The 67,679-nt window shown below is 50.5% G+C and overlaps 4 protein-coding genes across 6 annotated transcripts; 1 reads left to right on the plus strand and 3 right to left on the minus strand.

Annotated features, from left to right (window-relative positions):
• Window positions 1–5,160: 5,160 nt before the first annotated feature.
• Window positions 5,161–26,658, plus strand: LOC128809921 (NADH dehydrogenase [ubiquinone] 1 alpha subcomplex subunit 10, mitochondrial-like). The gene is made up of 4 exons (XM_053982349.1): window positions 5,161–5,265; window positions 9,330–9,415; window positions 15,289–15,397; window positions 25,958–26,658. The coding sequence occupies exons 1-4, from the start codon at window positions 5,161–5,163 to the stop codon at window positions 26,024–26,026; spliced, it is 369 nt and encodes a 122-aa protein (XP_053838324.1). The 3' UTR covers window positions 26,027–26,658.
• Window positions 26,659–31,645: 4,987 nt separating this feature from the next.
• Window positions 31,646–34,128, minus strand: LOC128809745 (uncharacterized). Its single transcript, XM_053981997.1, has 2 exons — window positions 32,532–34,128; window positions 31,646–32,261 (listed from the first exon to the last, which is right to left on the minus strand). The coding sequence occupies exons 1-2, from the start codon at window positions 32,651–32,653 to the stop codon at window positions 31,778–31,780; spliced, it is 606 nt and encodes a 201-aa protein (XP_053837972.1). The 5' UTR covers window positions 32,654–34,128; the 3' UTR covers window positions 31,646–31,777.
• Window positions 34,129–48,836: 14,708 nt separating this feature from the next.
• Window positions 48,837–52,713, minus strand: LOC128809738 (maestro heat-like repeat-containing protein family member 6). The gene is made up of 11 exons (XM_053981978.1): window positions 52,589–52,713; window positions 52,201–52,385; window positions 51,981–52,118; window positions 51,597–51,711; window positions 51,288–51,425; window positions 50,879–51,055; window positions 50,604–50,759; window positions 50,354–50,455; window positions 49,890–49,992; window positions 49,560–49,616; window positions 48,837–49,255 (listed from the first exon to the last, which is right to left on the minus strand). The coding sequence occupies exons 1-11, from the start codon at window positions 52,655–52,657 to the stop codon at window positions 49,119–49,121; spliced, it is 1,377 nt and encodes a 458-aa protein (XP_053837953.1). The 5' UTR covers window positions 52,658–52,713; the 3' UTR covers window positions 48,837–49,118.
• Window positions 52,714–58,666: 5,953 nt separating this feature from the next.
• Window positions 58,667–64,288, minus strand: LOC128809733 (maestro heat-like repeat-containing protein family member 6). Of its 3 annotated transcripts, none has more exons than XM_053981968.1 (15): window positions 63,846–64,288; window positions 63,505–63,563; window positions 63,052–63,390; window positions 62,719–62,867; window positions 62,314–62,461; window positions 61,935–62,119; window positions 61,715–61,852; window positions 61,331–61,445; window positions 61,022–61,159; window positions 60,613–60,789; window positions 60,337–60,492; window positions 60,073–60,174; window positions 59,660–59,762; window positions 59,313–59,369; window positions 58,667–59,018 (listed from the first exon to the last, which is right to left on the minus strand). In XM_053981968.1, exons 1-15 carry the CDS (start codon window positions 63,961–63,963, stop codon window positions 58,900–58,902), a joined length of 2,103 nt encoding a protein of 700 aa, XP_053837943.1. In that variant the 5' UTR covers window positions 63,964–64,288; the 3' UTR covers window positions 58,667–58,899. The 3 variants fall into 3 exon arrangements, with proteins under 3 accessions (XP_053837943.1, XP_053837944.1, XP_053837942.1); XM_053981969.1 differs by having other exon boundaries at window positions 60,337–60,447; window positions 63,505–63,569; XM_053981967.1 differs by having other exon boundaries at window positions 63,505–63,569.
• Between the last annotated feature and the right edge of the window lie 3,391 nt (window positions 64,289–67,679).

Here is a 67,679-nt window from a genome sequence, read left to right on the forward strand (position 1 = left end):
GATAGCCCCTCTTGCAGGGAGGCTGGCACAACCCAGCTCCAAACTAGTCCACGCAAGCTGGCTAAAAGACACTGGCACCAGGGCTTTTACAAAGCTTAAACACTTTTGAAATCACAGTCATGCACCAGGAAGGAGAAAAATTAAAATAGTTTTCCTTTGAAGAAAAAGGTGAAGAAAAATTTTTTGAGATTCCTCAAATATCCTTTAAAGTCTTCTGGCCACTCACCAACCAAATCCAGCTCCAAACAGACAGAAAGAAGAGAAAATGAGACTGGAGATGAGCACGGCAGTGGGTAAAACACTGAGGTATAACAGAACCACTGGGATAGCCTGGCCAAACACTGAAAATCCTCTGGCTGAGGCACACAGGGTGACACAGCCAGCAGCAAGTCACCCCAAGGCCCAAGGAGGACACCGCAGCACCTCTGGTCCTGCACAGCCCAGCTGCAGCACGCAGGGTGCTCCATGGCCAGCCTTGAGAGGGGGAATGCCAGTGAGGAAAATGCCTCATGGAAACAGTGAAGCTTGCTCTAGACATTCCAAACCTGCTTAATTTCCCTTCCCTTTGGCCCAGTGGTTATGAAGCACACTGTGCCAGGGGGTTCATGGTGAAGCTAGTGGCTCCTGTGCTGAGGGAAAGCCCCAAAGGCTGTGCTGCTGCTGGGGTTTGTTTTTCCTCAGCTGCTCTTTCAACGGGAACCCAGTAGGAAGTGTGTCCTTTCTGCAAGCTGGCAAGTACCAAGGGAGATTATTCCCGACAGTGGAACTTGCCTGAGCTGATCTATTGTCTCCTAATTCTTATGATTAGATTTTTTTAGTAAGTGAAAAGCCCCAAGCAGACTGCAAAGGGGCTGGAGAAGCCACTCAGCCCATCCTCGCTGTCCCCTCTGGCTGGCTGTACATCCCACTGCCACTAGCCCTGCTCCGCCTGGCCGCTCCCAGCAGGATCCCGCTCCAAGATCTGACCCACCACAGAGAAAAACAATCTCTTCCCATTCCCAAGGCTGGCCTTGCAGAACCAGGGAACGAGAGCCTTTGTGCTCCAAAGAGACACCTTCTCCTGCACCCGGAGCCACACAGATCCAGCCCAAACCCTCAGGCTGGTATGCCAGAGGGCTGGAATCACCACTCCGAGATGAACAGAAGACAGCTTTGTGGCAAAACAGCTATCCTTCATGTTTACGCAACAAGACTCCCACTTAAATCCCCAAGAGAGGCTCAGGGTCACCTCACCACAGGTTAAAGTATTGATGCTCCCTCCTTCATCCTGGGCTTGGACTCAGCTCATCCATGTCCTCCCCCACAGCCTCCCAGAAACAGATACCCACCTTTAGCTCCTATACACCTGGAAAAGCTGAGCTTAAACAGGCTGGTGGGACTTGGGAGCTGGGGAAGGCATGAAGGAGGCAGGAAACACCAGGGACACCGAGGGGGATGTTATGCAACAGCTACTGAGCAGCGTGGTAATTAATAATTAAGGAACTGAGATGTTTTGGTAATTATGAATTGCTGTATGTTTGATTTAGGCGGGCACCAAAACATAGCCCAGCCTGCAAATCACTGCTGAGCGGCTCAAACTCTCCGGCGAGCTTCCTCACCGGGATGCAGGACAAGCATCTTTGGGATTTCTGTTCTCCCACTAGCGTGCCAGAGCTGACACGGCCTTCGCTCCAATTAACCTTGATTAAAACCGAGTAACCCAAGCATGCTGCTCCCTTTTGCACCCGCAGCGCTCGCACCAGAGCGGCTCCAGGCACTTCCCCAGAACCAGCTGGGCTCTCGCTGCCCGGCCTTCGCTCGTCCTGCCCGGTCCCACGCACCTACCTCTTGGGCACCGGCTTCTTCCTCTTCCTGCCGGTCTACATCCCCAGCCACCGGCAGTGCCCACTGGAGCGGCAGCACCACGCCACCGGCGGGGCTCCGGGGCACCGGCACAGGCCACACCCCAGCCACCCCTTGAGTGGCAACCGTGCCTGGGGAGCCGTGCCTGGGGACACCAAATCCTGGGAAACACTGTGCCCGTGGACCGCTGTCCCTAGGTGACAGCCTAATCCTGGGAACACTGAGCCCCAGGGGCTGCCCTCACAAGGGGACACTAAGTCCTAGGAAACGCTGTGCCCGTGGGCCACCATCCACAGAGGAGACCAAATCCTAGGAAACACCACGCACCTGGGCCGCAATCCTCAGGGGACACCAAATCCTGGGAAACACAGTGTCCACAAGCCACTCTTCCCAGTGCCACCAAATCCCCAAGGAGCCACCAAATCCTGGGAAACAACATGACTAGACCACCATCCTATGTACAGATGACACTGTATCCTGGGAAACTTATCAGTGGGCCACCATCCTCCAGGACCATTGGATTGTGGGAATCACCATGTCTGTGGGCCATTGTCCAAGGGAAACATGGAATCCTGGCAAACACCATGTCCATGGGCAACCTTTGAGAGCCTGATGCCCGCTCAGGAAAAGCCAGCCTGTTCCTTCTCACTTTACCTTTCCCTGAGTTAATGCTGCCCAAAACTTTTACTCTTTCCCCAAAAACCAGCTCTAGCTGCTGTGGTGAGGCCCTGGCACAGGAATGGTTTGGGTTGGAGGGACCTTAAAGCTCATCCAGTACCACCCCCTGCCATGGGCAGGGACGCCTTCCACTATCCCAGGTTGCTCCAAGCCCTCTAGGACCTGGCCTCGGACACTTCCAGGGATCCAGGGGCAGCCACAGCTGCTCTGGGCACCCTGTGCCAGGGCCTCAATGGTTCCTCCCTGGTTCCTTCCCAATATCCCCTCTAACCCTGCCCTCTGGCAGTTGGAAGCCATTCCCTGTGTCCTGTCTCTCGCTGGGCTCCCCTGGCTTCCTCTCTGGGAAGCAAAAACGTGTACCCTGTAAACCTCGGATGAAACAGAGCTTGCCAGCTCTCCCAGCTCTTATAAAAGAGCTCTAGGAAAATTAAAATTGTCCTAAAAATCTGAAAGCAGAATTACGGTCCCTCATAATTCTGGAAGGGAAACTCTCAAAGGGTATCAGATGAATTAACTGTGTAAGTTCTGGTGCGTGCGGGAGGCTGATAGAAATCAGAGTAGATTCCCAGGTGTTTTGTAGCCTGCCTGTGTCCCCCTGGGGCTTGCTGCATCTCCCAAGGTGGATCAGTGTGGTGGCTCTGCCAGCTCCTGAAGCGGGTAACTCGATATTGAGCTTGTCACTCGTGCAGGCAGGGGTTGTTGGTGTCACGTGTGGTCAGCGGCCTCCCCGTGTGTCCCCACAGCCAGCACGTGGCTCTTGGAAGGGAATGGGAAGCCTTGGGAATGTCATCTCCCTGAGAGCAAAGTGCTGCAGTCACTGGTGGGGAGAAAGCTGCTGCTTGTTCTCTGGAGCAGATCAAGCCCCAGGTGCATCTCGTGGTGCTCAGTGAGGCTAAATCCTAAATCCTGCTGTGATTTCACCTCCTTGCCCTCTGTGCATACATGGTCAGTGCCCCTGTTGGGCAAACCCCCTCTGCTCGGCATCCTGGCAGCAGATGGGCTCCCAGCAGCCTGTCACACTGATCTGTGTCTCTGTCCCCTGGCTGTGGGGGAGCTGGGAGTGTGTGAATCCAGCTCTGTGCACCTCAGGGTGGCTCCGATCTGGGGTAAATGCAGAAGCCACAGCTGCCTGAGCTGTTTGTTTGCTGGCAGTGGCGCAGAGGGCTGTGTTCATGCTACCTGTTACCTCTTAGTCTGCCTAGTTTGATTCCCTGACTCCTGGTAATGCCCAAAATCTGGTCCAAACAGGCTAACAAGAGTTGCTATAGACTGCTGAGCAAACTCCTGCATGCTTTCCATGTTGGCGTTTGTTTGCTTGTTCCTTGAAAAGCAGTTTGTTACTGGGCAAAACTCCTGTTATCTTGTGCTGTTTCACTGGAGCAGCCTGATGCTGCCTGACATGGTTTATAGTGGATTTTTGCTTTAAAACTGATGCTTTCTTTCTAGTTGACTTGTTACGAATGTCTTTAATGTTTTTATTGGTAGTGAGATTTGTGAGCTGGGTGCTGTGGCAGGTACTGCCTGGTGATTGGGAACAGTGTTTGGGTTCTGTTTGATTTTTCTCTTTTCCTGGAGCAGAGCCTTAAGATTGGTAATGTTCTCTTTCATATCCAGCACTGCTTTCACTGAGCAGCTGCTTTCTCTTAATGAAGCCCTGATAATCTGCAGAGTCAAATCAAGAGATGGGATGAAATGATTTGATCGGTGTCCTTAATGCAGTTGCTGGTGTCAGGTTCTGCTGAAGGCTGACCTCTCCCTTGGGCTGATATTGAGGAGAATCTCTCATTCCAGGTGCCTGCCCCATACCTGCAAGTGTCCAAGGCCAGGTCCTACAGCACCTGGAGCAACCTGGAATAGTGGAAGGTGTCCCTGCCCATGGCAGGAGATGGAACAGGGTGAGCTTTAAGGTCCTGTCCCACCCAAACCATTCTGGGATTCTACCAATTTTTCTCCACGCTCCTAAACTTTGCTGTGTGATGTTTGGTGTAACATCCACATTGGGCATCTATTCCAGGACCTTCCAGCTTCTCCAGCTGGAAACAGCTGTTGCTGAATGGGGCTGAACACGTGTGGTGTGAAAGGTTCGTGTAGGAACTCCTGTTGTGGCTCTGCTCTGCAAGTGCCTTTTCTCTGAAGGCTGCTGGCTGATGAAAAAAAGCAATCTTCTAACCAGGAAACATTACCTTTTAAAAATGTTTTTGCACTTACAGATCATGCTGCCTACACTTGTATTCATTCAGCTAGCTCAGCCTGAGTAAATAGTGATAAATGAATGCATTCTTCTCTTGAAATGACTCACAGCTAGTCATGCACTTGGAAAAAAGGAAAATCTACCACAGTTTTGGGTTAAACTGAAAATTTCACTTATTTTCAAGTAGATTGGGCAGTTGTAATAGGGGCAAGTATCCACACAAAGTAAATGAAAATAAAATCACATGTGTGATTTTAAAAAAGAATTTCCAGCTGAAGTTACGTAGATATCCAGGCCATTTGCCCTTTAAAAGCAACTTTCCACCAGCAAAGAAGCAGCTGACAGGTGCAACAGGAATTCTAGGAGCAGTCTAAAAAATGGCAATGATTCTGGTTTGGTGTTTATGCCTTTTAACTTCATTTCTGTCCCTTTTGGAGCAGCAGGGGAGGATGGGTACAGCAGTTTTATCAGGGGAATTCAATTTCTGTGTTCTTTGCAGTGAGAGCAGTGAAGTTCTGCAGTACACAGCAACTGCAGCTGAGGATGTGGAGAAGGTAAGTTTTGCTTTTCTGGGAGTAAGTTTAATCGATTTCCCTTAGTTCAGTGAACTTTCCCCCTCAAGGAGAGTTATTAGCAGGGTAAGAGAAGCCTTTTGCTTCACCATTGTTAACTGTCCTGTCTAGCTGCTGTTCCCTGAGGGAAAGAGCACCAAGGTTTTTGAGACTCTGAACAGGTTTTGGGCCCATTTTGGTTCTAGGGATAGATGTCTGTTAATAACAGTAATATGATGTTAACTGGATAATAATAATAATCCTACGTGGAAGCTTGGCAAGGAATCATCCCCACTTGGGAGGAAGGAGAGGAGAATTACCCATGGGCTGTCTCCAAGGGCTTTTTGGGTCTTCATCCTGATGAGATGAAATTTTTACCCTACTTATACACAGCCCAAACCCCCTCTCCTCCTATGTTATGTGCAGTGTGATCTTGGCAGAGAGTTGAGTAATGTATACATATGTGTGGTAGCCTGTACCTCATTAAGCTTATTAGCATACTCAGAGCGTGTACTTTAATATTTAGCTGCCCCTAATCAGACTAAAATTACATTTTTGCCTGAGGTGTCCTTCAACGTTCTGGTTATATGACTGTGTGAAGCAGAAAAGATTGATAAGGACTTCCCTGGTCCTAAAATTAAGACTCCATTTTACCCCACAGGTGCACTGCTGTTTGTCTCTAGGCCTTTGGGTTGCCTTTATAAGAACAGGGTTGTGTGCCACATTCTGGGTCCTCTGCTGTTGTGGATGGATTTTTGGGTGCTCCTGCACTTGATAATAAAGGTTATCATTAATAACCAGTAGACCTGTGGGATGGTGTGGGTTTATACCCCTAAAAAATGGCTGGTGGCTTCAGTGTGACAGCAGATAATAAATACAAAAATACACAAAAAATAAGGCTAAAATGAACAAAAAAGCTGAGGTTGTGATGTGAATTTAGAGAATAATATTAATATATTATTAATATATTTTATTAAATAATACATTACTATATCAATATATGAATATATTAATAACATTAATATATTTTAATATAGTAAAATAAAATAATATATAAAATAATATATTAACATTTTATAGTAATGATATTCACAATAGATTATTAATATTAATAATCAATTAAATTATCAATTAATAATTCTTAATAATTAATAATTATTAATAATAATGATTACTAATAGTAATTATTAATTACACCTTAATAGATATTAATAACTAATAATTAGGTTATTATTGATAATTCTTAATATTAATATTAATAATATATTAATATGTCAATTTATTAATAATATTAATAACATTTATATATTAATATATTAATGTATGTTTTATTAATATATAAGATAAATTTTTATATTTAATTTATATATAAATATCTAATAAATATATTAATATTAATGAATTAATATTAATAAATTGATAGTTCATAGTATATTTTTAATGTTATTTATTAATATATTTTAATAAATATTGATGTATTTAAATTATATTAATTATATAATTAATATATTTTTCTGGATAACAATATTGAAGCAAGGATAGGAGTTGAGAGCTGTGGTGTTTCAAGATGGGTACTTGCTGAATTAAAGGAAAGTTGGGATGCGGGTTAAATGCCTACTTTTTTTCCCGTTTCCTTCTCTCTGGACACATCTCCAAGTGGTCAGAATAGAGCAGATTGTTTGCTCCCTAGATTTTTTTGTAGGAAACCCCATTATTAGAGATTTGATTTTAATCCTTTAAATCAGGGTTTAAAGTCAGTCTAAAGCTCTTAGTGTTCAAGGAGCGACTCTCCTGAACTCAGCAATCTTGTCATTGCTCTAAATAGGGTCATCAGATGCACCAGTGCAGTCCTTAATTTGCTTGGACAAATCTGGACTAGGGGAAGAATTATTATTTGGAAGTTAAAGTATAATGCCACAGAATGATTAAGGTTGGAAAAGACTCTGTAAGATTATCCAGCCCATGATGTTGTCATTGTCAGTGTTGGGTGTTGGTGATAGATACTGATACTTGAAAGAATTTGGTTGTTTTTTCCCCCTTTTCTGTTCAGATTCAGTTTCCCTCTGGGATGACACAGAAGAAATTTGGAAATAAGGATTGGCAGGAGAGCTTTGGCTTGTAAGGTGTGTATTTACACAGGTGTATCCTCTTGACAGACAGCAGTGTTCATTAGCCCACTCCAATCTGTTTGCTTAGGGATTTGGGAGCTGAATTTTTATGGCCTTACAGTTTAATAACTTTTGGGTTGTTCAGAGCACACATACACAGCTTAGAAACGATTTTTAAAGTGTCCTAAAAAGGTCAGTTGGGGTTTCCTGTTGTAATTCACTTTGCTTCTAGTGGCTGAAGGAGTAATGAGTGCTGAAATGAGCTTCATTAGGATGTTTCACACTTGTTTAGCTTGAGGGTAAAACTGGGAATACAAAGTTAGCTCTATGTTTAATTTCTTTTAAAGCCTTGGATATTTGCTCTAATTCCTGGGGGGTGCCAGGGCATTCCGTATAAATGAAGAAGTTGTTCTTCTGTCCTGGTTGTGAAACTGATGCCATTGTTAAGGAGCTGCTGGGAGAGAGACCTTCTCATGTGATGATAGCAGTGAGCAAAACTAATTTGAATGCAGATTCCTTTCCCCCTGTAGCACATTTTGAGCCCATTGTAGCAACTCTGTGATTAGTGCTGTTACCAGGTTCAGAGAGTTTCCAAAGCTTTGCTGTGGAGTGGAGAAGGAATTGCTTGTGTTCAGCTTGTCAGTTAAATAAGTCAAAGAAATAATGACTGTTTGAACTAACTTACACCTCTCTTCCTCTTATCTTGGAGTTATTTTGCAGCAGTTTGTGCCTCAAAAGTGTTTATTCAGTCATGTCCAAATCATTATTTCTTACCAATTCTGGTAGGAGTGGATCTTTATAGTCAAGGCTACTTTGTAATAGCACTTGGTTATAATTTTTTAAGTGGTAATATCTGGGATTTAGTGTTTGCAGGGAATAATTACAGTGTATTTAAAGAACACAAGGATTTTTCTTTTCTCATCCTGTCACTTCATCGCTGACATGGGCTCACCTGTCAATGGGGTGACAGTGTGCCATCAGGAATTTGGTCATGACCTCAGCTTTATCCTTTCCCTATGGAAAAGGTCTCTGGAAAGGGATGTTTGGAGCTGTAACAATCTGCTCCTTCCCAGGTTGCTCCTAGGTGCTGTCTCCATCTCATCAGGCACCTGAAGTGCATTTTCCTGACACCAGGGCAGGTTTCCCTCAGCTCTAGGCAGCCAGGTGTGATAAGCAAATACCTCCTGGAGCAGCAAAGATCTGTTTTCTGGTGGATCCAGGCTGTAAGTGAAGCTCAAACCAGGGATTGATAAGTTTGGGGATGGTGAAGGAATGGATTGCTGAGGTGGCATTGCTTATTTGAAGGGTTCTGAGCTGTGAGTTACCTTTCCTTTCATGCATGGGTGGGTTGTGGTGGATGGTGAAATCCTGAGCCCTTGGACTCATCGCTGCAGCTCCTGTAGGCCTGAGTTTTCCAGCCTGAAATGTGCCTTTGTTTCTGTGCTGTGAAGCACACAGCACTGAGGCAGATGCCACACCTGCTCCCCTGCCTGTCTCTGAGGATGTGTTACTGAGCCTCTCTGGGAATAAAACCGACCAAACTTTATTTTTGTAACACAAAGGAGTTAAATTTAGACTTATCTCCATTTCCTCCTCCTTCTCCCTCAGGGGTGAGGTTGTATCTTCTTGGCTTTTCAGCCCCAGTGGCAGGTTACAGAAGAATGTCTTGGATCTGGTAAGAATTTGGCAACAAGGCACCTCTCGGCCAGTTTATTCCCTGCCATCCAAAGCTGAAAGCACGGGATGTTAGGAGATCCCCCACGTGTGTGCCCAGTACTCCTGGCAGGGCCACAGCCTCCAGAAGTAGACCTGGGAGATGATCATGTTATCTCTAGATATTTGTCTTATTACTACAGCTTTAGCAGTGAAACCTCTCTCATTTGTTTAATGAACTGTTTTGATTCTTTCATTGAGTTTTGGATCAAACCACCCTTAGAGAGCTTTCTTTTCTGATTCCAGGTAATTGAAGACATCGAGTACCTGAAGTTTGACAAGGGGCCATGGGTGGAGCAAGATGATGTTTCTTTCCATCACTTGAGACTTTAGTAAGTGTGATATCATCCAGCCACTGAGCAATTCTTGGCATTAAATCCCAGGGAAAATGGTCAAAGCCATGAGCTTTTGAAGGTGGGGTTATATTTTGTGATATTGATGCTTGGCACTGGAACGTGGTGTAGCATTTTTGCTGCTGATTGTTGAGACAAGAGGCTCCAGACAAGTTTAAGAGTGGTTTTTGTCAAGGATCCTTGTCTGCCCAGTTGGAAGAGATCAGACTCAGACACTGGAAAATAACTTGTTGGAATAGAATTTAATTTGATTTTAATAATTCTTTGCAAATGCATCATGTTTAATTTGTCAGTTTCTTTATATAAAATACAAAGATGTATATAAAGAATATAGCTGCACTTGTAAGGCTGTTAATACCAGAAGTGAGACAGGCTCCCCATTTTGCTGCAACTTCATCTTCATATTGAATGTGCAGCTGGAAATTTCAGTATAGTTACATTTTTAAAACAAAACGTAAGACTTATATTATTTTCATTATTTCCTGGTCATCTCACAGGTTAATAGAAACACAGATTTTTAAATTGAGTATGTGCCCTGTTATGAACAGTTTCCACGCGTTCCCCAGAGACCCGGGCAGGGCCTTCCTAGTTCCCATGGCAACACTAAAAAAACTACTAACTCTAGCTAAGTACCGATATTGAAATGCTAATTAGCTAATTGCTCTGTTTGTTCTCTCTAAACTACCTGGAGGTAACTGGCCTCCCACCCCTCCACGCCACTCTGGGACTAACATGCAAATAAAAACCCCTTAGGATCATGGGAGTATTTTTAGGAGATAAAGAGGAATATAAATCAAAAACTGAACACAATAGAGGAATCTAGACAAATGCCCTAGCTGAGGAAGAGGGAAACACATCCCCTGATTGACTTTTAACCGTCGCCATCACCTAAGAAAGAACAGACTATATTAGGCTCTGAGAAGCAGGCCGACAGGGACAGAGAGCCCTGGTGCTACCACCACAAAAGGCGCGGGAACAGCTGTTGTTCTGGACTTCAGCAACAGACTCTGCACACCACACCTCCTCATCCTCGGGCCACCGGTGTGCCACAAGGAAAGAAGAAGGGACAGCTGCTGCTCTGGACTTCAGTGACAGACTCTGCACGCCTCCTTCCTTTTGGCTGCCTGGGAAAGCTACGACCGCGGGGGCGAGCTCTGCGTCGAGCCCCCTGCCCAGCTGATCTTTTTAATAAAGAGCTGAACATTAATAAAGGCATTAGCCCTGTTCATTTCATGCCCCTTAGTTTGTCTTTGTGACAGGCATCGGAGAAGCAAGTTAAACTTTTTTTGCAGAATTGTGAGATGTCTTGCATTTTACTTTTCTGTGCTGTTACTTTAAATACCTCATAAAGATAGAGATAATCTCCTAATTGTATGGTTTTTCTATCAAGGAGTGAAGATAAATTGCAGAAGAGCAGTGCTGGGTGGTGTCTGAGAGGATCAAGTCATGATTTGGGTGCATTTTCTGTGTCAAAGATGAGGTTTCTTTGTGTAGTGATTGGAGGATAAAATCTGGTGACTTAGGCCCTAAAAAATGATCACAGTCAGACTTCCTTTGAAAGAGGAAATAAGTTGCTTGTTTTCCTATAGCCCCACACTACTAATGCAGTATTAGGAAAGGATTATTAATTGTGATGAGTAGGAGGGAGTTGAAGGAAACCTTACAATTACAGAAGTGTGTGAAGATACTGTATGAAAATTCTATTTCACAGTTTTAGAAGGGAACAAATTGCTTTAAGGACTGAATTTTTCATTGAACCTTGGAGGGGGGTGAGTCTACTTCACAAGGCTCTTGTCACCGTAGGTAATAAGAAATTATTCTTTTGGCAAAAGCATGGGGTTGTTTGAAGATCCTAGAATGCAATAAGCTGCTTATTTAAACCACAGAATCATAAAATATCCTGTGTGGAAGCGACCCACATTGAGCATTGAGCCCAGCTCCTGGGGTTTGCTTTTTTTTTTTTTTTTTTTTTTTTGTGCTGGGTTGTCAGAGCATCGATAAAGGGGTGACAGCACATCCTGCGCCAGCCTTGAGCTCATGTTTTGCTCAGCAGAGTGAGGGAATCCTGGGCAATGTCTCGGGCAGCATGGGAAGAGACTCTTTGTAAAAGTGTGTGTTTGGACATGATTTTTCCCCATGGTAACTCCAGAAAGGCAGGGAGCCTGCTGCAGGTCGGCCGTGTTGGAATTGCATGCTGGATTCAATGCCCAGCCCAGGTGTGAGTCCATGAAGCCTAAAGCTGATGCTTTTCTCCCTTTTTCCAATGCCCGAGTAGCAAAGAGCCTGTGGTCCCCACAGTTGTGCAGGTGTCCCGTGCCTATGGGAATTTTTCCTTTGGAAAGTGGTTTTCCTGCTTTCCTGGCACAGGTCCCAGTGCCTGCCTCGTGTGCAGGCACCTGCTGCCCTCTCCTGGGTGTTCCTGGCAGGCTCCAGCAGCTATTTAGGATCGTTTAGGTTGGAAAAGCCCTCTGAGATCATGGAGTTCACCATTCTCCCAGCACTGCCGAGCCCACCACGAGCCCATGTCCCCAAGTGCCACACCCACATGGCTCTGGAATGCTTCCAAGGACAGTGATTCCAGCACTGCCTGTTCCAATGCCTGACCACCCTTCCAGTGAGGAAATTTCCCCTCACATCTAATCGAAGTTCTGCCCTGTTGGGTTTTCCATCTGCAGTTGCTTCCTTTGTTGACCTCCCAGCTCTTGGGGCTGTCAGCCCTGCTGTTTTCTTCCACCCTCAGCTTGTACCACTGTGTCTGGGGGACCGGGATGGGTGAGCAGGACCGAGGAGAACTTTTTATTGCACATGGATAGGATCTAATGCATGGAGACCCCAGCAGGGCCTCTGAGTGATTAATGCAGCTCATCAAACCGCTGAGCCCAGCCCATGGGCAGTCGCATAATGATCTCTTTTCTCTCCCTGCCTGCCCTTAAGTGCTCTCTCTTGCCCTGACAGCTTGGTTGTGGGGTCTTGGTAAAAGATTAAAAAGGGCTGCATTTGTGGCTTGGAAGCTGGAGGTGTCTTCCAGAGGATGTTCTTCACATCTTCCCTTCCTCTCCAACAGAAACCGTTCTGGCTTTTTAAATGTCTCGGGGAGCTCCTCTGCTGCCACTGCACTGTTTCAGGCATGTTTTTATCTGGGCCCTTCCCAGTGCCATTTGTCTGTCTACATGTATTGCAAAATAAATTGCATTTGTGAGGAGGAGCTGCAGGCTGTGTAGCCTTGCCTGTGTTATTTATCAGCTCGGGGAACTTGCTGTGCTTGTTGCATCAGACAACTGCACAACTAAATCTGATCTGTCCCTGCAGCTCCTTCAGAACCTGGCAGAGAGGGACAGAGACCCTGCAGCTCTGCTTCCCAGTGTAGCTTTGCCTAGCAAGGGGAAGAAGTGTCCCTGTTTAAATGTCTGATTGCAAACAGCAGGACTAGAAGGGCTGGCAAGAGATGGGTTGGACCTGGCTTTGAAACTTCTGTCATGGAGACTCCAAAAATCTCATGAACTATTAACTGTAAAACTTCTGGCACTAGAAGCTATTTTCTTTAGCACCTTGGTTCTCTCTTCATCATAAAATAATAGAATCCCAGAATGGTTTGGGTTGAAAGGGACCTTAAAAGCCCATTTCATCCCTCCCCTTGCCGTGGGCAGGGACACCTTCCACTATCCCAGGTTGCTCCAAGCCCTGTCCACCCCATCTTTTTGCTGCAGTTGAAACACTTCTTTTGTGATTTCTTCTTTGCAGTGGCTTTTCTAGGTTTGAAGAGCTGTTGTTGCACCTTCTCCCCTTTTCTTGCAGACCTGCTTTTTTTTGGAATTTTTTTTTTTTGTTCTTGATGCTGATGTTGAGTGTTTGTTCACCAAGGCAGTGGCTGTGCCTCACCTTGGCCATTCTGTACCTGTTCTGCCTGGCTAAATGAGGGAATTGGAGTCCCTTTGGCAGAAGGAAGAATATTAATTTCCTTTATCAACATAGGACTTACCTGGAATGGTTTTGTGGCGTTGGCTTTTAGGTCTCTCTTGTCACTTGAAGTTTTGTGACTATGCCAACATCAGGTGTTGAGAAATCCCAGCCCAGACTATGCAAACTCAGGTGGTTTTTGTTGGGTTGCTTCATTAATTTGTTTTTTTCTAACCTGTTTCCTTCCCTTACCCCACCTTGCACCTTTAGCAAGGTGCTGCATGCTCCTTCAGGAAAGTCTGGTAAATCGTCAGAAAAGAATAAACAGTGACAGTTTTCTGCTGGGGGAGAGAAAGAAAAGGAAAGAAAGATAAAAGGGGTCTATAAATGCTTCCTGCTGAGCAGGGAATTAGTCCTGGCAAGTGGCTGTGGTTTGTGGTTAGACATTGTTGTGGCAATGGGTGTGCTTCTGCTTAGTATTCCAAATTATTTCTGAAGGTGCAGAGAACACGGAGAAGCCATCAGTAGCTTTCATTATTTTCTTGTGCAAATAGCTTTTAGAAGCAGCAAGTTTGTCATTTGGCCCTTAACTAAAATGAATTGTGCCTGGGAATTGTCCTTTCCAAATGGCCACTTGGCCGAGATTCGGGAAGGAGTGGATTCACTGCAGCATGGGTGACCACAAAACCTTATTTCCATGTGTGATGTTATGCTTTATATCTGCCCGGACTCCCTTTTGTGCCTTCCAGCACGTGAAATGCACCTTTAATGTTGTTGAAGTTAAACATTGTTGTAGTTTATAGGAAGCATCTTTGCTGTTGATCCTCATCTTGGAAAAGAGCATTTATCCTCACCTTCTTCCATCTAAACTTCGACTGGATTATTGTATTTCCTTACAAATCTGTCTGTAGTGGGATAATTTAAAGAGTGAATATCAGGGTATGTTACTGGTTCACTTTTTGGAGCTCTTCACTGCTGGGAGGAAAGGTCCCAAAATTTATGATTTGGGGGTAAAAATAATTGCTTGAAGATGATGAACTTTGCTTTGCTCAGGGCATGTGCTTGATGTGCACGTCAGTATTTGCTGAGAAATGCAATTCACTGAAAACAACCCAATTTGCAGAGTTTCTGGTGCTGGATTTAGGGTTTGGTCAGTGCTGCCTGGAAAGGGATGTGTTTTTGCCAGCCACGTGCAGGTGGCACTGTCAGCCTGTGGAAACCACAGGCAGCAGGAGGCTTTCTAGCAGTTTTTCAGGCATTTTAAATTTGGGATATCTGAAGTGCTGGTGCTGTGCAGAGTGGTGGATCCTGAGATCCATCACCGGAGCTGCTGCAGCTTCCTCCAGGTATTCCAAGGCAGGGTGCTGGGGGCACTGCCTCCTTCCAGACCCTCTCACTGTCTCAGTACTGGTCCATTTAGGATGGGAATTTAGCAAGGTAGTGTGTGGCATTCAGTAAAACCACTGTTTTTTACACTGCTTTTATAGAAAGCAAAAAAGCCAGAGGGGATTCATGGAGAAGGGTCCCAGGAATGATGGAGCATCTCCAAGGAGGATGAACCTGGGAGGGGAAATGGAGAAGCAGGAAGTTGGAGCAGGAACAAAGTGGAGGCAAGGATGAGGGGCAATACATCATAGATTTGTAAAGAGAAGGATAAGTGTTTGGAAAATAGCTCAAATCTTTGGAAGCTTTATTTAACAGAAAAGTAGCTCTTTAATCATAGAATGATGATAATGAGTCCTAGAATGGTTTGGGTTGGCAGGGTCCTTAAAGCCCTGGCAGTTCACCCCCTGCCATGGGCAGGGACACCTTCCACTGGATCAGGTTGCTCTATCCCAGCTCCATCTAGCTTGGCTCAGAATATTTCCAGTGATGGGGCAGCCACAGCTTCTCTAGGTACAATACTTGGCTGTTGCTGGGGCAGGGTGTGAACCGAGTGCTCCTTTTCCCTTCAGCGTGCAGGACAAAGCTGGAGTGCTGGATTCCGTGTCCATCCCGCGCTTCGTCCCCGAGATCACCATTGGTGGCTCTGAGTACGACAAGATCTATTATGAGTACCGGGAGGTGAGTGCTGCTGGGGACAGCCAGGGGACACGGCCAGGGGGCTCCTCACTGCTGGGGACACGGCCAGGGGGCTCCTCACCATCGAGGACACATCTGAGGACACGGCCAGGGGGCTCCTCACTGCTGGGGACACGGCCAGGGGACACGGCCAGGGAGCCCCTCGCTGCTGGGGACATGGCCGGGGGGCTCCTCACTGCTGGGGACATGGCATGGGGACATGGCTGGAGGCTCCTCACTGCTGGGGACACCTTGCCCATTGCTACTGGGAACTTGTGCATTGTGCCCAAATCCCCACCTCCTTTGAAGTCTAGCTTCCCCCTAAGAGGAATAAGGAAGCAAATGTTTTTTTTTCATAATCTAATTTCTTTTATTTTTGTCTTTAGATGTGGACTAAAGGATAAATGGGTTTTATTTGTTTCTGTTTCTTGTGCCCTGATGGGTCTGTGACCTCTGAAATCTAAGAGGCCCTTAAGTCAGGCAAGAACACTGGAAACCCATGGCCACTCCTTATCGAATGCTGAGGGAGGGAGGGTTTTTTTAGAGGAGGAATCGAATGCTGCCTCGCTTCCCCAAAGTGCTGCTGCTTTAAATAGAGTGTTTCTGCACGTGGGCACACATCCAAAGCCTGTTGTGCCCAGTGCTCTCGTACACCTCACGCAGGCTCCCACACAGGGTTTTAATTAGCTCCTGCTTTGCTGCTTCTGGAGACAGCAGCTTCCAATCCCCCCAGAGCTCTGCCCTTGTGCTGCTCAGTTGTTCCCTGGCATGGTGTCCTAATCCCACACGGGGCTTGCCGAAGGCCCAGGTATTAGAAAAGCTCCTTGGAGAAGTTGTGGAGCTGATAATTAATAGTGAGTGGCCAAAGTTACAGGTGAGCCTCTGTTTTCCAGTTGGGCTGAAATCTTCTCTGCCACTGCATCTTATGATTTTCCAGGCAATCCTGAAGAAAAAGGGAGGAATATACAATATAAATGGTTAGAAGCCACGATTTGCATAATCCAAAGCCTATCATTTTTCTTTTCCTGGTAGTATAGAGTCTTTTACTGAGATTAAAATGTAAGCTACAAATTTATGGACTTGTTTGGAAACTGATCTACCAGTGTTTTCTTCTGGAATAGACAGAATATTCCAATAATTTGTTCCTCCTCGGCCGGCTGTGTAGTGGAGAGGCTCCTGGATTCACACTGTTCTGCCTCATTTGAGATGTGACCTTTCCAGCTTGTAAAAGGGGCTAAAGGTTAAAGCAGCAGAAAGCATCTGAGGTTGTCTAATGGATTTGAAAACTCCCTGGTCCAGCTGAGAAATTGCTCTCAGAATTTCCTCCTTCTTGCTGTCACATTCTTAAATACAAAACTTCAAGCTTGGGCTCAGGATTTTTGGAGCCCTTCCCTCCAAGAGCTGCCTGTGTTGTGCAGCACAGACTTGAGGAGGATCTGCTGCATGACTCGTCTCTAGCACACAGCATCCATCTGCACTGCCTGTGCCTTTCTTCCCCAAGATGAGAGGGCTTTTCTGGGGCTGAGATGTCCCTTTGCAGTAGAGCTGGGAATTACTGAGGCTGCCTGACACACAGCTAGATGTGACCTCAGTGCTGTGTGCTGAGAGCCTGGGGTGAGACTTCTGAAAGCCTTTTTTCCTCTGGCTGTACAGCAGCACGTGCCTCTTTGTGCTGGCAGGAAACGGAGAATGTCCTGGCTCATCCAGTGACTGGCTGCCAGGAGAAATTTGTGACTTGCCTTGCAGATGTAGCAAAGGGATGCTTAGGAGAGGGAATATGGTTACCTGGGAAGGAAAGCTGTGCTCTCGGATTGCTCTGCTCCATGCCAGTTAGTTGACAGCTGAAGCTGAACAAAAAAAACCATTGCCAAAATATAATCTCCCTTCTGCAGCCTTGTTTGTAGGCCTTGATTCAGGAAAGTGCTGTGGAAAGTGATAATGTCCTTTGGAATCAGGAGGAGTTGCTTGTTTCAGGAAGTATTCTGTTAAAATTAGGCTACATTCATAATAATTTTCTCTCTTTTAAATGCTTGCATACTTGTAATCCTTCAGTAGTGTGGGGGCTGTACAGGGATGGTGCACAATGCAGAAGATGCTGAGTTTTCCTCAGCATCTGGAAGGGGAAACACAAAGCCAGCTACTGGAAGGGGAAACACAAAGCCAGCCCCACCTGCTGTTTTATGTTCTGAGAATTGCATTCTTTGTGCTGAAACTTTGAAGATCTGGGTTTTTTTTTTTTACCTTACAACTTTGTTTAGGAAATGAAGAGCTGATTCTTTTTTCTCAGGCAAGGCTCCTGTGCAGAGGTGATCCAGCAAGAAGCCAGCCAGCACAGGCACAGAGAGCAGATGAGCTTTCAGACACCCAGATTTGGGCTGGGAGGTTGTTGGGTCTGTAAAGAGGGAATCACAGCCCCTGCCTTGCCCTTGCAGCTGTGCTGCCACTTTGGCATTTGAAGATAAAGGGTTTAGGTTCACTTGTAAGTAAAAGTTTAGAATTGACTTATAAGTAAAGGCTTAATTATGAGATAATTACAGAAGTTTAACTTTGCCTTGTGGGAAATGTGTGCTTTTAAAGTTGGTGTAATGATGTTTACCACATAAATACAATGATTTGCATAGGGGATTTTTTCCCTCTGTAACTACTCATAAATCCTTGAGCTCTCCAATAGGCAGCAAACTGCTGTGCTTTTCAGAGCTCCATGCACACAATTCATGCTGCCTAACAATGGTGGTTTTCAAGGAGTTACAAACTGCAGGTAGAAGCTGGGTTTTGTTCAAAATATTCATTAGAAGCAACCCAGAAGGAGGAGGAAGGAACACTCTTCAGAGTTCAAGATTTTAGTATGTTTGCTTTTCCACAAAATAATGAGATGGCCACATACAGTGCTGAATACTCGAAACTCACTTTTTTTTTTAATGTATGTCCTCTAAATTATGTAAGGGGTCTTGTCACGTGTGAGAAGGTGGCTTTCTGCAGCCTTCTTATACCATGAAGTCCTCTGGCAGGGTCCAGCAGGTCTGCTCAGGCATTCGGGAACTTCTAAGGATGCTCTTCTGGCAAGGGAAAAGCAACCTTTCAGTCAGGTTCTGTAGATCAGAGAGAAGCACATTCATTCTTCATGGAAGCAACATTATTTTAGGAACTGTCAGACTAGTAAAGGCTTGACTACCCTTTTTTTTTTTTTTCCCTTAACAACTGCTGTATCTCTCTGCCTTTCTTCCAAGTGCACACAATCCCCAGGGATAATGCTCCAAACTCCGTGTGCACCCTGTGAAGCTGGAGAGCTGGAGCACTTATGCAGATGTGTTTGCAGCGAAGATGAAAACAAATGGCTCTGTTTAATGGAATCAGTGTACTTAAATACTGTGCTGATGTACTTCATGCTCCTGCTGCATCTCCTGGAGTGGGGAAAAACGGTGTCTTTGACGTGCGTGTGCTTTTCTGTGTACATAAAAGTGCAGCTGTTTGCTGGAATTTGGAGAAGCAAAGAATCACAGAATGCTTTGAGTTGAAAGGGACCTTAAAACTCATCTCATTCCCAACCCCCTGCCATGGGCAGGGACACCTTCCAGTGTCCCAGGTTGCTCCAAGCCCTGTCCAACCTGGCCTTGGACACTTCCAGGGATCCAGGGCAGCCACAGCTGCTCTGGGCACCCTGTGCCAGGGCCTCAGCACCCTCATAGAGGAGGAGTTCTTCCCAGTATCCCATCTAACCCTGCCCTCTGGCAGTGTGAGGTGTTTCCTCCTTGTCCTGTGCCATGGAAAGGTGAGACAAGGCTCTCATTTTATTTCCCTCCCTGTTTTCCTTGGTGGAAGACTGCTTTTGGAATATAGGGATGCTGAGCATGAAGCAAGGAAAGCTTGAGCAGATCAAAGTCCTGGCTACTGCTGTGAGGTGCAATTCAGCTCCTTCCACAGCAACTGCACAGCTCGGCTGCCTTGCCTAACTTCATCTTTGTGCCCTGCTCCTCATCCTCCTCCCTCCTGCCCCAGGGCTTGGGAATGTGTGGCTGGCAGGGCCCTGCAGTCCTGGCTAGCAGCAAGCAGAGAAGAGGGAAGAGGATGGAGGGTGGGGAATCCCAGACTCTTTTCCCAGGCTTTTCATCACTCTTTTCCATAAGGATGCAGCCTTAGGAGGGAAGATCCTCCAATGTCTGCCATGCCTCCAGGTTGGAGGTGGTTGCAGGACAGTAGCTTTGAGTGGTGGAAGGTGAGCCTGCAGCATGGGTCAGCTCTGTCCCACCACCCAACACTGAGAGTGCTGGAAGAGCTTGTGTTTGCAATGGGAAATCACAGCCAGCCCCAAAGAGAGGGTGTTAAGGGAAGGCTCTGCAGGTCTGAGGGGCCCAAGAGCTGCTCTGGCCCCTCTTTGGCAGCTGTGGGGCTGAAGGTGGCTGCTGGCAAGCAGAAGGTTAGCAGGGCCCTTAGCTCTGCTGAGAGTGCAGGGACCCCTTCACATAAAAATCTCCTGAAAGAGCTACAAAAGGAATACTTGAGCTTTCAGAAAGCCAGAGTCTGGATCAACAACAGGATCAACTCTTGCCTTTGCAAGAGCAAGGAGCTTAGGATGCCTTTCCTTCTCCATGTTTGCGATTGTTGCCATAGCTGCTGCCTTTGACAGAACCTTCTGTTTTCTCTCTCCTGCCATTTTTTTCTTGGCTAGATGAAGCTTTCATTCTTTTTAGGATCAAGATCTCCTTTCCTAACTCTGTTTTAAAGGAGGTATTTGACAGCTGTAATGCCCAGCCCTATCTGCTCTTGAATCCAGGAAGGAATGAAAACAGACACACAATAAATTAGAAGAGGCTTCATTTAAGGGTTTTTTTTTTTTTCTGTTTTATCTCTGCAGAAGTATTTTTAGCCCTTTCTAAAGTAACAAGATGTTGCCTAGCTAGGTATCAGTAAGACCAAAAGAACCTGAGGAATAACAAAAACCTGGGAATGACAGAGCTGTTGCTCAAGGATACCTGGATTTGCTCCTCTTCCCACCTTCCCACTTCTCCTCTGCTCTCACTAATCCTGTCCATATGGGGAGAGTGTGAGAGCATCCCCTCTTAAGGAACAGGCAGCTTTTCCACCCTGCTCACCCTGAAAAGTATCATGGACAGTTGGCAGGGATATCTATCCCAGAAACAGTAGGGAAGGAGCCTGACAGACCTTGTAACTGTCTCAAATCTTGGGTTTGGTGGTTGTGTCTGTTTTATTTTAGGTGATGGTCCCTGCTGTCCCAGGCACGGGGTGCCTCTGTGAATCAAAAAGACAGTCAAATCTCACTGGCATTAAAGTAATCCATTTTCATCTTGATAGTCTGTCCCTGTGAAAGGAAACGCTTTTTTGTGTGGGAGCACATCCCCCTTTCCCAAACCCCTCTTAATCCCGTACCTGTGGAGGGATGTGATCCCCAGGGTAGATCTCTGTTAAATTAAAATTAATTGGAATCGAATTTAATAGAGGGGTAGCATCTCCATGGATCTTACACTGTGAAGTAGAGTCAGTTTGAGGTGTTTAACTGTGCTGTGTGGCTTGGATTAGTTCCTTGGCTTTTCCCTGCACTCTCTAGTGGATAACTGATCCTCTTATGGGCACTTCTCTTTCCAAAGGATTTTTGTCTGTTTTTTTAGTGAATGAATGAAGGGCAGGACAGCAGTCATTGAACAGTTCCAGCAAACTGGAATTATTTTAGCCTCAGTTCAGCAAAACTTCTGGGTGCTCTTGTTTTTTGGGCTGCGATGGATGTTAACAGCATTGAGGGCTTTATTTGAGTAAGGGATGGCAGGAGTAAGGCTGTAACAAACATCTGTCTGTGCCAGGCCTTTGGGAACCAAGCCACGCGCACCTCAGATGTGCGTGTGGAGGGCAAATTGTTCCCCTTCCTTGCTTTAAGTGCTCTGGAGCACAAGATCAGTGGTGCTGGAGAAGATCATTGAGTCCAACTTAAACCCAGCAGTGCCAAGGCCACCACCAGCCAATGTCCCTAGGTGTCACATCCACGTGGCTTTTAAATCCCTCTAGGGATGGGGACTCCTGGGCAGCCTTTGCCAAGGGTGACAGCCCTTTCCATGAAGAATTTTTTCCCTAATGCCCGATTTCAACATCCCCTGATGCGTTTTGAGGCTGTTTCCTCTTGTCGCTTGGGAGGAGAGACTTGATCCCACCTGGCTACATCCTCCTTTTCACAGAATCACAGAATAATGAGATTGGAAGAGACCTCTAAGATCATCAAGTCCAACCTATGCCTTAACACCTCAACTAGACTATAGCACCAAGTGCCATGTCCAGTCTTTTTGTAAACACATCCAGAGATGGTGATTCTACCATCTCCTTGGGAAGACAATTCCAGTACTTTATTATTTTTTCAGTGAAAAAATTTTTCCTAATATCTAACCTATACCTTCCCTGATGTAGTTGGAGACTGTGTTCTCTTGTTCTGTCAGTTGCTGCCCATGGAAGAGACCGACCCCCACCTGTCCACAGCCTCCCTTCAAGAAGTTGTAGAGAGCAATAAGGTCACCTCTAAGCCTCCTCTTCTCCATACTAAACAACCCCAGCTCCTTCAAATTTTCCTCATAGGGTTTGTGTTCCAAGCCCCTCACCAGCCTCGTTGCCCTCCTCTGGACGCGCTCAAGCATCTCAGTGTCCTTCCTAAACTGAGGGGCCCAGAACTGGACACAGTACTCGAGATGTGGTCTTACCAGCGCCGAGTACAGGGGAAGAATGACCTCCCTACTCGTGCACAATTCCTAATGCAGGCCAGGATGCCATTGGCCTTCTTGGCCACTAAGGCACACTGCTGGCTCATATCCAATCGGCTCTCGACCAGCACCCCCAGGTCCCTGAACACTGTCCAGCCACGCTGTCCCCAGCCTGTAATGCTGTAGGGGATTTTTGTGGCCAAAATGTAGAACTCGGCACTTAGACTTATTAAACTTCATGCTGTTGGACTCTGCCCATCCATCCAACCGATCTAAGTCTCTCTGCAGAGCCCTCCTTCCTTCCAATAGATCAACACAAGCTCCCAGCTTAGTGTCATCTGCAAATTTACTAATGAGGGACTCGATGCCCTCATCCATGTTGTCTATAAAAATATTAAATAGAACTGGTCCCAGTACAGACCCCTGAGGGACACCACTGGTGACTGGCTGCCAGCTGGATGCAACACCATTCACCATCACTCTCTCGGCTTGGCCATCCAGCCAGTTCCTAACCCAGCGAAGAGTGCTCCTGTCCAAGCCGTGGGCTGCCACGGCTGTGTAGCTGTAGAGAGGAACCAGAGGAGGAATCATATGGAGCGATCAGGAACCAAACCCTCCCAGAATCCAGCCAATATCTGCAGCTCCATGTTCCTAGATTCTCTCAGCTTTTAGCTGTGTGCCTACAACACTGACAACCCTTTGGAAGCAAGGACTTCTCCTGTAGGAAGTAGTCATCTGCTCCCAGCAGTGATGGAAGGGGCTATTATTGGGCTGTTCTAAACAGCCTTGGGGTATTGATGAATGAGCCTGAGCTCCCAGAGCAATGACTCTGCTTTTAAGTGCTCTTTGATCAGTGCTGCTCTGAGCAGGCTGTTTATAGAGCTCTTGGAGCTGTGGAGCCCAGCCATCAGCACAGAGCAGAGCAGGAATAGAAGGCAGTAATGGCAATTCTGTTTGTTCCCCAAAGGCTGGAAAACAAAGCAAGCTCCTCCTCAACAACCTTTCCAGGTGGTTAGAGCTCTCCAGAGCTGTAGCTGCATGTGCCTGGTGTGGAATGATCTGGATCAAGCAGCTGGCTGGAGCTGCTTGTTGCTCTTCCACAGCCTCTGCTACTTTATAGGGCTTTTCATCATGTTTATAGTTTTGACAGGCACTTCTGTGGCAGGTTCTTAATTTAACTGATGAGACAGTCTTGTTTTCATCTCTTTTCCTAATGCTCTTTTAAAGTTGAGCAGTTTGATGCCTTTGAGCTGGCTCTGCCTTTGGGTTCAGCTCATTTCAGGAGTTTTGTGCTCTGTGTGGTGGATTTTATCCCATCCTTCTGGAAATAATCCTCACTGCCAACTTTTGGGCTCTGTGGAGCGTAATGCAGCAGGGCAAGGCTTCATTCTCACTCAGTTTCCATGGAGTGGAAAAATTTGTTCCTTGGTGACCTGGCAGGAGTTGCAGGAATGTGGGGGAGCTCTTGGAGCTGCCTGGTGGAATCTCTGTGATCATAAAATTGTGGAATGGGTTGGGTTGGAAGGGACCTTAAATCTCACCTCAGCCCCGCTGCCATGGGCAGGGACACCTTCCATCACCACCCCGTGGTGCTCCAGCCTGGCCTGGGACACTTCCAGGGAACTTGTACTGCAAGAGAAGGTGAATATTCAGTCCCTCTCTGTTGTCTCAGCTGCTGGCAAGTCCCATAGAGCTTTCTCCTATCTCCTTTCCATCATCTCTTGCAGCTGGGCTGCCCAGCCTAGACAAACCCAGCAGCCCCAGGGCTGGTCCCCGATTTCCATCCTTGCCCTTGTGCTGGCCAAGAGCAGCCTGGGAAATTCAGCTGGGTGCACTTTGGAGCACCAGCCTAATGAGAACCAGCCCATCTTACCCCTTGCCCTGCATTCCCACATCTTCCCTCGTGCTCCTACCACACCTCTCTGCAGAATCCTACCCTGTTCCAGCCATGCAGCTCCTTTACTGCAGTCACAGCTGGAAAATGTGGGATTTGAAGAGCAAAGTTTGGCAAAGTGGCCGGTGTCACTTGTGCATCTTGTGCACAGAGCATCAATTCCCATCATCCTGCTTCCTAGGTAATATGGGAATTGTTTACTCTGCTTCCCTCTTCCCTTTTTTCCCTTTTTTTTTTTTCTTCTTTCTGATTATTTTGAAAGTTTAGCTGTAACAAATCCCCAAACTCTCCTGCCTTTGCCAAGGCCCACTGTGAATGATGGAGTTATGGATGAATACTTATAACACTTGCTTTGATGTCTTGCATGTCTTTAACCAAAGGCACACAGGGAATTTGTTTTGGACAATGAACTTGAATTCTGTCGGGGTTGATATTGTAGCTTTTTAAAGAGGGCAGATGTACCCAGAAAAAAAACTGTAAACTGCTGTATTTTCCCAGAGATCTCCTGTTGCTTTAATAATCTACTTCTCTAGGAATCTCTTCAAGTATCAAAGGGCCAATTATGTGCTGCCTGGAGAGGACCAGGGAGGGCTGTTTTTGTGTCACAGGCTGGTCACAGGTCCTCCCTGGCTCACTGCTGGGAATCCGTGGGGCAGAGATAATAATCATTTCTGTTCATCTCCCATCTCCTCTTTGCTCAGTGGGGGGAACCTCTCAACAGGACTGTGTGGTTTCTGCTGATGTTTAGACAAGACATTAATTGAAAAACCTCAGAAAAACTGATCACAACTGGTTTGTGACAAGGTAGGGTGGAAAGTGTCTTGTGGAGGAGGTCAGGTCTTCTGTCAGCTTGATTTTTAGGGAAAGAAGTGTCTTGGTTTTTAACATTCAAGTGAATAGAAACACAAGTCCCCTTCCTCAAAACAACAGGCTTCATCTTTTAATAAATAGTTCATTTTTGTGGCCTGACTACAGACTTTATCAAGACTGCATCTTGCTTCTCTCTGCAGGGGCAGCTCTCCCCAACTGGATCCTCTTACATGTTTTTTTGGAAAGGGAAAAAAAATCCTCAGGACAAGTCTGGGGTCTTGTGTGAAACCAGTGTTTGTTTGGAGACAGAGCAGATGATCTGTGCTTAATTATTTGGAGAGGCTGCCAGCAGATAGCTTATTTCTAAAGGAAGAGTTTTATTACAGCATCTTTGCTGGCTTCAGCCTTTCTCACCAAACTCATGGGCTTTTTTCCACTATTTGAGCTCAGAGGTGTTCTGTTCTTTCTTTTTGGTTCCTGGAGGTAGGAATAGATGTTCTGGAGATGGGTTCTGCTTTTAGAACCAGGATCTCACCATCTCTGGCATTCCAGGTCGTGGTCAGTACCTTCCAAAGGGCGCTACTTCAGCACTGAGACTCACAGGCTGCTCCTTAGGTCCCAGGGTCCTTGAAATTCAGGTAAAGGCTTCAAAAATCTTTGGGTTTTTCCATCAAAAAGTGGTTCCTGACTTTGCTGATGAAGGCAGGCAGATACTGTTTTTGCTTTAATGAAGAAAAGTTCAGCTCTTGAAGGCTAAAGCTGCAATTTCATTTGAACAGTTTAATTTAACGTGGTATTTAACTCAATATCTCACGCATGAAGTATTTCATATATTTAATAATGTGTGTGCCTATTTTGGAATGAGATTCAGTTCCTCTTCTCCATGATACAGTTAGGGGAGCCATCTCAGGCTGGGAGGAGCTGGATGAATCCAGGTGGAATGTGGTGCTGAGATCACTGGCCTCGTTTTCATATATATATATTTTGGCTTTTGCAGTCCCTCCTTCAGCTGCACAGCTCAGTCTTTTCTGAGAGACTGGTTTTTCTGTAAGTTTTATCATTACAATGTAGAAACAGTATTTCATGTTCTGTAGATCTCACGAGGCACTTCAGAACTTTGAGGGGAGTGACCAGAGTTCTGACCGAGCTTTCTGCTTTCTTTAGCTCCCTGGGCACAAGTACAAGCCAGGCTACAACGCTGATGTTGGGGACAAGTGGATCTGGCTGAAATGAAATCTGTTCCTGCTGGAGCCCTGGCCAGGATGGACCACAGGACCTGAGAGAAGAGGAGCCACGTTCAGTGCACCTGCTGCACATCACTTGTGTAGCACCAAGGAAACACTGCTGAAATCATTTCCCGTCCCCAGCAGAAGGGAGTAGACTCCCAGAAGGAAAACCACTTCATTCTGGTTTGTTTTTCCCTGAGGAACTCAGGGATGTTGGATAGTCAGTGTGGGATAGCCAAGTGAGCTGGGGCAGGCTGAACATCAGAGCTGAATTTTCTCTTCCTCGAGACTGTGGCACATTATTATCCAGGATTAGTGTTGTTCTGCTGATTCAAGAGGAATTAAACCTGTACCCTCCTGACTCTCACAAAGTTAATATCTTGTTCTGTCATGCGTGGTGTTCTATGAGGTTCATTAGAAGCAACAATGTGTTCTGAAAGGCACTGCCTGGACCTCAGCAAAGCATAAGAAGTTCGTTGAGAGATGGAAATTAGGTATCTCAATTAATACAGCAAAAATCTCTGCTTAAAATTCTAAAAAAACAGTCAAAATAATTGCCAGCAGTTGTACTTACAGCTTCTTGCTTTGATTCTACTATAGAGTGAGATATTTGTTGGCTATAAAAGACAAGTGAAATTATTATTTTTGCAAGTTCCTGAGAGTCCAAGTTGGAAGGGTTCTTTTAAAAGAAATCATTCAATTTAGTATTAGTCACAGAAATGAGGTACCTTGGCATTGGTTCAAGCACCACTGTCCAGATTTAGGCTGCAGTTAATTTTGCATTTCCAGCATGGGGCTCGCTGCTTCAGCCACTGAGGAAAAGGGCTGCCAGGCATTCCAGAATTTAGGGCAGTGCCTTGGAGTTAAGCAGCCAAGTCTCGCTTGTGCCCCTTCCTGTATCAAAACCAGTATGAAGAGTCCCTTAATGAGAGCCTTGGGGGCCTGGTGAGCTACTGGATGAAGGAGCAGTGGGAAGAACTGTGGCTCTTTTTGCTGATCCTGTGGGGCTTTGCTTCCGTGTTTCATGTCTCATCCATCTGTCCTCTGGGAAGGGATGCCTGAACCCTTCAGGACTCCCAGCCAGTGCAGTGAGATCCTGAGCAGTGTGAGCCTCCCTCCACCTGCCCAGAGCACCATGTCCCAGCTCTGAGGGGTGTGGAGATGAAAGGAGCACCCGCTGTGGTTTTAAGATTCCTCTGGAGAGTGCAGCTCTGTTTGTAAATGTGTCCTCCATCCTGGTGTCGCCAACTTCTCTGGGTGCTGGAATTCACTTGTCAGTGTGTGCAGCCCAATGCCAGATCTGGAGAGGTGTTTTGTGCTGTGGGTAGAGCTGGAGAAGCTGCTGTGGGGGGCTCACTGGGGTGTAGAGCAGTTTTAGGAGCCTTCCCCACCCACTCCAGCAGCACGGAAGGCTGAGCTTTGGATATAAAAGACTTTAATTCCAGTCAGGAAAAGTAAGGCTGGTGAGCCCTGTGGTATGACAACATGCATCTCAAGCACTTTCAAAAACTTTTGTTCAGGCTTTAACTCTGCTTTAAAACTGTTTATAAGCTAAATCTGTGAAGGAAATAACTTTATCTCCCTTTGCTGTAGGAAGGAGCACTAGCTTTTCTCTTCCCTCCTCTGTGTTTTTCTCTTCCCTCCTTCCCACTCCAACACCTCAAGAAAAATCTCTTAGCAAACCAGGTGTAGAGATTTGGGTTTTGGAGGCTATGCTGTGCCAGTTGGATGAATCTTTCTCCAGTTCTTAGTTGGATAGGGAAAAATAATACGGCTCGAATCCTCTCCATGCTTCTGCCTAGGGGCATGTATGAAACCCACCTGCAGTCTGTCCTCTCTCTCCAAATTCCAATTGCCTGGGGTTTGCCACTTGCCTGTCCTGTCCTGTGCTTGGCTCTGCCTGCTTTCCCAGGGCAGATTCTCTGGGGAAGGTCACATTTATGGGCAAAACCACCAGCTTTCCCTGTGGTCACTCCAGCTCAGCAACAACCTTGCCCTTGGCTTCACTTTGCACAGGAGGGGAGAGAGGAGATGAGTGACTGGTGCTTGTCTGTGCTATCCCAGTATGTCTATTAATAGCTTCCCCCTCAGCTGGGGAACCAGGACCTGGATCAATCTGATCGGTCCACAGCCGTGATTTAACACGAGAGAGGTGGTGAACCCTCTTGAAAAGGCGTGTCCGGAGTCCCTGCGAGGGATCGGGAAGACAAGACACCGTTGGGATCCTCTCTAGGACCAGGTGCAGCCCCGAGCAGTTTGCCGTAGCCGGACGCCTCTGCCTTCCTTTGGAAGGTACTGATTTTCTGATAATAGTACTGCCCTGACCTGGGGTGGACTTTAACTTTGGGAAAAGATATCTGCAGACCTGAGCATTCGTTTTTATTGCGTGGATGGTCTTATGTTTGCCGTCTGGAGAGATCTGGCTCAGAACCATGGAGTGTCTATCTCCGACAATGATTTATTGGAGTTTCTTCAATTTGCAAACAGTCGTGGTTTTTTTCATGAGTCTGGCTTTTTCCCTGGATCCAGAGGCTTGGAGGTCCCTGTATTTCGTCGTCAGGCAACGCGTCAGGCAAGATTTCCGAGTAACTCAGTACATGATAGTTTTTTTAAAGCTTTTTCCGATAGTCCTGGGATGGACCCCAGTGAGCACGTCTGTACGGGGCAGGGGGGTCCCCCGCACCCAGCGGGGGCCTTTCAGCCCCCCCCCCCCCATCACGGCCGGATGGAGACCAGTTTGTTCAAGGACAGTCTTCGCTGCTGGTGCCTGCCGCGCAGGGCGCGGGGCAAAGCCTTTGTGCAGGGCTCAGAAGTTTTTTTTCTGCTTCTGCACAAGAGGAGCCGTCTCCATCCCCTCCTCCTCCGCCTCCTCCTCCTGCAGCGTGCGAGCCCCTCCTCCTCCCCTCGGAGGCTGCGGAACCACTGCCGGCCCCGGCGGAGGCACCGCCTCCCTTGCCGGTCCGCCCGCCCGCAGCCGTGCCGCCTCCTCCTCTGCCCCATTCGGAGCTGAGAGAAACACTCGCCACTGAGAGCCAGCCTGAAACCGCTCCAGCGAAAGCGGAGACGCCGCCTCCCCGCCGCTTCGCGCCGCCCTGGCCGCGCCCGCGCCGGCCCCGCTCGCCGCGTCAGCTCCTGCCTCGGAGTCGGCGGCCGCGCCTCCGGCAGTGACAGCGGCGCCTCCGGCACCGCCCGTCATTGCTCCGGCGGCGGCGGCCGCGCCCCCTGCCCCGGCGGCCGTTCCCTCCACGGCGGCCGACCCCGCCGCGCCGGAAGCGACTGTTCTCTTCGCGCACCACGCCGCGGAGGGCGAACGCCTGCTACCTGCGGCGGCTGCAATCTCCGCTCCGCAACCTGCCTAGGCAGCGGCTTCGCTCTGCCCCCGCCGCCTTTGGAAAGCAGCCCCCCTGCGCCGCAGCCGGCAATCGATCCATCAGCGGCAATGCCCGCAGCGCCGGCCAAGGACCTCCCCCCACCAGCTCCGTCACTGGCATCGGCCGTGACGCCCGCCTCGTCCCCCTCCTCGCTGATTCTACCGGGTCACCAGGCGCTGCGAACAGCGACAGCAGCGAGCACCAACAGCCTGGCTCCTCGCAGGGGTGTGCACGCGTGGCTGAGCGCCAGCCTGATCATGCTGTGGAATCTGAAGGTTCCTCTGGGGAACACACCTTCCCTGCTGTGTCCTGGGGCAGCCCGTGCGTCCCGCTCCCGTTCGGGGGGCGCGAGCAGCGGCGTCCCAAGAGGCTGTGGCTTCAGCAGCGCCCGGGTGGCGTGGGGGGAAGGCAAAATGCTGGAGGAGTTGCCGTGACGCTGGCCGCATGGTGGGGGTGGGCTGTGAAGATGAAGAGCCCGTCCCACTGGCCGGGCTTGGGCCGCCCGCCGGGGCTTGGGCCACCACCCTTCAATCTGCGGGGATTGCTGGACTCCAGGACGGTTTGGATGGGTGCTAACGAAGGATCTCTGAGGCCCGGTCTTTAGAGCATAGGGTTTATTGTAAAGGATGAAGGGCCCTGCTTAGAGTTGCTAGCCGCAACTCATGGCAGGCCCTGGGAGAGCGGGGGGGAGAGAGAGGGAGAGGGAGATGGTGCCAGGTGGGTGTCCCAGCAGGAAGGTCCGAGAGAGAGAGCGTCCGGTCCCTCGGCCACACCTTATCAGGGGGCTTCAAGGTGGGCTGGGACAGGACTCGGGCCAATGGGGTTACAGACATCGGATACTTCAGGGGAGGGTTACAGGTATGGGATGAACCATACATTGGGGGGTGAGACAGGACATTCCATTTGACCTTAGGATCTGTCAGAAAGGGGGGATTCCATTATTGTTTTCGAGATGCTCAGTAATGAAGGTTTGGTATTTCAAACCTCGTTTTCATCTCGATATCTGTATTCTCTGATTCTTTTGCCAGGCCCTCATATTTATAGGGCCTTGCTATTTCATCTTCCCCAACATCTCCCCCGTTCTGATGACCAACTAAGATGCTAGATACTGTCTTACTCATTATGTTCTGCACACACTGAAGTATACAGGGTACTGCTACTAAAACTACAATTATCACTATCAGAATAATCAAACCTACTTTACAGAGTTCCTTTAGCCAGGGTGCAAAGCTCCAACCATCGAACAAATTGTCTAGCCAGGATGGATAGACAGATGGTATCAGAGTCTGAAGACTTGGCTAAAGCAACCCAGACATTCGTATTTGATTGACTTACAGGTAAAGCTTCACTACAAGAACTAAAACAAAAGAACAAAAGCAACATGCACGCGCACAAACTATAAAACTTCATTCTTTTCTTGAGCTGTTCCTGGCTGCCTGGGGCCCCTGTGCCCCCCACGGCCGGGTTTGGGATCCTTGTTCCGCCCACCCGGACCGCGTCCACCGTCCCGCCCAGCACCGCAGGGTCCTAAAACCTGCTGCTGATGGGCATTCTGATTCTGAAAAAAAAAAAATCATTAAAATTAGTTTTAAGATTAATTAAATAGAGATGGTTGAAAAGACAAAACATGAAAAAGTGGTTGATTTAAGAGCTTTGGCCATAGCATTCCAGGAATTTTCTCAGTTCTTTTGAATTTGGTGATGGTTTTTTTTTTGCACGGGAAAGGTATGTTTGCATGGTTGACGATCACCCAGATGTATTTGCATCAAAATCAGGGGAGTTTGGAAAGTCATGATCCGGAGATGATTTCCAGCTCTGCTCATTTGAGTTTTATCAGCTGTTGCAGTCTCTGAGACAACATTCAGTGTTCTGGTGTTTGATAATTATATGATGTCACATTTAGTGGTTTTCTATGGTTTTTTAATTGTTTCAGGACTTTCTTCAGTTCTCTGTTTCAGGACTGAGAAGGACTTTTAAGGATGTCAAGATCAACATCTCCAGTCAATGGACACCTTCTCCTGACACTCAGCTGTTTGGACTTTGAAACTTGAGCATTCTTTTCATTATTATTTGGGTTTTTATATTGTAAGCTTTGTTTTAGAGATTTGATAGAAGTAGGTACTTGGCAGGTAAAGGATCTCTTTGAACATTCCACATCGGCATCTGATTCGGCTTCTGATTGATAACTAGCAAATTGATAAGGGAACCTCTTGAGATGTGTTTGCTCTCTCTTTTGCAAGGGCCCTGGAGAAGAATTACAAATGCAGCTTTTTTAATTTTTTAAATTTATTTATACAGAAAAGGGTGATATGTGGCAAGCATATTTCTCTCTCTCTCTCAGGATTTTTCATAGAGGTGCACAGAGATAAAGAAAGAGAAAACAAATTCTATGTCTGCTCCTTGTTTTTCCTATGTGGAATGTGTTTGGAGAATTGTTCAACTGGGTTTGCATGCATTTTACAATAGAGCACCACAAGGCCTTGGAGTGCCAGGCGACGCCACTCCCTGCATTCACTCTGCAGGTGCCTTGACATGATCTTCAGGATGCTGCCACCACATTTAGTCGTGTCCAGGCGCTCGAGGACCTGAAAGGCACAGGGCAGTGACAGGGGACCCAGCCGGCAGGAGCCCAGAACCACACAGGGCTGGGCCCAGGCAGCAGCACAGGGTGTGGGCACTGTCCTGGCAGCTGTGGCTATGAGAGGACAGAGAGCTGGGAGGCAGCTCAGCGAGGCAGCGCTGGCCAACAGGCTCACCTCCACAAGGAATGCCAGGAAGGGCAGATCCCAGCACGGCTCCTCCCTGCTGAGCTGCCGGAGCAAGTGGAGTGTGATGTGAGAGCACAAAGGGATCAAAACACGGAGCATCTTCCTGGCAGGGGGGAAAAAGACACCAAAGCCCTGAGGTGGGGAGACCAAAGCTCTCCCAGCACTGACTCACAGAGCTCTGGTCTTTCCCCAGCATCCCTGGAGGGGATGTGAGCACTTGGAGAGGCAGCCCCTTCTGGGCACCCTCCTCTCCCAGCCTTTTCCAGTCTTCTTGGCCGTCCCTCGCTGACGAGGCCCTCTGGCCCATGAGCACAGGGACTGTGTGAGGCACAGGGCACAAATGCTGGGGGCAGTGGGCAGAAGGGGATCTCACCTGGCCAGCAGACCCACGGCATAGTGCTGGGTGTGAGCACACAGCATCATGTCCCAGCCACCCTTGCGCTCCATAGCCACCACCACGTGGTCACACTGCAGTCGGCAGAGCAGATCCTTCATGGCCTGCACTGCAAACCTGTGTGCAGAGCAAAGCCCAGGTCACACTGGGAGCACTGCCGCTGGCCACAGGGTCACGGGAAGGACAGGAGGACTGGGACTTATTTCCAATCATTTTATTGAAATTTAATTGTTTTTTTGCAATTGTTTCTTTGTTGCAATTGCAGAGTTCTCATTTTGTATTTCCAATTAATTTAATTCTGATCATTTTTATTTTAATTGAATTATTTTATTTTAATTATTTATTTCAATTGTCTTAATTAAATGCCAATACTTTAATTTTTTGTTTGATTTCAATCACTTGATTATTCAATCTGGTGTTAATTACGTTATTTTAGATTGTTGTATTCAATATTTTGGATAGAATTTATTTTTGACCAATCAAGGTTCCAATTGTTTTATCAGTTTATTTTGTAAAGAGTAATTTCAGTTGTCCTATTTCATATAAGTGTAGATCCTTTCATGAGCTCATTTGAGTTACTGGTTGCTAGGTTAGTTAGTTGTCCAGTTCATTTATAAAATGGGGCAGTGTACTAGTAAGAACTCCCATAGGGGAAGGACTGAGAAGGGTAAGCTGAAAGAAATTCCACCCAGTAGCCCTTTAGGAGAAATGATTGAAAAATGGGAAAGTGATGAGAAGTTTAAGGAATTAGATAAAATAAAGATGAGACAGTATTGGGTCGAGATATGGCCAAAGGAAGCTCTTCAAGAAGGGTCAGTTTACTGGCCTTGGTATGGTTCAAAGGACAGGTGGTTGTGTTTAGCTGTAAACAAACATGTGAATTCGAGGGAAAGTGTGAGTAAAGAAGAAACTAAGTATGCAAGTTGTTGGTTAGAAAGTAATACCCTGGAGGAAAAAGCTAAAGCGTACAAAGTGTCCAAGGACATTAAGGACGTGGAAGACGCAAGGGAAGAGCCCATAAGAAGGTGAGACCCTTTAGATTATCTTCCACCCTCTCCCCCTGCTGTTCCTCCAACACCTCCACCTGTCCAACCTACGCCTTCAACCTCTCAAACTCCTCCCCATATTCTCTGCACACCATCAGTAGGAAGTACATTAACAACCTCAAGTCAGCTGGTTATAAGCCCTGACTCCAGTATTAATGTTTTGTCTTACCCTCCAAACCTCCTAATATCGGGTGCTAATCAACCTCCTCCACAGAATGTTGTCTTAACCCCTCCAAGACACATAAGTGAGACAAAGATTGAAGAGAGAGCGGGATCAGTAACAAACAGTGATTGGCAGAATAGTGTGCAAGGTAATAAAGTTCAAGGTTGTAATTGTGGTAAAGCTGAAACAGATAGTCCAATATCCCACCATTATAACACTTGATTGAAAACAAAAGAGTGCTGCTCAGGAGGAGAAAGGGCAGAAAGACTATTTCCCCTAAGGGAAGTTCCCATGGGAGGAGCCAATGGGGGAATAGGATTTGTGAATGCCCCATTAAGAGCTTCCGAGGGGAGGAATTTTAAGAAAGAAATAAAGACCTTAGTAGAGGATCCCCTTGGAATCGCAAACCAGCTAGATCAATTCCTAGGTCCTAATATCTATACCTAGGAAGAATTAAATTCAATAGTGGGGATTTTATTTTCTCCTGAGGAGATACAGCTGATACGAACTGCAGGAGTAAAAGCATGGGAGAAAGAAAATAGAAGGGGCAACCCCGCAGATGTTCCCCCCGGGGAATGTTAAAATGCCTCTAACACCACTGGATTGGAACCCGAATAATGAAGCAGGATGGAAAAGTATGAGGGAATATAGATCTCTGATCATAGAAGGAATCAGGGGCGCAGTTCCCACAGCAAACAATGCAAAGCTAGCATTTGATAGCCATTGGGAAAAGGACGAGGCTCCAAGTGCGTGGTTAGCCCGGTTCAAAAGAAATTTTCAACTTTACTCCAGTGTGGACCCAGAGAGCCAGGAGGGAAAGGTACTCATTAGGGTACACTTTGTGACAAGGGCTTGGGATGATATCAGGAAAAAATTAGAAAAGCTTAAAGATTGGCAGGAAAGGAGTTTAAATGAGTTACTAAAGGAAGCACAAAAGGTGTATCTAAAGAGGGAGGAGGAAAAGGCAAAAATGAAGGCAAAGATCATGATAGCAGTAGCAAGGGAAAGTCAGGGAAAACAGGAAGATACCCAAAAGGAGATAGAATGGTATAAGAGGGAGAGAAAACCAGACCGAAGAGGAGAATTTGAAAAACGAGAGTGCTTTTACTGCGGTAAAGGGGGTCATGTTAAGAAATATTGTAAGCAGCTCGTAAAGGACCAGAAATTATACAGAGAAACTGAGACAGGAGTTGGAGAAGGAGAAGATTAGGGATGTCAGGGGCTCTATTCTCTGAGGGCAGTAAAAGATTTAAAAGCGGAGCCCTTGATAAATTGAGAAGTAGGCCCTCAGAGAGAAGAATTTGAATTTTTAGTAGATACAGGAGCTGATAGGTCATGTGTTTTTAAGATACCAGAAGGAGCAAACTTAGTAGAGCAACTTGTAAAGTAAGAGGGGCAAGCAACAGTCCATTTGAAGTACCTGTAATTAAACAAGTAATAGTGAGAGGAAATTCAAGGGAAGGATGTGTTGATTTACTATTTATGCCTAAGTTGAACTGTAACTTACTCGGCCGTGATTTACAAATAAAGATGGGGATGGGGTAGTTCCGAAAGAAGGGAAGATGGTAGCAACAATTATGAGATTAAATAGAGAAGACGAGAAAGAAATAGATTCCCAGGTGTGGGCAGAAGAGGGTGGTTGAGGTTTATTAGACATACCACCGATAGAGATAAAAATGAAACCCGGAACTACAGCCATTCAAGTCCATCAATATCCCATCTCAGCTGAAGGAAAACAGGGGTTAAGTCCCGTAATAAAAGGATTGATTCAAGATGGGATATTAGAGCCGTGCATGTCACCCCAGAATACACCAATTTTACCAGTTAAGAAACCGGATGGAAGATAGCGATTAGTACAGGATCTAAGAGAGGTCAATAAGCAAACTGTAGCCAGATATCCAGTAGTGCCCGACCCTTACACTCTGTTGAATAAAAAACCACCAGAACATTCCTGGTTTAGTGTGATAGCTCTTAAAGATGCGTTTTGGGCGTGCCCATTAGCAGAGGAAAGTAGGGGGTGGTTTGCTTTTGAATGGTATGGTGAGAACGCAGGGAGAAAACAACAATATCAATGGATGAGATTGTCCCAAGGGTTTACTGAATCACCAAATTTGTTTGGACAAGCACTGGAAGGGTTATTAGAGCAATTTGAGCCAAAACAGAATACCCAGATTTTACAATACGTGGATGATCTATTAATTTCAGGGGAGCAAAAGGAACTAATATGAAAAACTACTGTAGAACTTTTAAATTTTCTGGGAAAAAAAGGGGTTAAAAGCGTCAAGGAAAAAAGCTCCAATTTGTAGAGCAAGAAGTAAAATATTTAGGACATTTAATTGGGAAAGGTTATAAGAAATTAGCAATGAATAGAATTGAGGGAATCCTATCCCTGCCCTCCCCAAAGACAAAAGGGGATGTAAGAAAATTATTGGGTTTGGTTGGGTACTGTAAATCCTGGATTGATGGACACACCCAGTTAGTTAAATTTTCATACCATCAATTGGTTGAGACCAGGACTTTTGAATGGACTGAAGCAGATGAGGGGAAATTAATGGAATTGAAGGAAAGACTGATGAAAGCTCCGGTTTTAAGTTTGCCGAATTTGGAAAAACCTTTTGAACTGTTTGTAAATGTAGATGAAGGAATTGCTTAATGGTGTATTAGTGCAAGAGTGGTGCGGAGAAAGGAAACCAGTTGCGTATCTATCTAAATTGTTAGACCCTGTGGTGAGAGGCTGGCCCACCTGCCTACAGTCAGGGGCCGCTACTGTGACTCGAATTGAGGAAAGTTATCAACTAACTTGTGGAGGTAAAATTAAGGTACATATCCCCCATGATATAAAATTAATATTAAGCAAGAAAGCTAGTCAATGGATTACGGACAGTCGATTACTGAAATATGAAATGAAGTACTCACTAATATTGATAACATAGAACTTACAACTACAAAAGTGCAAAACCCTGCACAGTTTTTATATGGGAAATCAGAAGGCCACCTTGAACATTGTTGTGAAGAATTAATTGATCTGCACACTAAAGCAAGATCTACAAGAATTCCCTTTATTAGAAGGGGAAGTGTTATTTGTAGATGGCTCTTCTCGAATTGTCGAAGGGAAAAGGATGTCAGGTTACGCAGTCATAGATGGGGAAACGATGAAAGTAATAGAGAAAGGAAAATTGCCAACGAAATGGTCAGCTCAGTGCTGTGAATTGTATGCCCTAGTAAGAGGTCTAATTTGGTTGAAATACAATAAAGGAACTATCGATACTGATTCTAAGTATGCTTATGGAGTTGTTCACACATTCAGTAAGATTTGAGGGGAAAGAGGGTTCATAAACTCTAAAGGTAAAATGTTAATTCATGAAGAATTGATAAAAGACATATTAAAAGCACTAAAAGATCCATTAGAAGTCGCAGTAGTACATGTTAAAGGACATCAAAGGGGGACATCAATAGAAATACTCGGAAATAATTTAGCGGATCAGACAGTGTCGCCTTCTGATGAGAAGGCGGGCGACCTGGTTTCAAGACACAGCACGGCAACCCGGCCTCCCCCAGGTCACTCGGGCCACAGACATGCACAGACACCAATGTGGTGGATGGTCAAATGGCGTTTATTATCTTATCTCATGGGGTTAAATAGTCAAGGGGGCTTCACTACGTCAGAAGGGGATGGTGGGTCTGGTTGGGGTTAGTAAGGAGTGGAAAACTACTGAGTTAGGAGGGGCTGCATGCTTTAGGGGTAATTGATTAACTATAGCAGGAAGAAGGGGGGAAGGGTCTAGCTTTCCGTCACATCCCGAGATCTTCCGTTCGCCTGTCCCTATCTACCACATCTTCCCCCCCCTTTTTTACTAATGAATGAGGTAGTTATAAACATAGGCACTAAGGTGAGGTATAAAGTTGTAATGTGATAAGGGAAAAGGGTTTTTTGGTAAACCTGAGTAATCTTCGCAGGGGAAGTTTAGAGAACCTCTGCGACTGGCAGTGTCCTCGGTTTTTGGTTCACAGCATTTGTTGCCGGCCTATGAACAGGATGTTGGCCCGTTCTAGGCGAGCTTGAACAAATGAGACCAGCCTGTTTAGCAGGCAAGGTCCGAATGCGAAGGTTAAAAGCAGTATCGCTAGCGGACCTACTAGGGTGGAAATTAGAGTGGTGAGCCATGGTGATTGATTGAACCAGGACTCGAACCAGCTCTGTTGGGTTTCCCTGTCTCTCTTTCTTTGAGCCAGTCTATCTCGGAGTTCTGCCATGGAGTCTTTAACGACTCCTGTGTGGTCCGCGTAGAAGCAGCATTCCTCCTTCAAGGCGGCACACAGACCTCCTTGCTGCATGAACAAGAGGTCCAGTCCCCGCCTGTTCTGTAAGACCACTTCCGAAAGCGAGGAAACTGATTTCTCTAGAAAGGAGATGGATTTCTCGATCCTCTGCAGGTCCTCATTGATGGTCATTTGCAGCTGAGCAAGCCCTTGGTGTCGGGTCGCGAGGGCCGAGACACCTGTGGCTGTGCCAGCTGCTCCCAGGCCGAGCAGCATTGCAATAGTCACTCCCGTTATTATTTCTCTTTTGTGGAGTCGGCCGGGCTCCTCGAAGATGTGGTACACCTCCTCGTCTGAGTGGTACAGGACCCTAGGAACAATTAGAACTTGGGCACGGAAATCGGTAGCGTCATTGAATTTGGCAAGGAACACGCAAGGACTTACCCCAGATTTCTGACAAACCCACATCCCAGATGCGGATGGGACCGCCCACTTGTTGATCTTTCTGTTGGGCTTGACGACTTCGGTGCAGAGGTTGCCTTTCTGCTTCGCCAAGGCTGCATTGCCAAAGCATTTGCCCCGGCCTGTGACTTGACTCAGGGTGATTCCCCTACGGGGGGTGTCCCATCTGCACTGGTGGGGGGCTTCGGCTGTGGAGTAACTGAAGGGGGTGTCTAGAGCGACTCCTTCGTAGAAAGGAGGTTTAACATCGTAACAAAGCCAGCAAGAATTGGTTAGGTTTGGGTTGGATTCGTTCAAGGATAGAAAGGTAGCCTCTAGTATGCGGAAGATTGGGTCTGAGTCCGACTCGGCTAAGCGGCCTATTTGGAAGGCATCTGCATGGCCGGTCGGGATATCAGTGGCCTTTGTGGGTAGTGGTTTGGGATGGGTAACGTTTCCCCCTTTCAGCACGTCCTTAATAACCATATTGGGTCCTACCGGTCGGGGTGCCGGTGGTTGGAGCCTGATAATTCGCACGTTCACCCACTCCTTTGGCGCCTTGAGGACTACCGTCCATGTTCTGCCTGTGGCCCAACTAGGGTGTTCTGGCTGCAGGACCGTCATGTTATAGTCTGTGCACTTCCGATATTTGGGTTGTGTATGATAGTTGTCATAGACCCCTCCCTTGAAGGCGGGCTTTTTACAGCCGGTAGGTGCCCAGGTGAACTGCAAGAATCTATCGGGCTCTTGCGGTTCCCACCCTTCTCCCGATGGTCTGGCATCTGTGACAATGGTTTCACAGCCCCAGTGCCCACAATATCCCCACCCTGGGTAGTTACAGTACTTCTTCCCAGGGTTGGAGGCTGGGCACCAGTAGGATAGGTACATGTACATGATGTGCGGGTGATGGGGTCGTAGTTTTGGTCGTCCTGGAAACAGGTCGGTGATATGGAACACGAAGGATGGGGTGCCTGCCGTGGTGATTTCTTTGAACACCTTGTCACTTGAAAGATGCTGCATGACCCACCTGAATGGCTGATGGGGGTGATAGTCTGGGTTGGCTCGCCCCTCGGCGATGAGCCCTAATAGCAAGATCGCACAAAGACACCGTTGCTGTCTGGGTCTCACCGGTGTAGGATTCTTGGGTGCTGTCCGGCGTTTTGGTGGTTCGTCGCCTTTCTCTGGAGCCGGGATGTACGCGTTACGGGGACGACCCACGAGCATGTCCTGTAAACAGAAACTCGCGATTCTCATTAGTCCCCTGGGTTGTGGCTGTATTGAAAAGAAGCAGTCCTTGATGTCTAGCACTGCGCATGGTTGCCCTTTGGGGATGGCTGAGTTCGTGGGCAGCAGTGTCTGAACTGGACCCATGGGTTGGATTGCCCTGTTCACTTCCCTCAGGTCGTGGATGAGGCGATGACCCTCTCCGGACCTTTTGGGGATTACAAATACGGGGGTGTTCCACGGGCTGGTGGAGGGTTCTATGTGACCCTTCTGCAGCTCGCGGCTGACCAATTCCAGCAAGGCTGCCATTCGAGGCTTTGACAGGGGCCACTGCTCATCCCATATGGGGTCTGACGATTTCCAGGTCAGTCTGATTGGCAGCGGTGGGTGTGCGGCAGTGGCCCTCGGGATAAATTTGTAATTCTGGCTCCTAACATGGCGAGGACATCCCTTCCTATCAAGGGTGGAGAGCTTTGTAGAATGTAAAGGTAGATTGCCACCGTCCGTTCCGGTCCCTTTTTCGTGTGGAGCGTTACGGCCACCAGCTGGGTGCTTTTCCACGCCCGGGATGGCCCTCCCACTCCGTTCACCGGGGGGACCTCTTTGCATTGCCAATGCTGAGGCCAAAGCGCTTGGGGGAAAACTGAGCAGTCGGATCCCGTGTCCGCCCAGAACTGAAGCCCTATGATGTGGGGATCCTGACTGCCGTAAAGGTGGCATGTCCCCCACATCTTCAGGGGTTCCTTCCCTATTTTCATGGCCAAGGCCACCCAGGGGTCCCGCTCTGGGGCGTCCCCTGCTGGCCCTGTGGCACAAGCGTGGCTTGTGGCAGCGGTGGACATGAAGGTGCCACTGGCGGCGCTGCAAAACTCTGTGATTGTGTCGCTGGTGGGGGTGCAAGGCTGGCTGCCTCCTGTGGGGGCATGGGGTATGAGGGCCCCCCGCCCCACTGGGGGTTGACATAAATGAGCCGCTTCGCATTCGCAGCGGGAGGAGGCTGAGTGCGGCCAGTGTGCCCCTTCCCTTTCCCGTTTCCCTGAGGCCGGGACCTGCAGTCCTTAGCGAAATGCCCCTTCTTCCCACAGCTCCAGCAGGGCCCTCTCGGGCGTGCTTGAGATGGGGGCACCGCCGTGGACTGCGGTGCCGGCTGGGGACAGCTCACGGCGATGTGGCCTGCCTGACCGCACTTGAAGCACGCCATGGCACTGGTTAGGGTGTGAACGGCTGCCTGGACGGGTGTTAGGTGTTCTTCTCTTACGACGTGCCTGATCATATCGGCTAGGCTGGCTCCGGCTGGCAGGGAGCGCAGGATGTCCTTGGTGACGGAGTTGCATTGCTGGCGCAAGCAGTCCGCCACCACGGGACCCTTTGCCTCTGCAGGCAGGGTAGAGGAGTCTACTGCTGCCTGCAGGCGGTCTACGAACTGCGTGAAGCTTTCGCTCTCTGCCTGTCTTATAGTGGACCACGGTGACGGCTTGGCCACGACCAGAGAGGCAGCCCGAATAGCCTCCCTAGCAGCTCGAGTGGTGGCCCTGACTTCCTCGGCCCGCATCTGTGCGGCTTGTTGCTGAGGCGTAACCATCTCGTCATGCTTCCCCAGCAGCCTGGATAGGCTCGAACCATGCAGTGGCTGCCCCACCCCAGAAGCCTGGGTTAGAGCCCTCGTACAATTGTCTTCCCATTCCTGTTTAAACACGATCATTCCCGCACCACCGAGTATCATACGACTTATCTGTTTGATATCAAAGGGGAGCAAGTCGTCATTACCAAAGAGGCCGTCCACGAGGGTGGAGACCATAGCCGAGTTGATCCCTTTCTCTGAGATTGCTTTGACAATTGCCTGTATGTCTTTGGGGTTTACCGGATTATATACCCGTTGTTGGTTTCCCTCGGGTCCGGTGATCCTCACCGGGAAGGCTTTTACTGCCCCGGAAGGAGCCCACTTTGCACAAGCTATCTTTATTCTAGCCCAGTCGGTAAACTGGGCTGGTTCGCGTTGTGATTGCCTTTCGATGTGGCTTAAGGCTTTATTCGCTTTTGTTTCAAACCGCGTTAGCTCCGCTTTTTCCGTTTCTGAGTCCCCATTAGCGTCCGTCAGCTCTCCCGAGCTGTCGGAGCTGGTGGAGCTCGGCTCAGAGCCGGAAGTCGAGTGCCAGCACGTTTCCGGGTCCCGGTGCTTTTTCATGCAGCTCCGGCCCCGTCCCTCCCCCTCCCTTCGGGGGTGGTGCCGTTCCCGCCCCCTGGGCTTGCCCTGCCGCCCGCAGGGGGAGGTCTCTCCCTTAGATGGTAGCGGCGTTGAGCATGACTCCTGATTGGGCATGCTCTCTCTGCTGCCCCCCTCCTCCTCCTTTCCTCGTGGCTGCGCACTAGCGAGAATCCGGGTATTTGGGGTCTTCCCGCAGGGAGCATGCGCGCCCCGCCCATCTTCTCGGTCGCCGGCGCCATGTTCGGCGGGGTAGGGCGGCGGTGGCGGCGCCGCTCGTCCCTCAGCGTCTCTGGCTTCCCTCGCCAATTTCTCCCAAAAGGATTGCGCACGCTGCCGCGCCCCCGGCGCCGAGTCGCCGATCCGCGGTGAAGGGACGTACGGGGGGTCCGCGAGTTTTTCGGGAAGCCCCGCGGGGGGGGTTGGGCTCGGGCTCGGGGAGGGGGGGAACGCGCCCGATCCCCCCGGGTCCCCGCTCCCGGGTACCTTGCTGTCGGGGGCGGTTTGCGTTGCCGCTCCTACCCCCGGTTTGGGTGTAGCTAATAAACATGCGCTTGCCGCGCTCCATGTTTCTTGTTCCTCTAACGCCTCGTGCAGAGCCCACTCGACTTTTCCCCAAGCCTTGAGGCTTTTCCCGCTGCCTGAGGTTTTTGTTTCCTCGGCTAATGCGGCCGTACATCTCCCCCACACCTCCGGGTGTAATATGTCCACGGGACATTCAATCGTCCTGAGCTTGAGGAGTCTCGCAATAGCGAGGTAAAAATCCTTGAGCTTACACTTAATTCCCCACTGCTTATAAATTGAACTCACGACCTTCGCGATGGCCTCCATGTGGATCGCTGGTCCGGGGACGTCTCCCCCGCCTAGAATCGGCTTGGCTGTTCTGGCCGCTGTCTCTCGTCCAGGAGATTCCCGCTACCCGAGGGTTTCTCTTCTCCCTTTCCACTCCCGGGTTTCGGCACCATATGTTGCCTTCTGATGAGAAGGCGGGCGACCTGGTTTCAAGACACAGCACGGCAACCCGACCTCCCCCAGGTCACTCGGGCCACAGACATGCACAGACACCAATGTGGCGGATGGTCAAATGGCGTTTATTATCTTATCTCATGGGGTTAAATAGTCAAGGGGGCTTCACTACGTCAGAAGGGGATGGTGGGTCTGGTTGGGGTTAGTAAGGAGTGGAAAACTACTGAGTTAGGAGGGGCTGCATGCTTTAGGGGTAATTGATTAACTATAGCAGGAAGAAGGGGGGAAGGGTCTAGCTTTCCGTCACATCCCGAGATCTTCCGTTCGCCTGTCCCTATCTACCACAAGACAGCTAAAGAGGCAGCTTTAGGAAAAGAAGAGCGGCTATTTAAAATAGAAAACCTAAGAGTAATAGATGGGGAAGAGATTCCAATATTCACAGAACAAGAGCAAGAAGAATTGCAAAAACAAGGGGGCGTTAAGGATGAATTTGGGAAATGGACAATGCCTGATGGGAAGCAAGTATTGAATAAAAATCTATCTCGGAAAATCCTAGAAATTCTGCATGCCTCTATGCATTGGGGAACTCAAGCACTGTGTGATCACTTCTTAAGAACATATGTGCGGATTGGGTTATTTGGGCTAGCAAAAGCTATAACAAAGGATTGTATGACTTGTCAGAAAAGAAATAATAAAATAATGAAGAAAGTACCTGTAGGGGGAAGAGAATTAGCTAAAAGGCCTTTTCAGAATATACAAATTGACTTCACTGAATTTCCTCAAGTACAGAGGTTTAAATATTTATTAGTTATCATCGATCACCTTACCCATTGGATAGAGGCTTTTCCAACAGTAAAAGCAACTGCGGAAACTGTTAGTAAAATTCTACTTGAACAAATTATCCCATGTTATGTTATAGTGAATACAATAGATTCAGACAGAGGGCCTCATTTTACTGCTAGAATTTTACAAAATGTAATCAAAACCCTTGGTATGACTTGGAAGTTGCATACTCCTTGGAGGCCCCAAAGCTCAGGAAGAGTAGAGCGAGCTAACCAGACCCTGAAAATTACACTTGCCAAGCTAGTAGATGAAACAAATATTAATTGGATCAAATGCCTCCCATTAGCCCTGATGAGAGTGAGAATAAAGCCTAGATCTGATGTGGGTATTTCCCCTTATGAACTGATGTTTGGACTCCCATTTTTGACCACCTCACATTGCATGGGGACATGCGAAGGAGATAAAGGTGTGAAAATTCACCTAAAAACAATTGCAAAAACATTAGAAGAGTTAAGAAGAAATGGCTATCTCCCGCAAAGTACTCCTATTGATTTTAAAATCCATAAATATCAAGCAGGAGATTGGGTATTAAATAGATCGTGGAAAGAACAGCCGTTAACCCCCAGATGGGAAGGCCCGTACCAAGTTTCATTGACTACCAAAACTGCAAAAAGAACACGAGAGAAAGGGTGGACCCATGTTACCAGGGTCAAAAGTCCAGTTCCGGCTCCCACAGAATAGACTATGGGAAATTCAACTAATGTCAAGCAGCACCTCTTGTTTTTATAAGTGTTGTTCTAATGTTGTAATTTGTGAACTGTTATTTAAAGATATTGTTTATCAACCTGTTGTTTAATATCCTATTTAAATCCAGTATTAGTGTAAAAGTTAAGATAAAGAGTTATATGAATATTTATTGTCATATTTATTCAAGTGTTACTATTGAAAATATTTGTTGAAGTTAGAAAAGCATCTCTTTGATTTTAAGAAGTAAAAGTAAAACATTCAACTAATGGCAACTAATTACAATTTCTGGTATTTCTCATTACAGAATCAGTGACAAGAAGTCTCCATAAGATAGAGCATTCGCCCACCATAGTAGTGATCTGACCCTAAAACGGAAAAAATAACAAGTCGACACAGGGAAAGAGTGGAGTGAGACGTGGATACCGGTAAGAACGTAAGCACAGGGGGCAAGCCCAGATCAGGTGACAGTGCTCTTACCATCCGAAGCTGACTAAGGACCATGAGAATCAAGAGAGTAACCTGTACTGGACCCCTGTGGGGGTTGATAGCAATAATGACTGTGAGTCTCCAGGAGAGCTCACCAAACTCCTGTGATAAGTGCTATCATGCTGTCTATACCGGAAATGCGCGAAGCGCAGTTCTCAGATTCCACACTAATCTTAACCCTGAGTGTGTTGACTTGTCACAATTACAAACCTGTGTAGAAGATGGAAAAACCTATTGGCTATTTGAAAATGGAGGGACCCCTAAACAGAAACTAGTGGGGGAATGCCCTACAAGGGAGAAATGGTTATGCACTGACAAGAAACCAGGGAATAAGGTCATTAAAGGATTGGACTTAATAAAAGAAAAAGAAATAAAAAGGGTGAATAAACCAGGGGTAGAAACAAAATTACCGAATGGAAAGAATTTGTTTTCAGATCTAGTAGAAAGAATCAGCCATGAGTTCAACGTATCGAATATACGCTGGATATGTGGGGATACCAGGAGGTCAGAAATATGGCCCTGGGAAGGAATCGCACTCAGCCCTCAAGAAACTCTAAAAGCGATGAAAAACCTAGATAGAGATCGAAAACCAGACATCTGGAATGCAGAAGTTTGGAACTTAAAGTCCGAGGTAATCGGGGAAGAATGTATATGGAGAAAAGGACTGAAATTTCTTTCCTATGTAGGTGAACTGTCTTGTAAAAGGTATCTAACTACTAATGATACCCATGAGTGGTGGATTCCCCAGAGTAAACATCTGTATTGGGCACAAAAACAAAAGCCAGGCTCAAACTGTTCATATATACAAAGAGAACAATTGTAGGAGTGTCTAGCTAAAGAACCGAATCTATTTCAAGACGAACCCTGGTTGTCTAAATTTTGGAACAAAAATGAAGTTAGAAATACCAGATCACTAAAATTCTGGAAAGGCCCGAAAGGATTGTTTTGGATTTGTGGAAAGATGGCATATGTGATGCTACCAAAAGACTGGAAGGGCAGTTGTACATTAGGTGTAATAAGAGTGTCATTCTTTTTACTTCCAAAAGATGACCATCCAGATTTAGGGGTACCCCTCTATGATGAATTAAAACGTCAAAAGAGATATCTAATTGGAGGAACCCAGAGCTGGGGAGACGAAGAGTGGCCCCCAGAGAGAATTATTGAAACCTATGGCCCTGCCACCTGGGCACAGGACAGTTCATGGGGGTATAGAACCCCCATTTATATGTTGAACAGAATTATAAGGTTACAAGCACTTCTAGAAATAATTTCTAATGAGACAGCTTTAGTTTTAGACTTGTTATCAGTACAGAGCCGCCAGATGAGGACTGCCATATATCAGAACCGGCTAGCCTTGGACTACCTGCTGGCCGAAGAAGGAGGGGTATGTGGAAAGTTTAATTCATCTGAATGTTGTCTAGAAATTGACGATCATGGGGACCTAATTAAAAATATAACCACCAGGATTAGAAAACTTGCACATGTACCAGTACAACGATGGACCCCATTGATAAAAGCTAATTGGTGGGATAACATCTGGAATGGAGAATGGTGGAAAAAGATACTGCTTATAGTGGGGGGGGGTTGGGGGGGGACTCATAAATTTAATTTTCCTTCCTTGTTTAATACCTTGTCTTATCAGAATGATTAATAACATTGTCCAGACTTCTCTTGAAGGGTTAACAGATGAGAAAATTATGATGATGAAAGAAAACCAAGACGGAAAAGGAACAGAGAGCGCAAAAGAGATGTATGAGAAATACCAGAAGTTAAGAGAATTTTACCGAAAGTATGAAAGTCCAGTTTGATAAGTTAAGGCTGATGCGGGCCAAGCCCGATCAAAGAATTAGAGGGACTATTGTTATGAACAAAAATAAAATTTAAACCTTTGGGGAACGTAGTTGACAATAGTTAAATGTTGTTACAAAGTTAAATGTTGTTAATACCAGTAACAAAGTGTGATTAGTTCTATGAAAACCCAGTAGTGTGGTTCATGTATAAAGGGGGAGTGGAACCAGGGAGGAGATGGGGTGCCAATCTTTGAGCAGGGGCAGAGAAACTTCCAGGAGTATTCCATCATAGAACACAACCACAACTTGGATCAAGATTGGAAGAGAGACCAACCAATGGGAGGTGAGAATTCCAAAATGATTGGCCAAGACTGCACCAACTTATAAGTCAATCAGCAACGGAGAAATAGACCTGTCACAGCACGGATCCTGATCGCCCCAATCAGGAGACAAGAGAGAGACTTGAAAAGGCCTGGGGTGTCTAACTCCCGCGTCTTTCCTGGGAGCCGCTTTCCCTGGAAACACCCCTAGGTTACAATTACTAAGCTGTTGAAACAGTATCTGGACCAGCCCGAGGTTTTTGCTTCCAGTTGTTCATTTTGTAATAAACAAGCTTACTTCTTTAATCAACATGCCTCCTTTTTGTTAGTTTAAAGTTTCTTTCTAAGCCTGTTTGCAACATGTACTGTGGACTATGGAGAGGATCTTGCAAAAGAATTTGCATCAGGATAAAGAGAAGGGGAGGATGAAACAAGGCCTTTGCTTGACATAAGCACAAGCAATTCACAGAAGTAAACGAGTACTTAGCACAGATATACATAACTACTGAGCACCAGTTAGCATAAGGAAAAGCTGGAGGGCCAAACCTGACAGGAGAGTGACTTGACAAAAAGCTTTAGACATAGTCTACCAGAAGAACTAAGGGCAAGTACGGAATCAGCCCTGTGCAGGGAAACCATGAGGAGGAAGTGCTGCTTTAGGGCATGGACACTGCTCCTGGACAGAGCCTGAGCATTAGCTTCGAGGACAGGAATCTGACAGAATGTATTTCTAACCTCCTGCCTATCGAATCACCGCAGCAGGGTAAAGATGGATGGTATTTTTGATACAATTCCTACATAAACGCACTGAAATTGATACATGGCAGAGAAGCATGTTAGTGGGGTGCAGCCCCCTGCCCTCCCGCCAGATCAATAAAAGGGCTTTTAGGGGACAATGCATTTGTCTGCTGATTACTTTGAATTAGGGAGGCCCCTCAGGACTGCAGTATCCTGAGGGAACACCATTGGCCTTGACCTGTAGGCACCTGCAAAAGCTTAAAGTCAGCTGCCTCAGCTTTCAGAGCCTCTCTGGGCCAGCATCCTGACGTGGATGCAGGACTGCTGCCAGGCACTGCTGGGACCCAGCGGGACAGGACCAGCTGTCTCGTGTCCACGTAGCACCCCTGACACAGCCAGGGCCGTCCCGAAAGCAGACAGACGCTCCCGTGTCAGCAGAGAGGAGCAAGGAGCACTGGGCTCCTCTCAGCTGGGCTCACCACTGTGCTCCAGTGGGAGGGGCAGACAAGCCACCCACCTTCAGGGCATCCCCTGCATCAAAAGGACATGCATTTTGGCCTTTTTGTCCCTTCACCCCAGAAGCAGGCCTGACATCTCCTCCTCTGGAGTTTTTCCAGTTCTGATGTCATCTCACGCTTGGCCAGCGCCTGAGATGAGCCGCAATGGCTTGTGATACCACTTGCATGCCAAGCACAGCTCCATTGTCTATTGTTCCTCTTTCACAGGTTAACTTCCCTTCGATTGACCAACCCATTGTTTCTTTTAAGGGTCAAATTCACAGTAATTTCACAATAAGGTTTCCTTCATTGTCTGTTCTTCATTACCTGCCTTATGTGCACAACAGCAGACCAAATATGGCGGGGCCTTAGACACGATTTCAGTCCCTGACACACAGGCTCCTTGTCCCACTGCCGGCCTTCCATGTGCTCAGCAAGATCTGCAACTCCACAGTGTTGTGGAACTGCACCCTCAGCACAGGCACCTTTCCAGCCTGATCTGCCCTCGTTGCTCTGTGCGTGTGCACAAAACACGGCGTGGAAGAGAATGGCAGCAGGGGCCTGTGTGTCCAAGGGCTCGGGATTTGTGTCACTTCATCTCCACAGAGATGCAGGCAAAGTGAAAAAGCCAAACTGTTTATTAATAGAAGACAAACCAAAGGGATGGGGTGGGAGGGAAAAATGGGATTGGCAGGATCTTAGGGCTAGAGGGAAAGAGCTGTCAACAGGGAGGGAGAGTGGAGGGGAAAAAAGGGGATGGGCAGTGTCTGGGGGCTGGAGGGAAGGAGCTATCTATAAGCAGGGAGAGGGCTGAAGCCCTGCAGGTTTCCCACAGGGTCAGCTGTGCCAATCATCAGCTGTGCCTGGAGCTCCAGCTGGTCTCTTCTGGTCTCAAGGTAGTCTCATCTTCCATGGCATTTGGAGGCCTGATGCAGACACTGGTTCCTCTGAGCCACTTCTGCAGCTCTTTCACTGAATGTATCATGAACTACTATGTTTGTCTGGGAAGCACTGTCATCTCTCCACAGGGCTTGAAGGGCTGGAAGAGAGAGGGACAGAGCCCCGGTTAGAGCCAGGATCTGTGGGAATCCTAGCAGACCTTCCTGCGAGGTCCATCCCACCCAGCTCTAGCCATGGCCACAAGAAAAAGGGGTGTTAACTGGATCAGCCTCCCATGAGTCTGACCCTCCGAGATCCTGAAATCTCTCTGTGCTCTGCCCATGCCAACTCCCATCCACACAAGGAGCAAAGCCCACCACAGCAAAAACAGGGATTGCAGCTCCCTGCCCAAGCATCGCACCTCTCCCGCCAGCCCCCGCTGTCACTCCGCAGCCCTCACTCACCCTGACTGAGGGCATGGAGCTTTCCCTGCTGCCCCCTCGAGCTGCGCTCGGCCATCCCTGTGAACACAGAGCCTGTCACGGCCCAGCGGCACAGCTCCCTGCCAGCGGCGCTGCCAGCCCAGTGGCCACACGGCCTCGTGGCCTGGCAGGGCTCAGCCCGGGCCCTTGCCGCACGCTGCCGCCCAAGGGCACGGCTGCCGGAGGGTGACAGCAGCGCCCAGGCCAGGCAGGGCTCCGTGGCGCCGGGCCCGGATGGCGCTGCTGGGGCAGCAGGCGGGGCTGGGGCCGAGCTGCGGCGGGGCGGGGAGGGAGCCCGGGCTCCTGGCTCACCCATGAACCTGACGGCCACCTCTCGCAGGGGCTCCTGTGGGCTCTGCAGGTAGGGCTGGGCCCGGCGCAGGTGCTCGGCCGCTCGGCTCCTGTCCTCTGCCAGCTGGAGAGAGTGGCAGGAGGGAAGGGTTGGCACGAGCTCAGCCCCTGGGCCGGGCGCTCGCTGCGCCCAGCCCCGGCCTCCCCTGCCCGCACAGCCCTGAGGCCCGGCCAGCAGCCGCTGGCGCCGGGCTCTGGAGGGGGCAGAGGGCCGGCTGCTGCCCGGGGAGCCGCGGTGCCACCCCGCAGCCCCACCGGGCCGGGGCTCCATCGGCACCCGGCTGGGACCCACAGGAGCCTGGAGAAGGGCCCACATGGCCTCTGGCTGCAGCAGCGGGCAGGGGCACAGCTGCCAGCCCACACACTGAGCATCGCGCTCAGGGGGCTTCTCTAGCCTGAGCCTGGGCCTTCCAGGCCATCCTTACCAGGACCTCAGCAAACTTCCACAGATGCTCTTTCTCCAGCAGCTGCATGAGATTTCTCCTCTTCAGAAACTTGGCTGCACAATGCAGCGTTTCCCGAGAGGCCTGGAGAGCAGCAGAGACCCCGAGATGGCCCCACAGCCCAGGCCACAAGACCTGTGTCCCTGTGCCAAGGCCTGGAGGAGGCTGCAGCCCGCCAGGCGCCAGGGCAGGAGGCAGCCGAGCCCCCTCCCAGCATCATAGAAATGCTCACCTTTGCCACATGCCAGTTCTCATCATGACAGTAGATGAAAAGTGTGTCCAGGCTCTTGTTCACAATTGTCTCCAGGGACTTTTTTCCCTCATCCACTACCAAGTCCATCACCTTACAGAAGAGTTGAATGGAGAGCAACTGCACATGGCTATTGTCCTAGAGGAAAGGAAAAGACCTACACCAGGTACTCCAGGCCCACCTGGGCAAAGGCCTGAAAATCCACAGGGCAAAAAGTTTCTGGGAAGCACCCGATGCCTGTGGATGCAGAACCTTACGTGGTCAAAGAGCAGCAGGAGAGCCTCAGCCAGCTTCGGGGCAGTGGTGCTGGATACCAGGATGTCTTTGTGCTGGAGCACATTTGTGAACACATGGAGGCTCATGCTGACCACCTCTCTATCTTCATCCCCCAGCAGCCCCAGAAGGCTTTGAGACACGCTGTACATTCTTCTGGCCTAGGTGGAACACAAGGCTGTGCTGGGAAGCCATGGACGGCTGCACGGCCAGCAGCGCCCTGGCACTGCAACGCCACCCTGCTGCTGCAGGGCCCACAGGCCAAAGGCCTGTCCCAAAGCACTGGGGCAGGTGAGGCAGGAGAGCTGGGAGCAGCTGCCTCAGCTCCTGAAGCCCTGCCAGCCCAAGGGGCTGCTTTGCCCGGCGCAGCTTCAGCCGCTGCCCCCTTCTCACCATCGAGGGATCCTTGCTGGGCACCACGAGGCCTCTGAGCGCCAGGCGACGCCTCTGACTGCATTCACTCTGGAGGTACCTTGACATGATCTTCATGACGTTGCCACCACATTTACTCATGTCCAGGCGCTCGAGGACCTGAAAGGCACAGGGCAGTGACAGGGGACCCGGCCGGCAGGAGCCCAGAAGCGCACAGGGCTGGGCCCAGGCAGCAGCACAGGGCGTGGGCACTGTCCTGGCAGCTGTGGCTACGAGAGGGCAGAGAGCTGGGAGGCAGCTCAGCGAGACAGCACTGGCCAACAGGCTCACCTCCACAAGGAATGCCAGGAAGGGAAGATCCCAGCACGGCTCCTCCCTGCTGAGCTGCCGGAGCAAGTGGAGTGTGATGCGAGAACATAAAGGGATCAAAACACGGAGCATCTCCCTGGCAGGGGGAAAAAGACACCAAAGCCCTGAGGTGGGGAGACCAAAGCTCTCCCAGCACTGATTCACAGAGCTCTGGTCTTTCCCCAGCATCCCTGGAGGGGATGTGAGCACTTGGAGAGGCAGCCCCTTCTGGGCACCCTCCTCTCCCAGCCTTTTCCAGTCTCCTTGGCCATCCCTCACTGACGAGGCCCTCTGGCCCATGAGCACAGGGACTGTGTGGGGCACAGGGCACAAATGCTGGGGGCAGTGGGCAGAAGGGGGTCTCACCTGGCCAGCAGACCCACGGCATAGTGCTGGGTGTGAGCACACAGCATCATGTCCCAGCACCCCTTGCGCTCCATAGCCACCACCACATGGTCACACTGCAGTCGGTAGAGCAGAGCCTTCATGGCCTGCACTGCAAACCTGTGTGCAGAGCAAAGCCCGGGTCACACTGGGAGCACTGCCGCTGGCCACAGGGTCACGGGAAGGACAGGAGGACCGGGACCTGTTGGGCTCATAGGGAAGGCGGTGTTTCGCCTGGCATGCACTCCAGAAGTTATCAACTTCCTCTGGTGGCATCTGCTGTGTGGTGATGACAACATGGGAGAGCAGAGCCACAAACAGTTGCCCAGAATAAGGGATCATGGCCTTGTTGCACTCAGGCACAATCACCCAGATCACCAGAGTTGCCTGCAAAAGAAGCAGCCCAAGGCAGCGCTCAGTGCCAAGGTGTCCATGGGGCAGGGCCCAAGGGCAGAGGCAGGGGGAGCAGCGGGCCTGGTGCCCCCTGAGCCTGCCCCTAGGCCAGGTTTCAGCCCAGCGCCTGAGGCATGGAGAGGATGGAGAGCTGCTGGAGAGGCGACCTGGGGCTGAGCAAAGGCCCAGAAACTCACAGCCAGGGCAAAAAGGTCCTTGTTGTCCCCATCGGAGGTGCACATTCTGTGCAGAGGCCAGTCCTCCATCACACAGAGCAGTGTTGGCAGCGCTTTCTCCAGTGCTGGTCCCGATGAGCCTATGGCTCTCCACATCTTTGCAGCAGCTCTGTGGGATGGCAGCTCTGTGTCAGGGGCATCTCAGTCACAGCACCATGCCCTGTGCAGCTGTGGGGGCCCAGGTGACAGAGACCTGGTGCCCTGAAGGGCAGGGGGGGAGCATTGGCAGCAGGCTCAGGAAACAGAGGGGCCCGAGGGTCCTGGGCCTCTCTGCCTGTCTGGCAGAGACCATTGGACAGGCTGTGCAGGGCCACGGGCCCTAAAGGCTGCTGAGCCCTGAGCTCTCAAGGCTCGTGGGCCCCGTACCTGTCACACGTTGGGGCACAGCGCAGGAGGGTCAGCACCACGTCAGCAGGGTGTTCTTCTGCCAGCCTCACAATGTCCGTTTGCAGCCTGGCATCCACAGAGACGTGGGACATGAGACTCTGGTGGATGTTCTTCACCTTGGCTGGCACCTGGAGGAGGCATGGGGGAGACTTGGAGCGCTGTCCAAAGGAACAACTTCCCCAGCTTCCCCCAAGAAGTGCTTCTGTTCCCACCACACTGTGCTGGCCTCAAAGGCTGAGGGGGCCCAGAGACCATGGCTTGAGGGGACACACCATCCTGGGAGGCCTCCAGGTGTGGACCCAGGCTGCTTACCTGCTGCTGCTGGTGAGAAGAAACACAAGGCTCCTTGAAATAGTCAAATATGAGTTCCTGACTCAGAATGGGAGTGGGCGTGGTGTCAGTATTTGAAAGGCCCTGAGTCTCTACGCTGTTGGCGTTTGTGATGGCCACATCCTCAGTCACTGCCATGTCAGCCTTTGCCTTGTGATCGTTCATTGCAGCCTCAGAGTCTTCTGAGTGCTCCAGTGAATCTGGGCTGGTGCCAGCAGTTGTGATGCCCTGAATCTCTTCATTGTCGCTGCTGGTGATGGCCACGTCCTCAGTCATTGATGTGAGAAGAGCCTTTGCCCAGGTTTCAGTCACTGAGGTGTCAGAGTCTTCTGAGCGCTCAGCCAAATCTGGGCTGCCATCGGGCTCTGCCTGGAGCTCGGTCAGCCCCGAGTCAGGCTCGGCTGTGCCCTCAGCTGCTGTGCTGCCGGTCTTTCTAAGCCGAATGCGCAGGAACTGCCGGAACATCTGCAGGAGAAGAAAGGATAGGGAAGCCCGGGATGTTCCATGGAGTGCTCCAAGCGTGGTGCTGGGCTGAGCAGTGACAGCAGACCCAGCCCAGGTGGGGATGGCTGCTGGTACCTTCAGGCTTTTGCGGAAGCGGCCACGGGCGAGTTCCTGCTCTTGTGTCCTGTCCAGGGCTGCATCTGGCAAAGAGCGAGCGCAGCCAGAGCTGAGGGGCTGCGGGAGAGGCCGGAGAACACAGCCCAGCCCTGCGCTCCCCAGGCAGGGACAGCCCCAGGATGCCCCAGGGGATGGAGCATGGCCACTGCAGGGTGTCTGCCCGGCCCCTCCTCCGTCCTGTCCATGGGCCTGTCCCCAGTGGATGGGATGGGATGGGATGGGATGGGATGGGATGGGATGGGATGGGATGGGATGGGATGGGATGGGGCCAAGCTGACTGCAGCCATCAGCCCTGTGGCCCAGCTCTGCCACTCACCATCCTGCAGTGTCTGGAACTGTTCCGCTTCTTCATGCTGTTGTGCTGGGTCAGCTCCAGGGTGTTTCTTTTTTTTCCCCCTAACATTGAACACACTGAGAAATCTGCCTGCCATGCCAGAGTCTGGCCTTGAGGGCACCTTGAAGGAAGATGGAAGGGTGAAGTTCTGAGTCAACAAGTCGTGTAGTTGTGCCTTGAAGGCGTCTGAGGCAGAGAAACCCCAGGACGGCTGCAGGACAGCAAGTCCTGCACCTTGGTCTTGAGGGCTCCTGCCACAATGACAGGAGACTCCTCGTAAGGCTTGTGGTCACCAATTCCCTCAGTCTGGCCTCGCGGGCACCTGCAAAAGAAAAGCCTCGGGAAGGCCACAGGCTGCCAAGTCCCGCAGTCCTGCCACGAGGTCACCTGCAGGAATAACGCCTCAGAAAAGCTCCGGGTCAGACACGAACGAGCGCGCTGTGCGAGGGCTCCTCATGGCACCGCTCTGTCCTGTCCTGTCCCGTCGCCTGCTCCGAGCACTGTGGCGTGCTCTTGTCACCACCAGCTCCTATGTCACCACGTGTCACAAAGGGAGGGTTCTTGGACACCCTGGCCTGTTCCATGACACGGTGACCGTGCTGCAGCATGTCACAAAGGGCCCTTGCACACACTGCCACCTGCCCTGGGACCGCCCCCAGCCCCACCCAAAGTGGCCCAGGCTGGAAGGAATCCCTGGCCCCAAGTGTCTAAGACTGCCCAACAGGATCTTTAGGAACAACACAAACCATCAGCAAACCCTGCCATGCTCTGTGGGATTAAGTCGTTCCAAAATTTGCAAACTTCTCAAATTAATAGCGATTGTTGGAGAATGTGAATGATTTGGAAGTTTGTTCCCACCTAAAAGCAGCAACTCCTTTGCCTTAACACATTCCATTGGAAGTCCCTTTTGAAACATAGCACTATACAGAGGCAAAAAGAAGGCCATTCTTTGGTGTGCAAATGGTTTTCGATGAAGGGATGATAATATCGCAATTCTCTTAAGGAATAAAAGCTCTCAAGGAATGAAAGTCCACTCAGTCTTACAAAAGTAGCCCAAACAAATGAGTAGATGGACAAAGGGCTCGTCCTCCCCCAGTACAGATATCTAAGTGGCCAATAAAGTACAGCTCTCCCATCTTGTTCCCTGCAGGAGAATCAGGACCATGAAGAGAAATAGTCACAGATATTCCTTCTGGCCTCCGTAAGCAAAGCTGTGCCAAACCACAGATGCTGCATTCAAGCTGACTCAAATTCCAGCCTAGACCTCTCACCTTGCAGACAACTCCTTCCCCAACACGCTCCCCAACACCAACCCCCTGCAAACACCCGCAGAGAAGCCCTCAACAGCCCACCAGGAGCCCCAGCTGTCCCTGTCCCTCCGCAGAGCTTTCCCACCCTCCAGCAGACCCCCTGGTTCCCTGCACGTGCTGTGGGATGGCACTCGGGAGCATCCGCTCCAAGGCCTTCCCTGGCAGCAAGCTCAGGCTGCCAGGCCTATGGATCCTGGCTCATCCTTCCCACCGAGCCTTCCTGTGCACGGCTGTTCCATTGGCACATCTGCGCTCAGCTCGGACTTCTCCACTCAGCCAGGGCTGCTGGGAAAGAATGGAGAGCAGCCTGGCAAGCTCTTTCTCCAGCTCCCCCTTCACCTCTCGGGGGAGGTAGAACATTCCAGAGGAAAGCAACTGGTGCCGCAAGGAGTGGGCGGCATCAGGCAGCTCTGGGGAGGCCCCTCAGGACTTCAGTATCCTGAGGGAACACTGTTGGCCATCCCCTGCGTGTATCTGCAAAAGCTTAAAGTCAGCTGCCTCAGCTTCCAGGGCCTCTCTGGGCCAGCATCCTGACGTGGATGCAGGACTGCTGCCAGGCACTGCTGGGACCCAGCGGGACAGGACCGGCTGTCTCGTGTCCACGTAGCACCCCTGACACAGCCAGGGCCGTCCCGAAAGCAGACAGACGCTCCCGTGTCAGCAGAGAGGAGCAAGGAGCACTGGGCTCCTCTCAGGGTATCTCAGCTGGGCTCGCTCCACAACACGCCCCCATTTTAAGGCCTGCTGATGCCCAGCTGCCAGAAATGCCTCCCTTGTGCTCTCCAAGATGCACAGGGAGAGCCAATGAGCAGGACACTTGGGGAGGCAAACCTTCCAAGCCTTTCTGAGGCCAGGGACACACCAAGATCAGCCAAGACTCTCCACGCTGCCTGGCCCACCCAGCCCAGCTCTGGGCTGGCCCTGGGCCACAGCAGCTCCCACCAAGCAGGAGGCAAATGCATATTGCCAAGAGTCGAAACACAGCTGTCTTGGTTTGGAAAGACAGGTGTCTGCTAAGGAAGGCGGGAGCCTCCCCTGAAATGGAAAAATGTAGACCTCTTCCCTCTGAATTGTTAGAAGTTTGAAATTAAGGGGGGCTCTTGTGCAAAAATATGGGAGCAGGAATAACAGTTCTTTATTAGGGAAGAAATTAAAAGATAAAATAAACAATGCAGTGAACTAAAACAACACGGACAGAGTCAGAGTACAACCTGACACCCTGTTGGTCAGGTTGTTGGTTGCAGTGCAATTGGAATTGTGGCTGCAGTCCTCCTGGAGTGTCAGGTGTGGTTCTGTTGGAGTAGTGATCTTGTAGAAAAGGGTGCAGTCTTCCTCTGAAGAGGCAGTGGAAGAGGCAGCTGTTCCTCTGGGAAAATCCAGCGCAAAAAAGCTGTGCTCCTGAGCCAGAATTTCAAGCCTATATTTGCTGGTAGGAATGCTTGGCTCCTCCCTCTGGCCAGAGCCTCTCCCAATGGGATGTTACAGTTCTTATCAGTCATGCAGTGACACTCAATGGCCCCTTATCAGCAGATGTCTCCCCATAAGGAAGGATTGATTGTGGAAAGAGATAAGGAACAAGTGCCCGCTTAACACAAGACAACTGCCATACAGATGGCAAATAGAATACATCTTGCTTTTTCCAGTCTGGGACAACAGCAGCCAGGGAAGATGTGAAATGTGAGTGTGTAAAGGCCTTTGAATTCACAGCTCCCAGAGAGAGCTTTGGGGCTCACAGCGGGATAGAGATGGTTCTGCTCACACCTCTGTCCAAAGGGGGATAACACATCCTGCTGCAGGTGCTTGGGTTGTTCTCTGCAGCTCCAGGTGGATGCCAAAGCTGCTCTTCACAGCCTTCTTCCTGCCTCTCTGCCAAGTGCAATGGGCCTTCAAGGACTGAAAGGAGCACAGAGAGCCAAAGGGGGACACTTGCAGCTGCCTCACTGGGAGCTCCCTGGGGAAGCACTTTCCTTGAGAAGCAAGCCCCCTTCCTCCAAAGGCGGTTCCCTAAATGCGCAGCTTTTCTGGGGAACACCAACACAGCCTTAAGAAACGCTGGCAAGGCTGAAGGAGTTCAGGTCCTTTCAGGACAGGCACTCCAGCTCTAGCTCGTATTCCCCCCAAGTGCGTTTCCAGGTGGAGGTTCAGAGGTGCAGCCCCAGGCCCTCTACCAACACAAGCTGCCTGCTGCCTCTTCACCTGCCTCAACTCCTGCCTGCGTTCATGGCACCAAAACCAGGCTGTTCCCGGCCACAGACCAGAGCCCTGTTCCCGCAGGACGCTCTTGCCAGCACCTTCCAGGACTCTCCGCTCTGCACGCAGCGCTTTTCATGCCCGCTCCCAACAGGCTTTGGAAGGCAGAGCACAACCTGGCTGCCTCTGCCAGCAGCACACCCCAAACACAGGCGGAGGAAGAAGTAGCAGGGGCTGTTTTGCGGCCATGCCCAAGAGAAACGGGAAGGGTGCCCTCCCTGTGGGCTCACTTGGTTGGCTTTCTGACTGGCTCTGAGCCTGGGGCTGCCATTCCTCACCTGTGGGGACCAGAACCACACCCGGGATCCCGGCACTGCCTGACAGCGCTCCGGGCACTGGCACGGTCGCGCATCCGAGTCCCGGGCACCGCCCTGCTGCTTCATTTGATTTGATCTTAGGCACACCCAAAGCCGCCTGTTAAGCCCGGCTGGTCGCTGGTTCTGTCCTCTTCCTCATCCTGTGCAGGGATGGAGCACTGCTGAGCTTTCAGGAAGCTATTCTTCATAACTTCCAGCATTCCAAGCTCCCTTGACCTCCGTGGATGCTTGCCATGGAATCCCTCACAGCTGGGTTCATCCTCAGGTTGGCTCTTCCGAATTCCAGGGGCTCCAGGGTGCTCAGCAAGATCTGCAGCTCCACAGTGTTGTGGAACTGCACCTTCAGCACAGGCACCTTTCCAGCCTGATCTGCCCTCGTTGCTCTGTGTGTGTGCCCAAAACACGGCGTGGAAGAGAACGGAAGCAGGGGCCTGTGTGTCCCTGGGCTCAGGATTTGCGTCACTTCATCTCCACAGGGATGCAGGCAAAGTGAAGAAGCAAAACCATTTATTAATGGAAGGGGAAACAAAGGTTTGAACTGGAAGAGAAAACAAGGGGATGGACATGGTCTGAGAGCTGGAGGGAGGGAGCTATCTACAGGCAGGGTGAGGGCTGAAGCCACACCAGCGTCCTACAGGCTCAGCTGTGCCAAATGTCAGCTGTGCCTGGAGCTCCAGTGGCAGTGGGAGATGGTGTCCTCCTCAGTGTCTTCTGGTGCTGTTCTTAGGACTCTGATTCACTGGATCCTGAAGATGAACTTAATTCTTCAGCTCTGCTGGTAAACTGGGCATGAATATTCCTGCTCCAGTGGGATGTAGTACCTTTCCTCTGGGCTTGAATGGCTGGAACAGAGAGGAAAACGGCCACAGTCAGGGGCCAGATCTGCGGGATTCCTAGGAGACCCTCCTGCCAAGGGTGTCCCACTCAGGTCTTGCACTAGCCACAAGAGAGGAGGGGCCAACAGGATCGGCCACAAGGGGCTGGCCATGAATCACCCCGGCCCATGTCCCTGCAATCTCTGTGTGCTCTGCCCACGTCACCCCTCATCCACACAAGGAGTGAAGCCTGCCCCAGCCAGGGCTGGGCTTCCAGCTCCTCTCAACAGTGCCCGCTGTCAGCCCGCTGCCCTCACTCACCCTCATTGAGGACCTGGAGCTCTTCCTGCTGCCCCCTCAAGAGTACCCTTGCGGACCCTGCGAACACAGAGCCTGTCACGGCCCAGCGGCACAGCTCCCTGCCAGCGGCGCTGCCAGCCCTGTGGCCACACGGCCTCGTGGCCCGGCAGGGCTCAGCCCGGGCCCTTGCCGCACGCTGCCGCCCAAGAGCACGGCTGCCGGAGGGCGGCAGCGGCGCCCAGGCCAGGCGGGGCTCCACGGCTGCCGGGCCCGGATGGCGCCGGGCCTGGATGGCACCGCCGGAGCAGCAGGCGAGGGTGGGGCCGAGCTGCGGCGGGGCGGGGAGGGAGCCCGGGCTCCTGGCTCACCCATGAACCTGACGGCCGCCTCTCGCAGGGGCTCCTGTGGGCTCTGCAGGTAGGGCAGGGCCCGGCGCAGGTGCTCGGCCGCTCGGCTCCTGTCCTCTGCCAGCTGGAGAGAGCGGCAGGAGGGAAGGGTTGGCGCGGGCTCAGCCCCTGGGCCGGGCGCTCCCTGTGCCCAGCCCCGGCCTCCCCTGCCCGCACAGCCCTGAGGCCCGGCCAGCAGCCGCTGGCGCCGGGCTCTGGAGGGGTCAGAGGGCCGGCTGCTGCCCGGGAAGCCGCGGTGCCGCCCCGCAGCCCTGCCGGGCCGGGGCTCCATCGGCACCCGGCTGGGACCCACGGGAGCCTGGAGAAGAGCCCGCGCGGCCTCTGGCTGCAGCAGCGCTCAGGGAGCTTCTCCAGGCCTTCCAGGCCTTCCTTACCAGGCATTTGCCGAACTTGAACATCTTCTCTCTCTCAAGTAGTCGCTTGAGCTTCCTTCTCTTCAGGAACCTTGCTGCACAAAGTAGCAGTTCCCGAGAGGCCTGGAGAGCAGGAGAGACGTGGAGATGCCACCAGAGCCCAAAGAAAAGGACTTCTGTCCCTGTGGCAAGGCCAGGAGCAGAAGGCTGGAGCCTGGGAGAGGCCAGGCCAGGACACATCAGAGACCCCTTCCAAGGATGCAGCAGCATCACTCAAAAGCTCACCTTTGCCACACGCTGATTCTCATCATGGCAATGAAAGAAGAGAGGCAGCAGGCTCTGCCTCACAATCCTCTTCAGGGGCTTTTTCCCCTTGTTCACTACCAAGTCCATCACCTTGAAGAAGAGGTTTAGGGAGACCAGCTGCATATGGATGTTGTCCTGGGAAAAAGGCAAATACCTCAGCATCAACTTCCCCAGGCCCACGTGGGCGAATGCCTGAAAATCCACAAAATTTCTCGGCAGCAGCCAGTGCCTGTGGCTGGGGGCACAGAGCCTTACACGGTCAAAGAGTGGCAGGAGTGCCTCAGCCAGCTTCGGGGCGGTGGTGCTGGATATCAGGATGTGTTCGTTCTCAAGTATATTGGTGAGCACAGAGAGGCTCATGCTGACAACATATCCATGTGCATCCCCCAGCAGCTCCACAAGGTTTTGAGACAGACTGCACATTCTTCTGGCCTGGGTGGAACACAAGGTTGGGCTGGGAAGCCATGGACGGCTGTACGGCCAGCAGCGCCCTGGCGCTGCAACCCCACCCTGCTGCTGCAGGGCCCACAGGCCAAAGGCCTGTCCCAAAGCACTGGGGCAGGTGAGGCAGGAGAGCTGGGAGCAGCTGCCTCAGCTCCTGAAGCCCTGCCAGCCCAAGGGGCTGCTTAGCCCGGCACAGCCTCAGCCGCTGCCCCCTTCTCACCATCGAGGGATCCTTGCTGAGCACCACGAGGCCTCTGAGTGCCAGGCGACGCCGCTCCCTGCACTTGCTCTGCAGGTGCCTTGACATAATCTCCAGCATGCTCTCACCACATTTAGTCGTGTCCAGGCACTCGAGGACCTGAAAGGCACAGGGCAGTGACAGGGGACCCGGCCACCAGGAGCCCAGAAGCACACAGGGCTGGGCCCAGGCAGCAGCACAGGGCATGGGCACTGTCCTGGCAGCTGTGGCTACGAGAGGGCAGAGAGCTGGGAGGCAGCTCAGCGAGGCAGCGCTGGCCAACAGGCTCACCTCCACAAGGAATGCCAGGAAGGGCAGATCCCAGCACGGCTCCTCCCTGCGGAGCCACTTGAGTAGATGTAATGCAATGAGGGAACACAAGGGGATAAAGATACGCCGCATCTCCCTGGAAGAGGGAAAAAGACACAAAGACCATGAGATGGGGAGACCAAACCTCTCCCAGGACTGATTCACAGAGGTCTGGTCTTACCCCAGCATCCCTGGAGGGGATGTGGGCCCTCTGAGAGGCAGCCCCTTCTGGGCACCCTCCTCTCCCAGCCTTTTCCAGTCTCCTTGGCTGTCCCTCGCTGACGAGGCCCTCTGGCCCATGACCACAGGGACTGTGAGGGGCACAGGGCACAAATGCTGGGGGCAGTGGGCAGAAGGGGGTCTCACCTGGCCAGCAGACCCATGGCATAGTGCTGGGTGCGAGCACACAGCAGCATTTTCCAGCCACCCTTGCGCTCCATAGCCATCACCTCATTGTCACACCGCAGTCGGCAGAGCAGAGCCTTCATGGCCTGCACTGCAAACCTGTGTGCAGAGCAAAGCCCAGGTCACACTGGGAGCACTGGCGCTGGCCACAAGGGCATGGGAAGGACAGGAGGACTGGGACCTGTTGGGCTTGCTGGGAAGGCGGTGTTCCTCCCGGCATGCTCTCCAGAAGTTATCAACCTCCTCTGGTGGCATCAGCTGTGTGCTGATGACAACATGGAAGAGTAGAGCCACAAACAGTTGCCCAGAATAAGGGATCATGGCCTTGTTGCACTCAGGCACAATCACCCAGATCACCAGAGTTGCCTGCAAAAGAAGCAGCCCAAGGCAGCGCTCAGTGCCAAGGTGTCCATGGGGCAGGGCCCATGGGCAGATGCAGGGGGAGCAGCGAGCCTGGTGCGCCCTGAGCCTGCCCCTAGGCCAGGTTTCAGCCCAGCGCCTGAGGCATGGAGATCTGCTGGAGAGGCGACCTGGGGCTGAGCAAAGGCCCAGAAACTCACAGCCAGGGCAAAAAGGTCCTTGTTGTCCCCATTGGAGGTGCACATTGTGTGCAGAGGCCAGTCCTCCATCACACAGAGCAGTGTTGGCAGCGCTTTCTCCAGTGCTGGTCCCGATGAGCCTATGGCTCTCCACATCATTGCAGCAGCTCTGTGGGATGGCAGCTCTGTGTCAGGGGCATCTCAGTCACAGCACCATGCCCTGTGCAGCTGTGGGGGCCCAGGTGACAGAGGCCTGGTGCCCTGAAGGGCAGGGGGGGAGCATTGGCAGCAGGCTCAGGAAACAGAAGGGCCCGAGGGTCCTGGGCCTCTCTGCCTGTCTGGCAGAGACCATTGGACAGGCTGTGCAGGGCCACGGGTCCTAAAGGCTGCTGAGCCCTGAGCTCTCAAGGCTCGTGGGCCCCGTACCTGTCACACGTTGGGGCACAGCGCAGGAGGGTCAGCACCACATCAGCAGGGTGTTCTTCTGCCAGCCTCACAATGTCCATTTGCAGCCTGGCATCCACAGAGACGTGGGACATGAGACTCTGGTGGATGTTCTTCACCTTGGCTGGCACCTGGAGGAGGCATGGGGGAGACTTGGAGCGCTGTCCAAAGGAACCACTTCCCCAGCTTCCCCCAAGAAGTGCTTCTGTTCCCACCACACTGTGCTGGCCTCAAAGGCTGAGGGGGCCCAGAGACCATGGCTTGAGGGGACACACCATCCTGGGAGGCCTCCAGGTGTGGACCCAGGCTGCTTACCTGCTGCTGCTGGTGAGAAGGAACAGCACTCTCCTCGAAAAAATCCATAGTGGGAGCATGAATCATAGTTGGAGCAGGCATGGTGTCGGTATTTGTAAGGCCCTGAGTCTCTCTGGTTTTGGTGTTTGTGATGGCCACATCCTCAGTCATTGACATGAGAAGAGCCTTTGCCCAGGTTTCAGTCTCTGAGGTCTCAAAGTCTTCTGAGCGCTCAGCTGAATCTGGGCTGCCATCGGGCTCTGCCTGGAGCCCGGTCAGCCCCGAGTCAGGCTCGGCTATGCCCGCAGCTGCTGTGCTGCCGGTCTTTCTAAGCCGAATGCACAGGAACTGCCGGAACATCTGCAGGATAAGAAAGGACAGGGAAGCCCGGGGTGTTCCATGGAGTGCTCCAAGCGTGGTGCTGGGCTGAGCAGTGACAGCAGGCCCAGCCCAGGTGGGGATGGCTGCTGGTACCTTCAGGCTTTTGCGGAAGCGGCCACGGGCGGGTTCCTGCTCTTGTGTCCTGTCCAGGGCTGCATCTGGCAAAGAGCAAGCGCAGCCAGAGCTGAGGGGCTGCGGGAGAGGCCGGAGAACACAGCCCAGCCCTGCGCTCCCCAGGCAGGGAGAGCCCCGGGATGCCCCAGGGGATGGAGCACGGCTACTGCAGGGTGTCTGCCCGGCCCCTCCTCCGTCCTGTCCATGGGCCTGTCCCCAGTGGATGGGATGGGATGGGATGGGATGGGATGGGATGGGATGGGATGGGATGGGATGGGGTGCTGCAGCCATCAGCCCTGTGGCCCAGCTCTGCCACTCACCATCCTGCAGTGTCTGGATCTGCTCTGTCTCTTCAGGCTGTTGTGCTGGGGCAGCTCCAGGGCCTTTCTTTTTTTCCCCCCTGAACACTTTGACCAGGCTTAGAAATCTGCCTGCCATTCCACCAGCTGGCCTTGAAGGCACCTTCCAGAGAGATGCCTCAGGATATATGCAAGTCAACAATTGCAGTTGTGCCTTTAAAGCACCTGAGACAGAGGAGCCTCAGGAAGGCTGCAGGACAGCAAGTCCTGCACTCTGGTCTTGAGGGCTCCTGCCACAATGACAGGAGACCCCTCATAAATTATTCTGGTCACCAAGTCCCACAGTCCTGCCACGAGGTCACCTGCAGGAATAACGCCTCAGAAAAGCTCCGGGTCAGACACGAACGAGCGCGCTGTGCGAGGGCTCCTCACGGCACCGCTCTGTCGTGTCCTGTCCCGTCGCCTGCTCCGAGCACTGTGGCGTGCTCTTGTCACCGCCAGCTCCTATGTCACCACGTGTCACAAAGGGTGGGTTCTTGGACACCCTGGCCTGTTCCATGACACGGTGACCGTGCTGCAGCATGTCACAAAGGGCCCTTGCACACACTGCCACCTGCTCTGGGGCCGCCCCCAGCCCCACCCAAAGTGGCCCAGGCTGGAAGGAATCCCTGGCCCCAAGTGTCTAAGGCAGCCCAACAGGATCTTTAGGAACAACTCAAACCATCAGCAAACCCTGCCCTGCATTTAAGACTCCTCAGTTCCGGAAGGCATTACATCTCATTGCGCAACTCAAGTAGTTCCAAAATTTGCAAACTTCTCAAATTAATAGCGATTGCCGGAGAATGTGAATGATTTGGAAGTTTGTTCCCATCTAAAAGCAGCAACTCATTTGCCTTAACACATTCCATTGGAAGTCCCTTTTGAAACATAGCACTATACAGAGGCAAAAAGAAGGCCATTCTTTGGTGTGCAAATGGTTTTCGATGAAGGGATGATAATATCGCAATTCTCTTAAGGAATAAAAGCTCTCAAGGAATGAAAGTCCACTCAGTCTTACAAAAGTAGCCCAAACAAATGAGTAGATGGACAAAGGGCTCGTCCTCCCCCAGTACAGATATCTAAGTGGCCAATAAAGTACAGCTCTCCCATCTTGTTCCCTGCAGGAGAATCAGGACCATGAAGAGAAATAGTCACAGATATTCCTTCTGGCCTCCATAAGCAAAGCTGTGCCAAACCACAGATGCTGCCTTCAAGCTGACTCAAATTCCAGCCTAGACCTCTCACCTTGCAGACAACTCCTTCCCCAACACGCTCCCCAACACCAACCCCCTGCAAACACCCGCAGAGAAGCCCTCAACAGCCCACCAGGAGCCCCAGCTGTCCCCGTCCCTCCGCAGAGCTTTCCCACCCTCCAGCAGACCCCCTGGTTCCCTGCACGTGCTGTGGGATGGCACTCGGGAGCATCCGCTCCAAGGCCTTCCCTGGCAGCAAGCTCAGGCTGCCAGGCCTATGGATCCTGGCTCATCCTTCCCACCGAGCCTTCCTGTGCACGGCTGTTCCATTGGCACATCTGCGCTCAGCTCGGACTTCTCCACTCAGCCAGGGCTGCTGGGAAAGGATGGAGAGCAGCCTGGCAAGCTCTTTCTCCAGCTCCCCCTTCACTCTCGGGGGAGGTAGAACATTCCAGAGGAAAGCAACTGGTGCCGCAAGGAGTGGGCGGCATCAGGCAGCTCTGGGGAGGCCCCTCAGGACTTCAGTATCCTGAGGGAACACTGTTGGCCATCCCCTGCGTGTATCTGCAAAAGCTTAAAGTCAGCTGCCTCAGCTTCCAGGGCCTCTCTGGGCCAGCATCCTGACGTGGATGCAGGACTGCTGCCAGGCACTGCTGGGACCCAGCGGGACAGGACCGGCTGTCTCGTGTCCACGTAGCACCCCTGACACAGCCAGGGCCGTCCCGAAAGCAGACAGACGCTCCCGTGTCAGCAGAGAGGAGCAAGGAGCACTGGGCTCCTCTCAGGGTATCTCAGCTGGGCTCGCTCCACAACACGCCCCCATTTTAAGGCCTGCTGATGCCCAGCTGCCAGAAATGCCTCCCTTGTGCTCTCCAAGATGCACAGGGAGAGCCAATGAGCAGGACACTTGGGGAGGCAAACCTTCCAAGCCTTTCTGAGGCCAGGGACACACCAAGATCAGCCAAGACTCTCCACGCTGCCTGGCCCACCCAGCCCAGCTCTGGGCTGGCCCTGGGCCACAGCAGCTCCCACCAAGCAGGAGGCAAATGCATATTGCCAAGAGTCGAAACACAGCTGTCTTGGTTTGGAAAGACAGGTGTCTGCTAAGGAAGGCGGGAGCCTCCCCTGAAATGGAAAAATGTAGACCTCTTCCCTCTGAATTGTTAGAAGTTTGAAATTAAGGGGGGCTCTTGTGCAAAAATATGGGAGCAGGAATAACAGTTCTTTATTAGGGAAGAAATTAAAAGATAAAATAAACAATGCAGTGAACTAAAACAACACGGACAGAGTCAGAGTACAACCTGACACCCTGTTGGTCAGGTTGTTGGTTGCAGTGCAATTGGAATTGTGGCTGCAGTCCTCCTGGAGTGTCAGGTGTGGTTCTGTTGGAGTAGTGATCTTGTAGAAAAGGGTGCAGTCTTCCTCTGAAGAGGCAGTGGAAGAGGCAGCTGTTCCCCTGGGAAAATCCAGCGCAAAAAAGCTGTGCTCCTGGGCCAGAATTTCAAGCCTATATTTGCTGGTAGGAATGCTTGGCTCCTCCCTCTGGCCAGAGCCTCTCCCAATGGGATGTTACAGTTCTTATCAGTCATGCAGTGACACTCAATGGCCCCTTATCAGCAGATGTCTCCCCATAAGGAAGGATTGATTGTGGAAAGAGATAAGGAACAAGTGCCCACTTAACACAAGACAACTGCCATACAGATGGCAAATAGAATACATCTTGCTTTTTCCAGTCTGGGACAACAGCAGCCAGGGAAGATGTGAAATGTGAGTGTGTAAAAGCCTTTGAATTCACAGCTCCCAGAGAGAGCTTTGGGGCTCACAGCGGGATAGAGATGGTTCTGCTCACACCTCTGTCCAAAGGGGGGTAACACATCCTGCTGCAGGTGCTTGGGTTGTTCTCTGCAGCTCCAGGTGGATGCCAAAGCTGCTCTTCACAGCCTTCTTCCTGCCCCTCTGCCAAGTGCAATGGGCCTTCAAGGACTGAAAGGAGCACAGAGAGCCAAAGGGGGACACTTGCAGCTGCCTCACTGGGAGCTCCCTGGGGAAGCACTTTCCTTGAGAAGCAAGCCCCCTTCCTCCAAAGGCGGTTCCCTAAATGCGCAGCTTTTCTGGGGAACACCAACACAGCCTTAAGAAACGCTGGCAAGGCTGAAGGAGTTCAGGTCCTTTCAGGACAGGCACTCCAGCTCTAGCTCGTATTCCCCCAAGTGCGTTTCCAGGTGGAGGTTCAGAGGTGCAGCCCCAGGCCCTCTACCAACACAAGCTGCCTGCTGCCTCTTCACCTGCCTCAACTCCTGCCTGCGTTCATGGCACCAAAACCAGGCTGTTCCCGGCCACAGACCAGAGCCCTGTTCCCGCAGGACGCTCTTGCCAGCACCTTCCAGGACTCTCCGCTCTGCACGCAGCGCTTTTCATGCCCGCTCCCAACAGGCTTTGGAAGGCAGAGCACAACCTGGCTGCCTCTGCCAGCAGCACACCCCAAACACAGGCGGAGGAAGAAGTAGCAGGGGCTGTTTTGCGGCCATGCCCAAGAGAAACGGGAAGGGTGCCCTCCCTGTGGGCTCACTTGGTTGGCTTTCTGACTGGCTCTGAGCCTGGGGCTGCCATTCCTCACCTGTGG

This window comes from Vidua macroura, chromosome 7 (assembly GCF_024509145.1).
Source record: "Vidua macroura isolate BioBank_ID:100142 chromosome 7, ASM2450914v1, whole genome shotgun sequence".
NCBI classification, from domain to species: domain Eukaryota; kingdom Metazoa; phylum Chordata; class Aves; order Passeriformes; family Viduidae; genus Vidua; species Vidua macroura.

Excerpts from the sequence above, each read along its gene's own strand:
- LOC128809733 (XM_053981967.1), bottom strand. The coding sequence starts at position 63,963 with ATGGCAGGCAGATTTCTAAGCCTGGTCAAAGTGTTCAGGGGGGAAAAA. Across the intron at positions 60,493-60,612 it reads TCCTGCCACTCTTTGACCGT|GACAACATCCATATGCAGCT; the intron begins GTAAGGCTCTGT and ends CCTTTTTCCCAG. Across the intron at positions 59,370-59,659 it reads GGCGGCCGTCAGGTTCATGG|GGTCCGCAAGGGTACTCTTG; the intron begins GTGAGCCAGGAG and ends CTGTGTTCGCAG.
- LOC128809738 (XM_053981978.1), bottom strand. The coding sequence starts at position 52,657 with ATGGAGGACTGGCCTCTGCACAGAATGTGCACCTCCGATGGGGACAAC. Across the intron at positions 52,386-52,588 it reads AGGACCTTTTTGCCCTGGCT|GCAACTCTGGTGATCTGGGT; the intron begins GTGAGTTTCTGG and ends CTTCTTTTGCAG. Across the intron at positions 51,056-51,287 it reads CCAGCAAGGATCCCTCGATG|GCCAGAAGAATGTACAGCGT; the intron begins GTGAGAAGGGGG and ends TGTTCCACCTAG.
- LOC128809921 (XM_053982349.1), top strand. The coding sequence starts at position 5,161 with ATGGGTACAGCAGTTTTATCAGGGGAATTCAATTTCTGTGTTCTTTGC. Across the intron at positions 9,416-15,288 it reads TTCCATCACTTGAGACTTTA|CGTGCAGGACAAAGCTGGAG; the intron begins GTAAGTGTGATA and ends TTTTCCCTTCAG. Across the intron at positions 15,398-25,957 it reads TCTATTATGAGTACCGGGAG|CTCCCTGGGCACAAGTACAA; the intron begins GTGAGTGCTGCT and ends TGCTTTCTTTAG.
- LOC128809745 (XM_053981997.1), bottom strand. The coding sequence starts at position 32,653 with ATGAAGGATCTGCTCTGCCGACTGCAGTGTGACCACGTGGTGGTGGCT. Across the intron at positions 32,262-32,531 it reads GCCGTGGGTCTGCTGGCCAG|GAAGATGCTCCGTGTTTTGA; the intron begins GTGAGATCCCCT and ends CCCCCCTGCCAG.